Source organism: Arachis stenosperma, chromosome 5, assembly GCF_014773155.1.
Source record: "Arachis stenosperma cultivar V10309 chromosome 5, arast.V10309.gnm1.PFL2, whole genome shotgun sequence".
NCBI classification, from domain to species: domain Eukaryota; kingdom Viridiplantae; phylum Streptophyta; class Magnoliopsida; order Fabales; family Fabaceae; genus Arachis; species Arachis stenosperma.
This window is the reverse complement of record NC_080381.1, coordinates 139489009-139561097: the sequence shown is the minus strand read 5'-3', so window position 1 is coordinate 139561097 and position 72089 is coordinate 139489009. Positions and strand designations below refer to the sequence as shown.

At 34.4% G+C, this 72089-nt stretch overlaps 7 protein-coding genes across 7 annotated transcripts; 1 reads left to right on the top strand and 6 right to left on the bottom strand.

Moving 5' to 3' along the window:
- Positions 1–820: 820 nt before the first annotated feature.
- LOC130983264 (DEAD-box ATP-dependent RNA helicase 35) lies at positions 821–3592 on the top strand. The gene is made up of 2 exons (XM_057907475.1): positions 821–1175; positions 1554–3592. Exon 2 carries the CDS (start codon positions 1596–1598, stop codon positions 3360–3362), a length of 1767 nt encoding a protein of 588 aa, XP_057763458.1. The 5' UTR covers positions 821–1175; positions 1554–1595; the 3' UTR covers positions 3363–3592.
- Positions 3593–7327: 3735 nt separating this feature from the next.
- On the bottom strand, positions 7328–8848 carry LOC130983266 (UDP-glycosyltransferase 1-like). Its single transcript, XM_057907477.1, has one exon. The coding sequence runs from the start codon at positions 8822–8824 to the stop codon at positions 7445–7447; it is 1380 nt and encodes a 459-aa protein (XP_057763460.1). The 5' UTR covers positions 8825–8848; the 3' UTR covers positions 7328–7444.
- Positions 8849–27738: 18890 nt separating this feature from the next.
- Positions 27739–29602, bottom strand: LOC130983267 (UDP-glycosyltransferase 13-like). Its single transcript, XM_057907479.1, has one exon. The coding sequence runs from the start codon at positions 29470–29472 to the stop codon at positions 28123–28125; it is 1350 nt and encodes a 449-aa protein (XP_057763462.1). The 5' UTR covers positions 29473–29602; the 3' UTR covers positions 27739–28122.
- A 1838-nt stretch (positions 29603–31440) lies between these two features.
- On the bottom strand, positions 31441–37283 carry LOC130983262 (SPX domain-containing membrane protein At4g22990-like). Its single transcript, XM_057907473.1, has 11 exons — positions 36995–37283; positions 35976–36034; positions 35745–35865; positions 34957–35268; positions 34752–34856; positions 34197–34651; positions 33723–34033; positions 33389–33564; positions 32915–33105; positions 32551–32684; positions 31441–32035 (listed from the first exon to the last, which is right to left on the bottom strand). The coding sequence occupies exons 2-11, from the start codon at positions 36026–36028 to the stop codon at positions 31797–31799; spliced, it is 2097 nt and encodes a 698-aa protein (XP_057763456.1). The 5' UTR covers positions 36029–36034; positions 36995–37283; the 3' UTR covers positions 31441–31796.
- Positions 37284–43540: 6257 nt separating this feature from the next.
- LOC130983261 (receptor-like protein EIX2) lies at positions 43541–47277 on the bottom strand. The gene is made up of 2 exons (XM_057907472.1): positions 43940–47277; positions 43541–43816 (listed from the first exon to the last, which is right to left on the bottom strand). The coding sequence occupies exon 1, from the start codon at positions 47270–47272 to the stop codon at positions 43979–43981; it is 3294 nt and encodes a 1097-aa protein (XP_057763455.1). The 5' UTR covers positions 47273–47277; the 3' UTR covers positions 43541–43816; positions 43940–43978.
- A 7902-nt stretch (positions 47278–55179) lies between these two features.
- LOC130981549 (uncharacterized) lies at positions 55180–55992 on the bottom strand. Its single transcript, XM_057905133.1, has one exon. It carries the CDS (start codon positions 55990–55992, stop codon positions 55180–55182), a length of 813 nt encoding a protein of 270 aa, XP_057761116.1.
- A 1156-nt stretch (positions 55993–57148) lies between these two features.
- On the bottom strand, positions 57149–60819 carry LOC130981548 (receptor-like protein EIX2). Its single transcript, XM_057905131.1, has 2 exons — positions 57482–60819; positions 57149–57360 (listed from the first exon to the last, which is right to left on the bottom strand). The coding sequence occupies exon 1, from the start codon at positions 60817–60819 to the stop codon at positions 57517–57519; it is 3303 nt and encodes a 1100-aa protein (XP_057761114.1). The 3' UTR covers positions 57149–57360; positions 57482–57516.
- Between the last annotated feature and the right edge of the window lie 11270 nt (positions 60820–72089).

The window sequence follows — 72089 nt, the reverse complement described above, 5'->3', positions numbered from 1 at the left end:
AAAATTGATATAATTTTAGGTATAGTGATTAAAAAACTAGAGTTTTCATTAAAATTGGAGGTCAACTATCGGAGGGCTAAGCTCACCGTATGTGTGGTCAGTGAACGTGTCAGTGGAAGAAAAAACAACTAATTAGTGAACGAAATAATTAATAACCCAGTATATTTTTTTTCGTAATTGTTTACGTATTTTAACTTACTAAATTTTAAAAATAATGAAAAAATATTTTAATTATGAACATGTTTTTAACAAGAAAAAAGCATGCCATATCTCAAAAACTAACATAACACAGAAATTAGAGTTAACACATAGTGTCGATTCTTTCATTACCAATGTAGTTAACAAAATACTAATATCTATAATTAATTGTTAATGTGAATATTTAGTATTTAGATGATGTGATTGAATAATTAATTTTCTTTTTTGATAAGTTCGACATATCAGAAATTAATTTATGGATCTAAATGTTATTGAAGAATCTATCGTTAAATTAATAAATTGCTATATATACAAAATAGAATGAACTTATCTGTTGACTAACCCAAATTTTGATTTGAGTAATTATAATTTTATAGCGTATTTGTATTTGTCAATTGTGGGTTGTAAATACTAATTAAGTCAATCAAAATGACCCAATCCTTTATGCTGTAGCCCAATAACCATATCAGATGGGTCAGGACCAAGGTCCCAAAACCCAATAATGCTTATTTAAAATAACAAAAATCAAGCCAGAAAAGAGACCCGACCCGGCTATGTTGCCCCAGCTCCTAATCCCCCTCCTCAATTAGATTGAGTTACTAAACTGAATGTGAATGTGAATGTGAATGTGAATTGTGAAACTCTGATGCTGAAATTGAAAGGAGCCCTAAATTGAAAATGCGAGAGCTGGAGGCTGAGCTGCGCCTGATGACCGCCGTTGTCCCTCCGCCGTAGGCTGTCATCGTCCGGCTATCTTCTTCGTTATCGATGCTGTGCTTCGTCCTCGTCGAGCTCGATTCGTCGTGACGTCGTTGCTTCCTCCAGCGCGGTCCCTGTTGCCGCCGCTCACTGTCCGACGCCATCCCTGTCGCCGCCGCTGAAAGTCCTCTGCATACTCCTTCCCTCGTCGGTGGCTGAGTTGCTTGCTGCTGGCTCCTTCCCTCCGCCGCAATCACCGCTTCTTCCTTGTGGTCCAGGTGAGCTTTTAAGGATTCCAAATTGGTGCAATATATTCTGGATATGTTAGTGTTATCTTTTCTTTTTCTGTTGAATGTGCAATCTGTGCAATCTTTTCTATTTCTTGTGAGATACTTATAGCTTGATGCTTATGCATATTTCTGGCGTCTCCTAAGGAAATGATGATTTATGAGTGGGACTTTTTAAGTTTGATGAAGAAAAGAATGGGAAGTTAAAAGAGAGTGTATTTGTTGTGGAGTTATAAGGAATACGGTTTAGGTGAGCTTGAATAAGAGCAACTAAAAAACTCTGGTTGATCTTAAAATGGAGAAGATTGCTTTGTTTATAAAATTTTGTTGCTTGCTTTATGTTTTAATTTTCCTTTGAAATGCTATTAGGATCCAAGGGACTGTTATTCTGAGGTCAAATTGGTAGCTAACATGGAAGAAGAAGACGATTATGTTGAGTATGTGCCTGTAGCCAAGCGTCGTGCCATGGAAGCTCAGAAGATTCTCCAGCGCAAGGGTCAGGCATCTACTGCCACAGATGCTGATCTCGAGAAACTAAGAGTAGCTGAAACTAAGCCCAGTCTTCTAGTTAAGGCTTCACAGTTGAAACGAGAGCAGCCTGAGATTAGTGCAACAGAACAGATTGTTCAACAAGAGAAGGAAATGATTGAGAACTTGTCAGATAGAAAGACCCTTATGTCTGTTCGTGAATTGGCTAAGGGGATTACTTATACAGAACCATTGCTTACCGGGTGGAAGCCACCTTTGCAGGTGAGAAGGATGTCTAAAAAAGAATGTGATTTGATTCGCAAGCAGTGGCATATAATAGTTGATGGTGAAGATATCCCACCTCCAATTAAGAATTTTAAGGATATGCGGTTTCCTGAGCCGGTTTTGAAGAAATTAAAAGCCAAGGGAATTGTGCAACCGACACCCATTCAGGTCCAAGGCCTTCCTGTTATCTTATCTGGGAGGGATATGATTGGGATTGCTTTCACAGGCTCAGGAAAAACCCTGGTATTTGTGCTGCCAATGATCATGGTAGCAATGCAGGAGGAAATCATGATGCCTATTGCTCCTGGAGAAGGTCCATTCGGTTTGATAATTTGTCCTTCACGAGAACTGGCTCGGCAGACTTATGAAGTGGTTGAACAGTTCTTGATACCTTTGAAGGAAGCTGGATATCCGGAGCTCAGGCCTTTGCTATGCATCGGTGGAGTGGATATGAGATCACAGCTTGAGATTGTGAAGAAGGGTGTCCATATTGTTGTTGCCACTCCTGGTAGATTGAAGGATATGTTGGCCAAGAAGAAAATGAATCTTGATAATTGCAGGTATTTAACATTAGATGAGGCTGATCGATTGGTAGATTTAGGATTTGAAGACGACATAAGAGAAGTTTTTGATCACTTCAAAGCTCAAAGGCAGACTCTGTTATTTTCTGCCACTATGCCTACAAAAATTCAGAACTTCGCCAGAAGTGCTTTGGTGAAACCTATTATTGTCAATGTGGGACGGGCTGGGGCAGCAAATCTTGATGTGATCCAAGAGGTAGAGTATGTAAAGCAAGAGGCGAAAATCGTTTATCTCCTTGAGTGCCTTCAAAAAACCCCACCTCCTGTTCTGATATTCTGTGAGAATAAGGCTGATGTTGATGACATTCATGAATATCTTCTCTTGAAAGGAGTGGAAGCAGTGGCTATTCATGGAGGCAAGGATCAGGAAGAGAGAGAGAATGCCATTTCGGCTTTTAAGGCTGGAAAGAAAGATGTGTTGGTAGCAACTGATGTTGCATCCAAAGGTTTGGATTTTCCAGATATTCAGCATGTCATCAACTACGACATGCCAGCTGAAATTGAAAATTATGTCCATAGGATTGGTCGAACAGGAAGATGTGGCAAGACCGGTATAGCTACAACATTCATTAACAAGAACCAGAGTGAGACAACATTGCTTGATTTGAAGCACCTCTTGCAAGAAGCAAAACAAAGAATACCTCCAGTTTTGGCTGAGCTGAATGATCCAATGGAAGACAATGATGCAATCACAGACATAAGTGGGGTGAAGGGATGTGCTTACTGTGGTGGTCTTGGTCATCGTATCCGTGATTGTCCCAAATTGGAACATCAGAAGAGCATGGCAATTGCAAATAATAGAAAGGATTATTTTGGTTCTGGAGGTTACAGGGGTGAAATTTGAAAGCACCAGTCCCTTGTGTACAAGGTTTTTATACACTACTTGGTTATTGTAACATCTTTTAAACTTAATCACATAACAAGTTCACTTCATTGTAGGTTATAGTGTCTATTGATTAGTGGATTGATTTTCACATATTTTGTATGGTTGACCGTGGCGTGGTATATTCAGCTTTATAAGTGGCGTGTCGTGTTAAATGAATAGAATATAAATGGCTATATGCTTTGTTTAAACATTTTTCAGTGTCTTTTTAAAGTTAAAACTGAAGATATCCTCTTATTTAAGTCATAGCATCATAGCCTTTTCCAAACAAAGGGAGTAAAGTGTGACATTCTTATGTAAAGTGATAGACAAAAATACATATAATTTTTATCCTTATATGATTTTAATCTTATTTTTCAATGTATTCATTAGCTAGTAACTTCTTGATATACCGAGTAAAATAATGTGAATATTACCGAACTACAACAATAAAACATGACTATTAATTTTAAGGTTTAATTACTTTGTTGGTTCTTATAGTTTTGTAAAATTTTCAATTAGATCTCTATATTTTTTTTTTAATTGGGTTCTTGCACTAAATTTTTTTTTTCAATTAAGTTATAGGGGTCCAACTAAAAAAAAAATTGGTACAGAGACCTAAATAAAAAGAAAAAAAATGTATGGACCCAATAAAAAAATAGTGCAAGGACTCAATTGAAAAGAAAAAAAATATAAAGACCTAATTAAAAATTTTGTAAAATTATAAAAATTAACAGAATAATTAAACCTAATTTTAATATTAATAATCTTTTTTAAAATGATGCTTGAAGTGTTACCTTAAAAATTGAAATATATTTATACGCTAAATATTATCACAAAATTTTACCCAGAGAATGTACTTTCCCTTGCCAAAATTCAATATTTTTTTGGTAATCTAATGGGCATAGGCCCAAAATAAGAAAGAAGCAAATTAAATAAATTGATTAGTGGGTCTCGTCCAATCTTGCTCTATGAAGATCCTTAAATTTAGCTCAGGTTTATCAATGAAACTATATCTTAAATGGTTGTTCAAACTATATTTAGTCATTTAGTCGGCACAGGTATTGCCTTCCCTGAAAATATGTAGAACTCTAATTTTCTAAGGTTTCATCAGTTGGTCTTGAATTTTTCTTAAAAGGGAATTGTACTGGATGTAGGATTCTCCTTTCATGATCTATTTGCAAATTTTTAGGGCATCTGTTTCAACAATAATTTTTTTTATTTTCAAATCCTAAACTGTTTGTAAACCGTAAAAATTTTTTCACATCTCCGCTTGAAAAACTTGACTATTGTCTACCTTTATCTGGAAGCCTGCAATCTACTCCCCATTCTATGTTCGGATTAGACCACCACACCTGGCCACATTTTTCGCTTTTGAAACTGCACCATCAGTATTCAATTTTACCAATTTTACCCACCCAATAGGAGGGGGCGTCCATATGCTTTCCTGACTTTTGGTTTTATTTATTGTGCATTTCTGACTTCTTCTTTCATAGGCTTTCGTGTAATTATTGAGGGAATTCCTAATCACTTCAACAATGTTTTTGGATCTTACAAAAGGAGAGAAAACCTCAAGATTTCTCCACTTTCATATCATCCAACAAGAGACAAAAAACTCATCTATCCACTCAAATGGAGACTTACCAATAGAATTTTGCAGTTTAATTCTATCCATCCTTAAAAGTTGATGTTAAAAAACAGGGCTGCAGCTGCGGGGTTGATGAGCTTCACCCATATAGTCGCAGCTTTTGGACAGTCTCTTATCACATGCAATATAGTTTCGGATTGATGCTGACAATGATGATAATTAGGGTTAGTTCCCATCTTAGAGGCTCTTCTGCTAGCTGTTAGAATTTTACCATGTAACAATTGTTATATAAAGACCTTTATTCTTTCTAGCCCTTCCATTTCCAAATTTTCATCCATCTGTTTGCATTATCATTCACATCCCACTCAACTAGCATTCTATAAGCCGAAGCGATTGTAAATTGCCCACTCGAAGACTGGGTCTAGTACAACGAGTCCTTCAAGTTACTAGTAGAGGGAGAAGTAGCTCTGATTTTATCAATAATAGAAAAAAGAATGAGTGTATATAAGTCATTCAATTTTCAATCTCATTGATTGTCCACATAATCTGCAACCAAATCTGCCTCTCTTCTCGTTGAAATTGGATTGATGGCAGTTCTAACAAGACAGTTTTCATTCGATATCCATTTATCATTCTAGAAAAATATATTTGTTCCGTCTCCAACAACACTTCTACAACTATTCTCCACTATATACCACACTTTAACTAGTTCAATATTTATTGACATTATTTTCATTTATTTTAGCTGCCAAACCCCACGCCATTCTGTAGCTGCTGCGAGCCTAATAAGTGCATTCAATATGGGAACATGTTATGGAGCTTGGTGACAAGTGACAACAACCGAATTCTCATACCCTACACTAACAATATTGCTCACAAGAAGACTCCCATTATTACATATGGTTAGCGATTTCACAGATTTCTAGAAGAAACTTTTTTTTTTGGTATTAGATTTCTAGAAGAAACTAATTATTAGTTCACAAGTCAAATATTCATAAAGCAAAGCATGCTAGATACGATACAAAAAAAAAAAAAAATCAGTGAAACGGACGTACATATATGCCGTGAAATAATATGCAAACAAGACATATTAATTTTTGTTTTTATATATTTCCGGTTTTCTTACTTTTAAAACAGAAAATTCTAAAAAAAAATAGAATTTTGCTAATTTATGTTTTAAGAATACATTTTAAAAGCACTATAAAAAAATTAAATTTGACTAAAAGTTATTGAAAAATTGTCTTTTATATTTTAATACATTAAACATATTAAAAATGCAAATGTTTTTATTATTATACTCTTCACATGTGTTTTTTAGGATACAGATTACTTAAATCTAAAAAATAAATATAAAAATTGAAAGCAGATATAAATTCGGCCTAATAATTTACCACAAGGAGGGACCATTGGGAGCCATAAAGCGTATATCTTTTATTTTTCTCTTTTGGGTGTGTTCATGCATCAAATTTGCGGTCCATATTCGAATTGTTTATTCGAATTCAATTTAAAAAATATGGATATAGATCCATAAGATATTTGATCCCTGCATTAATTAATAGAATTAGATTACGAATTTTGTATAGGTATCTGCATATTCGCGAATTCACAAAAATAAATAAAAAATAAAAAAATAATTTTTATGTTTTATTTTAACTAACAATTATTATATATGTTGTGTTATTTTAATTTATTATTTAAAAAATATATGTTTAATATTATTTTAAGAATAAATATATTTAAAAAATAAATTTTATTAAATTTTTTTAATAAAAATAAAATTTTAAAAATATTTTTTGTGTTTGACGGATATATCTGATATCCGATCGAATCCGCAAATAACTGAGGATATTAAATTCGATCCAATCCAATAATTTTATTGCAGATCGAATCAAAATTTTGACCATATTCAATTCCATTTGCGATCACCTATATTTCTTCTTCTTCTTCTTCAATAATGTAGCAAATATTAGTTATGGTAGGACCATTATTTATTACATTACATAGACGTTAATGGTGGCGACGGTTTGCTGTTGGTTGCTGTCCTTCATTATACTGGGTAAGATATAAAAAAGTCTTCACTAATAAAGATCCTATGATGCAAACACATGGTTGACCCTAGCTATTAGAACACAACATGTTCCTCTAAAATCAATGATGTATGTATATGCATTCATAATCTCTATCATGCATTCATCCTCCATTAATTTGAAGTGCTTGTGTTTGCATGAGATGTCACACACGGTATGTATTTAATGACTAGGGTGGAGTGAAATGAGCACAAAAGGCAGATTAATCCCGCATTATATATGTAATAATTCATTATACAACAACTAATTCTTAAATAAAATTTACGGTTGAAGATAAAGATAATTGAAAATGGCTAGATAACTTGAGTTATATGACTAAATTATTTAATAGATGATTACACAAAGATAACTTTCTCTTATGTAAATAGTCAACTACTTATTTTAACACTTCAGGTTGACTTCCAAAGCTGAACCAACCTGTTCAAAGCAAGACGAGAAGATCCACCTTCATCCTTTGCTTCCACAGCACCGATTCTCATCTTGAAGATTCTCTGTCGAATCTCTTTCCCTCTGTCCGAGTCCATCAACTCATTAACTCGCTCCTCCAACTCACTTGCACTCACGAACCCATCTTTATCCTCCTTCACCTCCAAACCAACCTTCATTTCTCGCACCATAATCACTCTGTTCATCTTTTGCTCTGCATAAAGAGGCCACGCCACCATTGGCACTCCTTCACAAACAGCCTCCAGGATCGAGTTCCAACCGCAGTGAGTCACAAACCCACCCACCGAGTCATGACTCAGTATCGCTGCCTGTGGGGCCCAATCCTTAACCACCATTCCCTTCTCCTTCGTTCTCTCCAAGAACCCTTCCGGCAACAACTCGTTCAGACTCGGTTCCGAGTTATCTGACTCAGCTTCAGCCCTCACCACCCACAAGAATCTCTGCTTGCTCTTCTCCAACCCCATAGCTATCTCCTTCAACTGCTTCTTCGAGAACGTTCCCAAGCTTCCAAAACTCAGCAGCACCACGCTCTGACTCGGCTGCGAGTCGAGCCAACTCAGGCACCCTTTCTCATCATTCTCGCACGTATTCGAAATCATGGGTCCGATGCAGAATAGTTCTGGTGTCTTGTTATTCATTTCTTTGTTACTCAAAGCTCTTATAGCTCTTGCTTCAATGGCGTCACAGGTGTTGACGATGATCCCATCGCTATCTCTCATGGTTTTGGATATGTCAAGGAAAACATGGTAAATGCTACTCTCACGATCCTTAGTTAAATCGGGGTAGTCATCGGTAGAAATTCTGGGTAGCCCAGGAATTTGAATCTGCATGGGAAAATCCTTGAAGGATGTTGTGGTGGTTTCGTGAAGAGTTGGAAAATGAAGGATAGTGGAGAGAGAGGAAGCACATGAAGTGAAGTAAAAGTAGGTAGGGATATTGAGCCTGTTGGTGACTTGCGTAGCGGCGGTGGAGTTCATGAAGTCCAAAACAATGGCTTTGATGGTGGAGGTTTTGGAAATGGAGTGGAGGAGTTGGTGAAGGTTGTGGTTGCTGCGGCGAGAGAGTTCGATGCAGAGGATGTGTGGGTGGAGGTCAGCGGGGAGAGTGACTGGAGGGAGGTGGAGGAAGGTGATGGAGGGCGCGGCGGTGGAGAGGGCGGAGAGACATTGTTTTTGGATGGTGGTGGGTGTCGGTGGTGTAGAAATGAGGAAGATGATGGAGAGGGAAGGGTGGTGAGTGGCAATGAGGTTTGCAAGCTCAAGCATGGAAAGGAAATGGCCTCTATCGAGAGCTGGGTAAAGAAGAATGGCGTCGTTCTTCATAATTAAGAAGGTAACTGCTATCAAGTTATGTTTTTTAAGGAGTTGCAGGTGTTGGTTGATGATAAGAGTGAGTGTATTTATAACGGAGTAAGGGTCTAAGGTACCAGCTTTAACTTTAAGACCCACTATGGAGTAGGAACCCAACTCATCACTTTTCTAATATTTTCTTTTTCAAGCACACTTAAAAAACAAACAAAGAATCAGACAAACAAAGAATCAGACAACAATCATTAATTCATTAAGGCTGATAGACGGGCTTAAAACTCGTTGCCCCGGATCCCATAACTCGTTAAAAAATACGAGTAGACTGAAAATTTAAAAGTCCCACTGGAAAAACAATATTAAAAGAAAAAGTATATGGAACAAGTGATGCCAAAAATTAAATAACTTAATTATTTATAATAATTTTAATTAATTTTATTTATTTATATATTAAAATATTTGTTATTAATTAGTTTTAATGTCAAATTCAAGTGTAAAGAGATATATTGAGATATTTTTGGCTAGAATCACGGTGAAATCTCTTCCGAATCCACTTTTTCTCCATGGCTGCAGTAAATCATTCAAAAATATATAAAAAAATATCTATTTAGTATGAAAAAGAAACATTCTAATACTTAGTAGAAGAAATATCCTAATACCTAGCATAAGTACCATCTACGTAGATGTTTTAAATTTATCTATAGGCATTTGGTTGATTTTTGGCTAGTACCCTCTTGGTTCCCTAGCATTGTTGATATTAAAAATGCAAAGTAATCCTTATTTACCCTAATACCATAGCCTGTTCAGTTTTGTGTTATTGACCACCAATTTACCCCTAGCTTATTCAAATTTATCCATCATTAATTCTTCTATACTCATCGTTTTCCTAGTCTCCCGAACCCCCCTCCTTCGCTCCGCAAAACCCCCATCCACACCCTGACGTATGCGCTGCAATGCAAGTTGCATCCCACGCTACGAACCGGCGTGACCTGGCGCGTCCCTTAACCCTAACCCGAATTGCATCGCCTAGCTTCCACGCGCCTACTCCTATTGCGGGAAGGAACTGTTTCGCACCTGAAACAGCTGAACATCCGACCTTTGCAGCGCCGCGTGAACTGGAACAGTGATCGTCGCCCACGCAAATTGCAGAATCAAACCTCCTAAACCAACCATCTATGCGTACAATAATTGTGAACATCCAGTTATACGTAGACAATAACATTCAATATTTATGCGTAAAGATAATCATGTAATTAAGCAATAAATAGTATTATATACGTAGAATGACCATTTATTTTGTTTAATAAATTAACCATCTAGATACATACTGCAACGAACATCCAGTTATGGTTCTGGTTGGAGTTGCTGCGGTGCAGCGAGAATAAGACACACGAACGTAATGTACCGGTGGTGGGTGGCTTTTGCACACGGCGGTGAGAAAGGTGCTAGTTGGAGTCGCTGTGATGGTGCGGTGCGGCGAGAACAACACACACGATCGAAAGGTAACGGTGGTAGGTGACCTCTGCGCACGCGGGAAGAACCGAGAAGAAAGGGAGAGAGAGGATAAGACCATATATAGAGAGGGTATGTGTGTTGATATAACTGATTACAATTTTAATTTGTTTCAAATTTAAAATTAGAAACTATTCAAAAATTAATTAATTGACTATGATTTGATTTTAATTACAATTTAATCTTCATTGTACACATTATACAATACATACGTTGACTCCTCATACTTTATCAATTTAAAATTGTCATGGTTTTGAGGGATTTAAGTTGGGACAAATTTTTTCGTGGAATCGATCGATTTTTATGTAATTGAAAATGTGAAGTTGTTTATGTAATTGAAAATATGAAGTTATAATTTGGATTATATTCTATGTTAATTGATTAGATATTTAATGATGTTTAATTATATGTTTTGGATAATATTTTATTTTTTATAATATTGGTTTTATTATTTTGGTTTAAAAAATTTAGTTAATAATTATGTTTATTGCATATTTAGAATTATAAAGACTTTAATGTTTATAAAATTTAAAATTATAATTTTATATATTATTAAAAATTATAAATTTATTAAAATAGTTGTAAAAATTATATATTATTTAATATTTAATAATTTATTAATAAAAATTAAAAAAAAATTGGCAAATTAGATAAGATAAGAGAAAAATTTAAGACTACCTCACTAAGCAGGAGAAAAGAGGAGTAGACTAAGCCTGATTGCTATCCTTATTAACCACCTAATCAAACTAATTTATTATTTTTAAATTATTTTTTATTATTACTGATCAATTCAATTCTTTTAGTCTTTAATATAAAATTTTTTTAATTTTAATTATTTTACTCTAATAATCTAATAACGTACATATTTTTTATATTTTTAAATATTAATGTTACGGTGGGTAACCGGAGATTAATAAGGAGGATGACGTTTGGCGGCCCAAATGTATGAAGGAGGAGAACTCCGGATGTATTCTGCAACTTGGGAGGCTCCGTCCGACTTGCGCGCGCGAGTGAATGGGGGGTGGTACTTGCAAAGACACTCCGATGCCTAAGTTAGCAAGGGTGTGAGCAGGTCTAGAGAGTATTGGGCCTAGAGATACCTGAGTCGTGTCAGTGTACTTATAGTGGTGAGCCAATAACCACCGTTGGAGTAGTGCCGTATCTTTAGGATAGTAACCGTCCCATTATCTTAGGGAGGTTAAGATATGGCTTTATGAAGTGGTTAGAGAGATTTCAGGGGCGGTTACTCATTTGAATGAGTGTTTGTCTGCCAGCTAATCTCATAACCGACTTCTTCATACTAAGTCGTGGTTGACACCGACTTCTTAAGTGGAGGTCGGTGCTTCGCTAGGCTTAACCTACTGGATCAGGCCTTTCGGTTGGACCTGGGCCCTCAACATTGGGCCAGGGTATGAACAGTGCCCCTACTTGAGCCCAAGATCCTTTTAAGGCTTGAGTTCAAGTATTTAACTCGGGTTCGTAGCCGACCTTCACGGGTTTTGAAACCGACGTGATTTTCGCGACCTTTTGTTTCTGACAGTTACGTCAATTCAAGCGTCGTGTCCGTTGGGGAAGCGTTTAGGGATCGAGGGCTTTGGTAACGGTGCAATCGCATTAATGACTGCCTCGTTTTTACCATTATGCCCCTTAATGTGTTTATAAATGCTTTCCCTCTCTTTCGTTTTTCCGTTTCTGCAAACTTTCAAACTTCTTCTTCCCCTGTTCGTGCTGCATTCTTGTGTTCGAAGATTTCTGCTCTCTCCAACCTTCATTTCTTGGATAAAGGTTAGTTTTATTTCTTCCATGTCATGCTTTATGTTTGCATGTTTTGTTTTGTGAGTGGATAGGTTGGCCTGTAGATTCTAGCCTCGTATCTCTCCTCTTTAGGGGCCGTGTTTTTTATTTTTCTTTTTCTTTTTTCCTTTTGTAGGTTTCTGCCACTTTTCTTTATATAAAAAATGGCTTCCGTAGATGTTCTTTCTCAGTGGGTTGACGTTACGGTCCTTGGGGAGGAACCGTTGGTCGATGCTGAGTTCATCACTCATCTTCGTACTCATCACAGGCTCTGTACTTCGGAAGAGGACGAGCCAAAATATGAACTAATAATCCCGGGTCCTGAAGACCGGGTCTGTTTAGGGAGAGAAAATGAGGCGGCCCCTCATTTTTTCTTTATGTATGAGTGTATGATCACCCGTTTGGGTGTTTTTCTTCCTTTCTCAGATTTCGAGATATCTGTTTTGCATCACTGTAGAGTTGCCCCTACTCAACTTCACCCCAATTCTTGGGGTTTTTTGAAGATCTATCAGTTTATAAGCCATGCTCTGGACTTTCCGACCTCTCTAAGGATTTTCTTCTTTCTCTTCCATATGACTAAGCCCTTTAGTGGGCTAAACAACAAACAGCAATGGGTATCCTTCCGAGCCATACAAGGTCGGAGGATTTTCACCCTTTTTGACGAATCTTTTCACGACTTCAAAAACTTCTTTTTCAAACTTCAAGCTGTAGAGGGTCACCACCCCTTTTTCCTGGATGAGCATTCCTCTCCCCGCTTCCCCCTTTATTGGTCGCCGCCTTCCTCTTGTGAAAAGTATGGTCCAGATGACCTGGACGAGGTGGAGGCGGCTATTGTGGGGTTTTTCCGAGAAGCGTGGGGGAGGACCCCATACTTGGACACCAGGAAAATTCTCCAGGGTACACCGACTTTTGTTCAATCTCAGCTAGGTAGTGCATGCATTCTTTATTTCCGAGTTGTTTCTGCCGACTTGCATTCTACCGACTTGTAATTTTTGTTATTTGTTTTCTTTTGTAGATATGGCAAAAAGGAACGCTCAGGAGGCCTATCAAAGGGTCCAGGAGGCCAAGGCGAAGTCCCGGGCTAGGTCCGGGGGTGCTAAAGCAGTCGTTTCTCCTCCTCCTCCTCCTCCTCCCAAGAATACTGGCACTCCCTCTCAACCTCTTATAATTTCTTCAAGTTTGTCTCGACCACCTCCTTCTGCTCAAATTCTCTCCGAGCCAGAGAAGAAGAAGCGTAAGACTTCAGAGTCTGGCTCTTCTTCTTTTGATGGTGGGGTTAAGGCGGATGCTCTTGCATTCGTCCGAAAGAACATCTATCCTTTTATAAGTATGGATGATGTTTCTGTTCGAAACCACCTCACCACCATGGCCGAGGAGAGTTTTAGGACAGCGGGCGTTTATGGCAAACTTTTGGATATTTTCGAGAAGACCCCCCTCAGCTCCTTGGGGGCAACCTCGAAGGTTGAGGAGTTGGAGGGGAGGCTTCTTCTTTTTGAAAAACATGAGAAAGAGTTGAAGGAGGAGAGAGATAAATTGAGGAAGGAGAGGGATCACCTTAGGGAGGAGGTGGGTAAGCTACGAGCTCAATGCACTTTGGAGGCGAATTTGAGGAAAACAGCACAAGACAGCTACCACAGTTTATTTCAAGATATTGTTGCTGTGAGGAAGGACTTGCTGAACTCTCGGAACGCGTACGCCGAGTTGGAGGACTCTATCGCCGATGGTGCCGAGGAGTCTTGGAGAATTTTCTTGGAACAAGTCAGAGTTATCGCTCCCGACTTGGACCTTTCTCCTTTACATCCCGACAAGGTAGTTATTGATGGCGCCATCGTTGATCCTCCTGTCCCCGAGGTTGTTTCTGAGTCGGACCTGAAGACTCGGGGGCAGAGGATTATTGAGTCTCCTCCTCATTCTAAAGATGCTTTTGGTTCTTCCTCCGTTCCTCCTGCTGGTCCTGGCAGCGCCCCTCCTGAGTCTGGTGGTGGTGATTCCTCTACTCCTCTAAAGAAATGACTCTTATTTTTTATGGCTATATGGGGGCCCGGCCTATGGGTCCCCTCTTTTTTAAACTTTATTTCTCTGTTGGTGGTTGTGAACAATTTCTTTTTGGCCTTTTAAGGCCGTAAACAAAAATATTTATGGCGATTGCCCTTTTTTGAACAAGGGCGTAGAAAAATAAATGCCCCTTTTTTTTTGGATAAGGGTTCTAAGTTACCTCGTGCGTGCCTGCTTTTTGTTTTTGATATTTTTTTTGGATCTTTTTTGAGGAAACCTCTTTGTTGGCTTGCGTTGTTTTCTCGAGCCTTTTTCGTTCAAGGGCTTTTATGCAGCCTTTAAACTTTTTCCAGGTTTTCCTATCTCTTTTGTTATCCTTTGTACTCAACTTTGCTTTAGTGAGCTTCTATGACTTAGGTTATTTTTGTGATGCGTTTTTCCTTTACTCGGAGCTCGGTTTTCTTTTACTCGGAGCTCTTTCGAGTTCGTTTTACTCGGATTTTCATTTCGACTTGAGAGTCGGATGATTCCTGAGTTCTTACGATCAACTCATATAACCTCTTTACGCCGACTTGTACCTCGTCGTTTTATCCTGACGACCATCTAGGTCGGCCCATGGGATTTTCACGTTTTGTCGAGCTTAAGTCGGCGCGTTTCGTAGAAAGACTTATAAAAAATAAAGGAGGATATTTAAGAGAGATATAGTGAATGAAAAAGATCTTTATTAATTGGGAAGGTACCTTTTTGCTACTAAGGGTCTTGATAGCCTATTTTCCCTTAGCCTCTACTATGATGCCTCGTTAAAAACCCTTCTCCAGAAAAAACCCTTTTCTTTGGGAAAAAATCGTGAAGTTGGGAAAAGAGTACATCAGGGAGTAGAGTTCGCTTTTAATTGTAGTACCTTTTCATATTACAAGCATGCCACGACCTTGGTAGCTCAGTGCCATTTAGGTCGGTTACTTTATAATAACCTTTTCCTAAGACTTCTTTGACTTTGTATGGTCCCTTCCAATTTGCGGCGAGTTTTCCTTCTCCCGATTTGTTGACTCCGATGTCATTTCTGATTAGGACCAAGTCATCTGTAGCGAATGTTCTTCGAATGACTTTTTTGTTGTACCTCGTAGTCATTCTTTGCTTCAGTGCAGCTTCTCTTATCTGGGCCCCCTCTCGGACTTCGGGGAGCAAGTCGAGCTCCTCTTTGTGCCCCTGTATATTTCCGACCTCGTCGTGGAGAATTACCCTTGGGCTTTGCTCACTGATTTCTATTGGAATCATGGCTTCTACGCCATAGACTAATCTGAAGGGTGTTTCTCCTGTGGCGGATTGGGGAGTTGTCCTATAAGCCCATAATACTTGAGGGAGCTCTTCGGCCCAAGCTCCCTTTGCTTCTTGTAGTCTTTTCTTTAATCCTGCCAGTATGACTTTGTTAGCTGCCTCGGCTTGCCCATTGGCTTGTGGGTGTTCTACCGAGGTGAACTGGTGCTTGATTTTCAGACTGGCTACTAGATTTCTGAAGGTGGCGTCGGTGAATTGGGTTCCATTGTCTGTGGTGATGGAATAAGGTATTCCATACCTTGTGATAATGTTTTTGTAGAGGAACCTGCGACTTCTTTGAACGGTGATAGAGGCTAATGATTCTGCTTCTATCCACTTTGTGAAGTAATCTATTCCCACGATCAAGTACTTGACTTGCCCTGGTGCTTGGGGAAAAGGACCTAACAAATCCATTTCCCATTTTGCGAAAGGCCAGGGGAAGTGATACTGATGAGCTCTTCTGGTGGAGCTACGTGGAAATTTGCGTGCATCTGGCATGGTTGGCATTTTTTCACAAAGTCTGTGGCATCTTTCTGCAAGGTCGGCCAATAGAATCCTGCTCGGATTACTTTCCTGGCCAGCGACCTTGCTCCGAGATGGTTTCCGCAGATCCCACTATGTACTTCCTCCAACACCTCGGTGGTTCTTGAGGTCGGTACGCACTTCAGTAATGGTGTTGATATCCCTCTTCTGTAAAGGACATTTCTCACCAAAGTATAATGTTGTGCTTCCCTTCGGATCTTTTTAGCTTCTTTTTCCTCTTTGGGGAGGATGTCGAATTTCAGGTATTCGACTAAGGGATTCATCCATCCGAGGTTTAGGCCGGCTACCTCAAGTACCTCTTGTTCATCCTCTGTTTTTGATACCGAGGGCTCTTGGAGGGTTTCTTGGATCAGGCTTCTGTTGTTCCCTCCGGGTTTAGTGCTTGCTAACTTGGATAGGGCGTCAGCTCTGCTATTTAGATCCCGAGTTATATGCTTAACTTCGGTTTCTGCAAAGTGCCCAAGGTGTTCCAAGGTTTTCTCCAAGTATTTCTTCATATTGGGGTCCTTTGCCTGATACTCTCCACTTATTTGGGAGGTCACCACTTGCGAGTCGCTGTAGATCATCACCTTTGTAGCACCAACTTCTTCTGCTAATTTTAATCCGGCGATCAAGGCTTCATATTCTGCCTGATTGTTTGAAGCCGGAAATTCAAATTTTAAGGAGACCTCTATCTGGGTTCCTTTTTCATCTGCCAATATTATGCCTGCGCCGCTCCCTGCTTTGTTGGAGGATCCGTCTACATAGAGTTCCCATGTAGTCGGCTTTTCCTCTTGTTCACCTGCATATTCTGCAACGAAGTCGGCGAGACATTGGGCTTTAATTGCTGTCCGAGTTTCATATCTCAAATCAAACTCGGAGAGCTCTATTGCCCATTGAACCATTCTCCCTGCAACATCCGTCTTTTGGAGGATCTGCTTCATGGGTTGGTTCGTACGGACTCTTATTGTGTGAGCCTGAAAGTAAGGTCGTAGCCTTCGTGAGGCTATTACTAAGGAGTAGGCAAACTTCTCTAGTTTGTGGTACCTTAGTTCAGGGCCTTGTAGGACCTTACTGGTAAAGTAAACCGGGTGTTGCCCGACCTTGTCTTCTCTGATCAGAGCCGATGAGACAGCCCTATTTGCCACGGATAGGTATAGGATAAGGTCTTTTCCCGGTACTGGTCGTGTTAAGATAGGAGGTTGACTTAGGAATCTTTTGAACTCTTGGAACGCCTCCTCGCATTCCGAAGTCCATTCAAATTGGCATCCCTTCCTCAATAAAGAAAATAGTGGAAGGGATTTCAGTGCCGATCCCGCCAAAAATCTGGAGAGGGCTGCAAGTCGGCCATTGAGCTGTTGAACCTCTCTCAAACAAGTCGGGCTTTTCATTTCTAGGATGGCTCTGCATTTGTCGGGATTGGCCTCAATCCCTCTTTGTGTTAACATGAAGCCTAGAAATTTCCCCGCTTCTACTGCGAAGGCGCATTTTGCGGGATTTAGTCTCATCCCATGCGACCTTATAGTGTTGAAGACTTGTGAGAGGTCGGTTAAGAGGTTGTTTTCTTGCTTGGTTTTTACTAACATGTCGTCGACGTATACCTCCATTAGGCTTCCCAGATGGGGAGAAAACACTTTGTTCATCAGCCTTTGATACGTGGCTCCTGCATTCTTTAGTCCGAATGGCATGACCACGTAGCAATAGTTGGCCTTTGGTGTGATGAACGATGTTTTCTCCTGGTCGGGTTCATGCATCGGGATTTGGTTATATCCCGAGTAGGCATCCATGAATGATAGGTATTGGTACCCCGAGCTGGAGTCCACCAGGGTATCAATACTTGGTAGAGGATAAGGGTCCTTAGGACATGCCTTATTCAAGTCGGTATAGTCGACGCACATTCTCCATTTACCATTCTGTTTCTTGACTAGCACTACATTGGCTAGCCACGTTGGGTATTTGACCTCTCTAATAAAGCCGGCTTCCAAGAGCGCCTGTACTTGTTCTTCTACTATTGAGGCTCGTTCTGGGCCGAGCTTGCGTCTTCTTTGCTGTACAGGTCGGGACCCTGGGAAAACCGAGAGCTTGTGGGACATGAGCTCGGGATCAATTCCGGGCATGTCGGAAGCCTTCCATGCGAAGAGGTCGGAATTAGCTCTTAGGAGCTCTCCCAACCTTTGTTTCAGGGTTTCCCCTAGGTTGGCTCCTATGTAAGTGTTTTTTCCTTCCTCCTCACCGACTTGTATCTCCTCGGTTTTTCCTCCCGGTTGGGGTCGCAGTTCTTCTCTGGTCCTTGTGCCGCCTAGCTCTATGGTGTGAACTTCTTTGCCCCTTCCTCTCAGATTTAGGCTTTCGTTATAGCACTTCCTTGCCAATTTCTGATCTCCCCTTACCGTTGCTATTCCTCCTGGAGTCGGGAATTTCATGCAAAGGTGAGGAGTCAATACCACTGCTCCCAGGCGATTAAGGGTTGTTCTGCCGATTAAGGCGTTGTAGGCTGACCCTTCATCGATGACTATGAAGTCTATGCTCAAAGTCCTTGATTTTTCCCCTTTTCCGAAAGTGGTGTGAAGGGGTAAAAATCCCAGTGGTTTTATTGGCGTGTCCCCTAACCCATATAGGGTGTCGGGGTAGGCTCTCAACTCTTTTTCATCTAACCCTAGCTTGTCGAAGGCGGGCTTGAAAAGGATGTCCGCCGAGCTTCCTTGGTCTACTAGGGTTCTATGGAGATGGGCATTAGCTAGGATCATAGTTATCACCACGGGATCATCATGCCCGGGTATTATCCCTTGCCCATCTTCTTTTGTGAATGAGATAGTGGGGAAGTCGGGTGTCTCTTCCTCGACTTGGTAGACTCTTTTGAGATGTCTTTTGCGAGAAGATTTGGTGATTCCGCCTCCCGCAAATCCTCCTGAGATCATATGGATATGTCTCTCTGGGGTCTGTGGTGGCGGATCTCTCCTGTCCATATCATCTCGCTTTCTCTTTCCATGGGTATCCGACCTCTCCATGAGATATCTATCAAGCCGACCTTCTCTAGCCAGCTTTTCTATCACATTTTTGAGGTCGTAACAGTCGTTGGTGGACTGACCATATATTTTATGGTACTCGCAGTACTCACTGCGGCTTCCCCCTTTTTTATTTTTGATAGGTCTTGGGGGTGGCAGCCTTTCAGTGTGGCAAATCTCTCTGTATACATCCACTATAGAAGTTTTTAGTGGAGTATAAGAGTGATATTTCCTGGGCCTCTCGAAACCGATTTCTTCCTTCTTTTTGACTTCCCTTTCCCTCTCCTTAGATGAGGAAGTGGGTCCAGGTCGCCAACTCAGGTCTCTTAATTTTGCATTCTCTTCCATGTTGATGTACTTTTCAGCCCTTTCTTGTACATCACTTAGTGAAACGGGGTGTCTTTTAGATATGGACTGTGAGAAGGGTCCTTCTCTAAGTCCATTGACTAACCCCATTATAACTGCCTCTGTGGGCAGGTCTTGGATCTCCAAACATGCCTTATTGAACCTTTCCATATAGGTTCGTAAAGACTCTCCGACCTCCTGTTTTATTCCCAGGAGGCTCGGTGCATGTTTTACTTTATCTTTCTGAATTGAAAACCTCATCAAAAACTTCCTTGAGAGGTCTTCAAAGCTGGTGATTGACCTTGGTGGGAGGCTGTCGAACCACTTCATGACCGCTTTCGATAAAGTGGTCGGGAAAGCTTTGCATCTTGTAGCGTCGGAGGCATCGGCTAGATACATCCGACTTTTGAAGTTGCTTAGATGATGCTTTGGGTCTGTGGTCCCGTCATAGAGGTCCATATCAGGGCTTTTAAAGTTTCTTGGAACTTTTGCCCTCATGATGTCCTCACTGAAGGGATCCTCTCCACCTGGGAATTGATCTTCTTGGTCGTCGCGGGAGTTATGGCCCTTGAGGGAGGATTCTAGCTGTAAGAGTTTTCTTTCTAACTCTTTTCGCCGTTTCATCTCCTCTTTGAGGTACCTTTCCGTTTCTTTCTGCTTCTCCCGCTCTTGCTCCAATTGTTCTAAGCGACTGTGGACCAACCCCATTAGTTCAGTTACGTGGGATGGTCCACCTTTTTCCGATTCTCGCTCATCTGAGGGATTTGCTTTCGGGTTTTTTACCCCGGAGGTACCCTCTCTATGCTGATCATTAACTTCTTGGTGGAGGGTTAGATCCACATTGTCGTTACCTGCGTTCAGATTCTCTTCTTCGGAATCTGTTTCCGCATGTATTTCCTCGTGGGATCTATCCGCCATCGATGGATGATCTCTCGGATCCCCGGCAACGGCGCCAATGTTACGGTGGGTAACCCGAGATTAATAAGGAGGATGACGTTTGGCGGCCCAAATGTATGAAGGAGGAGAACTCCGGATGTATTCTGCAACTTGGGAGGCTCCGTCCGACTTGCGCGCGCGAGTGAATGGGGGGTGGTACCTGCAAAGACACTCCAATGCCTAAGTTAGCAAGGGTGTGAGCAGGTCTAGAGAGTATTGGGCCTAGAGATACCTGAGTCGTGTCAGTGTACTTATAGTGGTGAGCCAATAACCACCGTTGGAGTAGTGCCGTATCTTTAGGATAGTAACCGTCCCATTATCTTAGGGAGGTTAAGATATGGCTTTATGAAGTGGTTAGAGAGATTTCAGGGGCGGTTACTCATTTGAATGAGTGTTTGTCTGCCAGCTAATCTCATAACCGACTTCTTCATACTAAGTCGTGGTTGACACCGACTTCTTAAGTGGAGGTCGGTGCTTCGCTAGGCTTAACCTATTGGATCAGGCCTTTCGGTTGGACCTGGGCTCTCAACATTGGGCCAGGGTATGAACAATTAATAATTAATTAATAACTAAACATAATAAATTTTGATAATCTTGTGACATTTTATTTATTTATTTATTGTTTCTCACTTATTTTTTCTTCTCCCCGACGTCACAATTTCTTCCATAACCATCCGCTAACAACTTGCCACTGCTGCCATATTTATGGGTAGTGCAATATTGAATTGAAGATGAGCATGTACAACATAGTGCAACCATGCATGTGATGGTTCTGGTAAACTAGTATTTTAGTCGTTTTAATTACTGACGAATTTTATGGATTATGTGAAATTTGTCAACCTCCTCAGCGAACTTTAAATAAGTTTCTAAATATAAAATTCGTTGTTTCTTTTCATATTCTACATTTTACTTTTTTCATTTTTTCTCACTCTCATCATCTTTTTTCTTTTAAGACTTTTCATTTTGGACGTTTTTAATCTTTTTATTTCTTCAGTTCGTGAATTTCAAATAATTCTATTCCTTTTCAGTTTAATTTATTGTTGTATTATTTTTTTATTTTAACATATTTATTTAGTTGGATTAAGTTTTATTGTTAGTTTTAAAATTTTAATTAGTTTGATAATTAGATAATAAAATTGATTTAGATAATATCAAACGATCATTTGATTATGGTAGGAGATTAATAGATATTAGTTAAAAAAATTATTTTGATTATTTTTTTTTGTTTAAACTAATTATGGTTTAGAATAAAATTATAGTTTATGCTCTAAATATTCACTACTTTTAGATTTATTTTTAAATGTAGTTGATAATACTTTAGTTAATTTTAAATTAAATTATTGTTTAAGTTAAATTAATATATTGTTAGAATATAATTAGGATCAATTAGGATCAATTAGTATTATTTAGTATATCTGAATATTTATTATAAAAAATTAATATATTCAAGTTGTCTAAAATAATACAATATAAAAGGGTATTTATAGGTACTAAGAGAATCGCAATAATAAAGATGTAATTTCCTATAATATATATTCAGATATACTAATTGATCCTAATTATATTCTAACATATATCTCTTCACCTTCCATTTTTTCTGCTTTTGGCAATAAGTTATGGGTATGCTTCATTGACAATCAGACTTAAATTGGATACACTGTACAACATATTTTAACGGTCATTTTCTAGTATCTTATACCCATAGTCCTCCTAATGTTATATGTCTTAACTGCCATATAACTTTCTTCTTATTTTCATATTGTTGTCTAATCTCAAACTCATTGGTGAGATCATTCTCGGGACTTCTTTGACTAAATAACTAATATGAAATCATTGTCTCGAGATTTGATGTGAAAAAGTGATCTAGACGATCATATATAGTTGAAAATTGGCAGATTTTGTCATGCAATTTGTGTGTCATTGTAGTAATTCATCTCTTCCTCCTCCTTCTCATCCGAAATTTTTATTGGTTCAGTTTCAGCATCTTTACCGTCATCAAGGTAACTTGATAGGAATCTATTGTCGAGTTTCTAATGGTAGAGTCCTCGTGACTTTCAATATCAGCTTACATCATACCATCATTAAAATTTTTGACGTTTGACTCCTCTTGACTACATTCAAGTGGCACATTTAGATCAACAATCGTCCTTTTAATGTTTTTTTTCTAACTGTCCCACTTAAACAGGTATCATCAGCAATAGTTCTAACAGATGGACATTTGTCCAACAGTTGTGCCAAGCGCTACCAAGACGTATGTCCTCGTCATCTCGTAATCGATACCTAATTCACAAAAACATAAAATCTTATTAGAACCATGATCTAGAACAAATAATAATAAAATAATAATAATTTAGTCTATGATATACATTTTGTAAAACAAGATGTTATCTATTTTGAACGAATATTTGTAGTAGATTTTTTTCATTCTTTCCGTGTGTTGTCACTCAATGAATGGCATGCAATATTAAATTCTTTAACATTGTTAGACTTTCAATTTCAAATGTTATATATATAAATACTAGTTGAGTAGAGCTAAACACGATAAATTCCTCGTCATCATACACTATTTCACCCTCATAATGAATGGATAACAATAAAATTTTAACATTGTATAAAATAAATAGAAGATCAAAATCAAGAAAAATAATAAGCTACTAGTGATGATTTTGGTTTAATTTAACCAATCTCGGAGATTTTATTGACGAACCCACTCGAAATTCGCCGAGGGGTGGTGAACTTCACAGAATCCATAAAGTTGGTTGAGAGGTATGACAAATCTTATGAAAATGACAAAGTTTGTCAAGGGGAACGATAAATTTGTCCATAACACATTAACACCTACAAAAAATAGATCTCCAAAATAAAGTGGGAATAATTTTTTTTAGAAATAAAGTTTTTTTTTATAATTTTATAACGAAAGAAATCCGATATAAGTATGATAATTTTTGTGATTCACATTTGAAAGTATTATTTCGAAAAGCTAAGGAAAATTTTTTAATGTTAAAAGCATTTTTGTTTAATTTGTTTAAAAAATAAAAAAATAGATTTTACTTTTAATATTTATGTCATGTAGTTGAAAAATTAAGTATAAAAAGAAAACTTTTTAGAAAAGAATAAGTTTATAATAAAGAAATTTTTTGATAAAAGAAAATAAAAAATAACATACAATTATTTTAAAAAATTAACAAAAATAAAATAACATATGTTTTAAATAAATTTTTAGTTATTTAAGAAAATTATTTTTTATTAATTTTTTAACAAGCATGAATTTTTTAAAACAGAGTTTGTCTCTAGCAGATAATATTTTTTTGGAGTAAATTCCTATTCTAGTAATTAAGATTTACATAATTATTTATTTTACTTTTTGAAATTTAAATTTTTTTATAATAGTTCTCCAAATTAAAATTTGGACACTAATTTAGTCCTTCAATCCCCCGGATAATAAATTAAGAAACGGTGTTTAGATGACAAAATCATCTTACGACGCTCCAACGACGAGATATGACACTTGATTTTTTTGCGAAGAATTGAATCTAAGACTGCAATGATTTTTGTCCCCTTATATTTTGCAGTTTAATAATTATTCTATATGATTTTTATTTTTATTTTAATTTCTTTAATACAGATGATTTATTCTGCCAGTGGTAGCATTACAAGTGCATCTTATAGTCACAACAAAAAAGAAGTGCATTTTATAGATTTAATTATGGTATGTAATTTATTCGAATTTATTTTATGGACAAAATAGGATTTAAAATTAAATATTATCATGTCATTTTTAGCTTTTTTTTTAGTTTACTAATAGATTTTTAGTCATTAATATTAAATTTTTATCAATTTTTACCAACTATGTTATTGTATTATTTAAAAATTTTTTATTATTTCTTTTTATATGAACCTTTTTTTTATTATTTATTATTTTTATTTTTAGTTAACTATTTATTTGATATTATACATTTTTATAATTGTAAGTTTTAAATTTTATTTTTTTATTTTTTTATAATATGATTTATTGATCCTATTAGGTAAAGTAAATTAAAAAAATCGTAAATAATAATAATAGTAAAAAATTATAGCATACTAAAGAAGAGTACTAAGAATACTAAAAATATACTGTATAAAAAATATCATTAAAAATTTTCTTATTTATTTCCATCATTACCGAAGCAAATATTTAATTTTTTATTATTTTTAATCCTTTCTAAAATTTATATTTTTTCAGTTTTAATTAAAATATATTTTGCCAATTTTTATGTTATTTTTTTAATAAATAAATATTAATTTTATTATAAAATTAATTAATAAGATCTATTCAAATATCTAAATTAAAATGATAAGATAATATTAAATTGAAGTCTATTTAAATAATTTTTTATCTAAAAATAATTTAAAATAGTGTAATCCAAACAATATTTATTTTACTATAATTTATTTTAATATAAAAATTGTCAAATATAAATTACTTTAACACAAATTTATTTTTTATCAAAATTAAATTTATAAAATTAATTTTATACAAATTTTTATTTTTAAATTGTAATCTAAACACATAATTTATTGTTAGAGTGTTTTGGCAAAAATTTTGCTATTTTATTAACACTATTTAATGATTTATAGCCGAAATTGGTCAATAAACCAAATTAATTAATGTAAAAATTTAATATAAAAAATTTAAATTTTAAATTAATATAATACCAATTTTTTGAAATAGATGAGAATAATGAAATCAAAAGAGATGATTCAGAAATCTGAATACATAGCAGTGATACATGCATGCATTGATTCATCATTATTGGAAATTGTAGCGACAACAGATGTTAAAAGTAGGTGACGTGATTGATGTATACCAACGGCGAGTACCTATAAACATAACACGATATCATAAATGATAAGGTTATTTCTATTTTTATAATGTTATTTTGATGATATTTTTGTCTTATATATTCTTATACATTTATAAAAAATAATATAGTTAAAATAAAAGTAACAATAATTTAAAAATAATATATTGTTTTGGAAATATAAACTCTGCTGTTTTCTATTTAAGAGCAACAGTAATGAATATCACTCAATTTCAAAGTATTCAAATATTATATTCGTCTTCCAAATTTTAAAAATAAAAAATAAAAAATAAAAAAAAATTAATTTAAAATAGTTTAAATTTATTTTATTTTATTTTGTAGTTTAGTTATGGTTTATTTTATTTTATATTTATTTACTATATTATTAGAATAACTAAGTAATATTAGATAGATATAATTATTTTATCATTTTTTATAATATCACTAAATTTTTAATTAAATTTTTTTATTTTTTAATTAAATTCTCATATATCAGATTTGTAATTAATTTTTTAATATGACAAAAATATTTAAATTAATGAAATATTTCATTAAATAAAATGAATATATTTAATACTTAATTGAATATTTTGTTTTGTTTAATAGAATATTCTCTAACGTTTTTGTTATAATAAAAATTTTAGTAACAAAATTTGATAGGGTATAAATAATTAAAAATTCAATTCAAAAAATACAAAAATTTAATAAAAAATTTAATAAAACTATTGAGACTGATTGAGTAATAAATATAATTATAAATAAATATTAAATATAATTATAAATATTACATACATAAAATTATAGATGTTAAATTAAATTAAATAATTTTATTTTTTGAATATTATTATTTTAAAATTAATTTAAGTTAGTCAAATAAGGAGTTTATTATTTATCTATTCAAGTAAATTAAACGTTAAAATTTGAATTTTATTTATATAACATAATAAATATATTTATAAATATTATATACATAAAATTATATTAATGTTAAATTAAATAAAATAATTTTATTTTTTTAAATATTATTATTTTAAAATTAATTTAAATTAATTAAACAATCAATTCATTTATGTATTTAAATAAATATTAAAATTTTGAATAAATATATGACAATTTATTAAATAAAGATAAATTTTAAATAAAACTCTAATCTATAATATATTAATTTTTTATCGAGTTGAAAAATATGATAAAAAATTAAAAATAGCCTTAAAATGTTGTATTTATCTGCTCAAAATAAGGTGCACATACACAGCCACAAATTTTTGATATAGCTGGAACAATTCCGTCAGGCTTCTAGATATCACTACAATAATAATGGCAGTTACGTACATACATACATCAACTTGCAATCTAATGTAATTAATTATTGAAAATTTTTAAAATGTATTCATACATCAATGATTGTTAATTTTAATTATAAAAAAATATATAATATATATAATTAAAATAAACGATTAAAATTTATTAAAATACTCAAACATTTATACTTCAAAATTTTTTTTGAATTATATTGAGAGTTTAATTAATATGAATCACTGAATCTTAAACATATATTTTAAAATCATTATTGCCATAAAATTGTACATATTTTATTTTGATAAATAAATAATAAATATATTGAAATTGTATATTTTTTGTACAAGTAGTTTTAGTTAATACTATTTATATGTATTTTAAAAATATATTTTAACTAAATCCATAGATATAAAACACAATTACTCCTTAACAAAAGAGATGCATAGTAAATAAAATTATTGATGATTGAAAAAGTTTACAAGATAAAATGTCATTTTTTATCGACTGATCCATTTCTAAATTTATTATTGGAAACGTATACAATAGAAAAATAGTTCATAAACAACGCAATTAAGTCATACATACATATATATATATATATATATATATATATATATATTAAAGTTAAATAATGTCATGTTGTTGCCTTTAAACTACACTACATGTTCATTGTCAATCATCTCATTTATGAATATAAATGACCTGGTTTTCATTTTTTATTGATCTGCCTCCTCTTATCCAAAAATATTTAACGTTGAGATCCATCTATTTAAGATGTGCAAATGAAAAGAGAAATTATTGACAAAGTTTTGTTTTTGTTTTTTCCCTTATTAGGAGTCATCATCGTGAGATTTACAGATATATTAAAACTAATTATGTAAAACCAAAGGTGAGTTGAATTTCAATATGAATTATATTATAATAATTTATTATGTTTTTAGTAACAATAATATAATAATATAATGGCTATGATATGTCTTATTTAAATTATGATTTTGCTATTATTATATATTTGCGGTTATTATTATATATTATAATAGTAATTATATATTTTTTGTAACTATTAAAAATTAAAGATTTTTATTGATATGATATAATTTTCGTTAAAACCTTTTAACGATAAAATATAAGGCGATTAATGTGTAATTATCAGTAAATATATTAGTGACTATTTTATTGTCACTAAAAATAAAATAAATAACCCCTAAATTTTTCTAGTAATTAATGAACTTTAAAATAGTTATAATCATAACTAGTTGAATAATAATATAATAAATATAAAATCTAAATATAATTTTAAAACTAAACAAATGAATTCAAATATCAAATTTTCAATTTAACAAATTTATTACATATATCTAACAAAAAAACAGAATAAAAAATTGTAGATCCTACAACTAAATTGAATAGATTGAGTTTAAGTGGTGGACTAAAACATGTTTTAGGCCATAGTGGGCTACAAACTTTGAAATCCACTACTTTGGGTTAGAGATGGATGCCTCGTAACCCCATTTTTTGTCCAAAAAAAACTAAATATTAGTACTTAGTACTACTAGTACCATATAAGATGAATAATTATTCATTACAAAAAAAATGAATAATTATTAAAGTATGAATCTATGAATACAGATCTCAACAAGGTTGACAACATAACCTAACTCAACTACGATTTACAACTGAATGAGAAAAAAAAAAAAAAAACCAAAAAACTCAAAATACAGATCAACTATTTGACTTTTGAGTTTTGACTAAGTCAACATGATCCTTTTTGCTTCCACAAACGAACCAACCCATCCAAAGCAACCCGCGAAGACCCACCGCCAGAGAGAGCGGCGGCACCACCGTTCCTGGCAGCCAACACCCTCTCTCTAACCTCCTTTCCCCTCCCTGTCTCCGATTCCATAAGCTCATTAACTCGTTCCTCCAACTCACTCGCCCTCACGAACCCACCCTCATCCTCCTTCAACGGCAGCGCCACCTTCATCTCCTCCACAATAACCACCTTATTCAGATTCTGTTCCGCGTACAACGGCCACGCCACCATCGGGACCCCAAAGGTAACCGCCTCCATCACCGAGTTCCAACCACAGTGAGTCACAAACCCACCCACCGAGTCATGACTCAGTACCTCAACTTGCGGCACCCAATTCTTGATCACAATTCCCTTCTCCTTCGTTCTCTCTAAGAACCCTTTCGGCAACAACGCTTCCAAATTCACCACTTCACTTCCCATTGGATCCCTCACAACCCACAAGAACCTCTTTCCACATCTCTCCAACGCAACCGCTATCTCTCTCATCTGAACCTTCGAGAATCTTCCATAGCTTCCGAAGCTCAAGAACACCACGCTTCGACTCGGTTGCGAGTTCAGCCAACTTAAACACTCTCTACCACCATCATCATCAACAGGATCAGATCCTTTGGTGGTGGAAATCAGTGGTCCAACGAAGAAAACCGGTGGTGAAGTTTCCGATGATTCTGGAACGCACGCAGAATTTTTCAGAGCCATGATGGCTTTGGGTTCAAGATTTTCGAAGGTGTTGATGATGATGCCATTGGTGTTTCTCATGTGAAGTGACATGGTGATGAAGGACTCGTAGCTCTGGCTGCGGCGATCGGATATGGGTGCCGGCATGTCCTCCGGCGAGAGAGGTGGCAAACCGGGAATGCTACGAAGTATGTCCACGTAAGAATAACCGTTTTTTATGGAATTTTGGTGGATGGTTGGGAGGTAGAGGAAGAGTGCGACGCAGCTTGCGGCGTTGGGGAAGTAATAGAACGTGGGGATGTTGAGAGAAGCGGCAGTGGCGGCGGCAGAGTGGTTGAAGAAGTCAAAGATGAAGGCTTTGGGCTTCGTAGGGAAGGATTGGAGGGTGCCAAGGATGTTATGGTTTGAGTGGGAGAGTTGGTGGAAGGTGATGGAGGGTGCGGCGGCGGTGACGGTGGAGATGTAGTGGAGGGTGGATCTGTTTGGTGGGGAAGGAAGGAGGAGGGTGATGGAGATGGTGGCGTTGTGGTGGGTGGTTATGAACTTGGCGAGTTCCACCATTGGAACAAGGTGGCCCCTTCCCATGGCTGGGTATAAAACTATGCTTTCTTTCATTTATTTTTTTTGATGTAATAAACTGATAATAATTTATATTATTGCATCAAGATTTCAATGCGATGATGTGTGAGATTTGATGGTTCTTCTGAGAATTTATACATTATCAGAGTAATGGGATTTTTGTGTGTTACATTATTGTTGTGATGCTTTGGCGTGGAGGAAAGGGATAATTTGAAACTTGGTCAATAGTCAACTCATGGAAGTTCATATAATTATCATTGATTTATGCTACTACTACTTTAAAATTAATTATTAGAATAAAATAGAGGTTAAAATATAAAATATATATTAAAAATAAATTAATACAATACATATATTTATATATAAATATATCATAGTTAACTTTAATAACTTATAATAATATTTAGGAAGGAATTGATTATTATGGGGAAATGTGAAGAAGGGTAGAAATGAAGTTAGACAATGTTGGGGAATCCTTAGCTTGGTTTAAGTTAATTGACATGTTTTGGCCATTTGGGAAAGATTAAGAGAAAAAAAAATGACAAGTGGCCAAAAGAATTGTTTGTAGAAAACGATTGTGACGTCATGGCATATGGGTAATGATACGAATGCATGATGTTATGTTTTTCAAAGGCTTTTTAGAACGGGAGCCTCAGATAAAACAGCTTAAACATTTTTTTAAAGATATTTTTTAATAATTAAAATTTAATATATATAATTGATTAAATCGTATTATTTTTGTTAAAATTAGATTAGATAAATTAATTTAGTCAAAAAATTAATGGACTATTTTTTGAACTAATTTAAATTAATATTTTTTTTATAAAAATGACTACAATATCTCTATTATAAAAATGACTAAAATATTATTATTATTATTATTATTATTATTATTATTATTATTATTATTATAAATTTTGAAAATTCTAAATTCTAATCTTTTTTTTTCTCTGTGTCATCACAGTTAGGATTTAGGATTCTCAAAATTTAAAATATAATAAAAGTATTATATATATATATATATATATATATATATATATATAAAATAGAAATATTTTAATAATTTTTTATAATAAAATTATTATAGTCATTTTTTATAAAAAATATTAATTTAGACCAGTTCAAGATTTGATTTACCAATTTTTTGGCTAAATTAATTTATCTGATTTAATTTTGACAAAAATAACATAATTTAATCCATTATATGTATTAAATTTTAATTATTAAAAAATATCTTAAAAAAATATTTTAAACATCTTTATCTAAGTTGCTCTCTTCTAGAATTAGTTGTATCTAATTGGATATCAACCAAATTCAAACCCGATCTAAATTAAACCGTTCATCTAATTTAATTCAAATAAAAAATCGATTAAAATGGCACTAATTTAAATTTGATTTGATTCTGTTTATTATAAGCTGCATGGATCGAATTCAATCCAAACCGCACAATATGCTATAATATTATTATTTTATTATTATATTTACAATTTTACTTATAATATTTTTTATTATATATTTTTATATTATTTATGTATTATTATTATTTAATAAATATTTTATACTTAAAATAAATTTTTTATTTATTTTAACTAATTTATAATTTTATTTCTATTATTATATTAATTTTTTAAGATATTTTTAAAACTTGTTATATATATTTAATTTTTCTAATTTACAAAATCACAAATCAATCCAATCCAAACTACTTAAAATTGAATCGTATAAGATTTTTTGAAAACAATCCTTCAATATAAACCGCACCACAACTAAATTTAGTGTTGGAATCGAATGAATTTTTTACTCAAAATGGATCCAAACTAACACCCATAGTCAATGGAATATGCAAAACGTTATGCATAAGGTTGACTTCCATGCCAAAGTTGTTTCAAGCAGTAATTTAACACTTATGACGCTGTAACTTTATGAGTACATTTAACTATTTAAGCTTTGCGGATGTATAAACATATATACATACATAAACGAACTTTCTTAATTCAGTAGAAATTAGTCGAATGCAACCAAGATGTTAGTTCAGTCTATTAAAACTAAATTTGGAAAGGAAAAAAAAAGGCCCACCATGGCGCAACATATTATTTAGTTTAGACCATCTAAGAAAATTAAACCAAGTTAATTATCACAGAAAAATTAGTGACAATTAAGGAATCTATTCGGCCAATAATTCACATTTTGTCACCCTACATAATGAAAGACTAGCTACTACTTCTACCTTATGTAGCCACAATCACTTAACTAATCAAAATTATGGACTGGAGACAAAGAATGACAGAAAATAAGTGAGGTCATGTTGAAGAGCATTCTACTCTTATCATCTCAGCCTCAGAGAAACTCAGGAACATAAACTAATATAATGAATTGTAGGTATAGCATGTTGCTAAGATGGAGGCTATGGAAATGAAGAGTGAAGGAAGCAGTGTGACATTAAGGAGATTACTCTCACCCAAGTAACCGGCAAGGGTGATGGTTGCGTCCGCTATAACTCTCGCAATTGTTCCAGCCTCGGTCGACAAGAGCCCTCCATTGTAGGTTCCACGAGAAAGCCTCGAGGACATAACTCGCGAAAGCAGTGACAAGTTGACACCTGGAACAAATGATAGAAAGATGATTATGTTATTATTAGGAAAAACAAGAACTAAAAACAATTTACATCAGCTTAAATCAAGCATCAAGCATCCTTTAATACTAAATTATACCAATACATTAAGATAATATTACTCCCTCCATCCAATAATTGTTGGATTGAGAAAATTGGTGCATCCGAAATGTAAATGTTTCTTGATACAAATTATGTCTATATACAAGAAATTATTTGACATATTCCATGTGTAGCATACATAACAAAAATGCTATTCGTACACCAAAATCAACCACCAATGTATTTATGTATAAATAAATGTGTGGTTTAATTTATTTTCAATGTGTATTTGTATTCCGACATGTATTTTATACTGGAAACTAATTTTGGTATACACGTCATATAATCGATAGCCTAGTACACAAGCATCCCACATCAGTATAGGGTCAGGAGAAATATAATTTTGTCGACTTTCGACAATCATAAATAGTGCAGCAAAATATCAGATCTTATTATCTTACCTTCAAGTACTTCTGCTGAAACAAACAAAAGGAGGCCAGAACATATGTATTGTGGCACGGAGTATGGAATAATCAAATGGAAGCTAAGGAGTACACCAATGCAAACCATAATTTCCGATACCAACAGAATTTGCCTGAAACAGATAAATAAAATTTGAATCCGATCACTTAGATGCAAGAGGAGAATTTTGAACAATATCATGGTTCTGAATGATCTCACAAAAGATGGTGTAAGTGAGGATCTCAATCTAATATATAAAATGGTTTCAATTTCCTTCACTTCTTCATGCTGAAGAAGAACTATGTGTTACTATCAACTTACATGCATCTTTCTTAATCCAACTAGAGCATAAATTATCAATACCTGTCCTCAAACATGTTGCTTATATAGCTTCCAACAACAATGTTTACAGGAAGAACAGTCAATCCGAGGCATGCGAGAAAAAGTGCAACTCTGCTTGTTGACCAGTTAAAGTAGTATGTTGTGATGACACTAGATTCCGACAGTAAAATCTCCATTACATATTTGAGCATAAAATATATCAATAACTGAACCTGAAAATGTTAAACAAATTCGGTAGGTTAAATATCTGATTTTCCAATTTTTTTATCTAAATGATCATTTGCCATTGGAATTTACTACAAAAAAAAAAAGGAGAAAGTACACATTGAATAAAATAAGCAATGACATATCATAATCAGTTCAGAGTATTCAGGTGAATGAATTAGTTTTTTCCATCTTAGCATTCACAATGAACTGAAACTTCTACATGTAATGAAATCCTCAGCAGCTAATAGAAATTCATACTATTTGGGAGACAGTAAGTTGTGCACAAACCTTCACAGATGGCGTGAGCAGTCTGTATGCAGACCGAATTGAAGTCGCTGGTAGACGAGATTCTTCTGAAGCTTCTTCACTATCATCATAATCTTGATCGGCTTCTTCATCTCCCTTATCATCCGAAGTAATCAGCAATGGCTGTTTTAGGCCTTGTTCAAGTGCATTGTTCACTTCTACATGAGAAAAAGCATGTCATGTTATATTAACATGTTGAGGCTCAACAAAATAAGGGGAAAAAAAATCCATATTTGCAAAGAAAAATGAGTGAGCCTACTATCACTCATTCTGAACAAGTAGCAACAAATTGATGCAGCATAAGTTCAGTTAGTACCATCATTTGGTTGATGATTATTCACGTGATTCTCATTCTCTACGGGTTCATGAGAAGGTTCCTTGAAAGTGATCCACAACCATATGAGATATATCAGCCAAGCAACACCCATAACCCAACCGGGCAACGTATTTTGATTAAATGTAAGCTTGTAAATCTTAAAATCTGTCTGCAATATGCCAGCTAATGCAGGACCACAAGCCATGCCAAGAGCGCTGGCACTAACGAAAGCAGCCGATGCTTGCATCCGGATTTTGAGAGGCACACAGTCACTTATATAACGCCTATTAACGGCTCTGGCAGAACCCAATCTGTAATAATAACCAAGTGTTTATCAGCAAGAAAAGATACCTCATAATATTCCTAATAAGATGGTAAACAGAATATGTACTAATCAACTCAAACACACAACATTATTTGCAAGTACCATCAATATCATGGCATGCAAAAATTCAGGAATAGAAGACTACTTACCCACAGAACACACGACCAATCAAGAGAATCCATAACGAACGAGCATCGTATGCCAATGCATACAGGATATTTCCAAGAAAGAGAGTTATGCTACTGAAGACAAGAGGTCTGAAGTATGATCTATTTGACCACGCACTAAAATATACCGAAGAGAACACCTGAGCAACAGCCATCGCCCCAATTACGATACCACAAACTGTTGGTGCAGCCCCAAGGCTCATAGAGTAGTCATCTGCTGTAGGGACAATAATATATGTATTGACCATATACAAAAATGTGTTTGCCAAGTTCAGGATAAGAGACATGAAATGGTATCTTTCTTCATCAACATGTTCCTCCGTAGGGGTTGGCAGCTCTTCTTGCATAATCAGAGCATGTTGCCCCAAAAAGTTAAGGAAGTTTGTTGAGTTAGTTAACCTGTCAACCGCTGCTTTTATTGAATCAATGACAGGATCCTGCATGAAAGACAAAGTAAATATGATAAACAACAACCTTATGATGCTCCAAAGCCAGCTAAAACAAAGTAAGTGTTTGGTGCAAATTAAAATGTAGAACCTGGAGAGGAAGGGTAGGTTGATCATAAATTGATAAATAGCTCCCTTGACGGTTCTGAAGTTCATGAAGATTACGAGATAAGGCTCCCACAACAGCTCCTATTCCCTACAAATTTCAAATCCATCAGTCAATTGCCATTCACAAAGTCCTGTATTTATTTATGTGACGGTCCAAGTGAAGACTCGTTTTGAATCAAACATATTACCACATGCTTGAACACTTGTTGCAGCTGAGAGTAAGGATGATTCGCACGAGTTTTAACATAGTAATCAGTGAATCTATAGCCAAAACGTTTGTCAAACTTCTTCAATATCTTGCGCAAACCAATAGCATTCATCTCAACAAAGAAAAGAAGCTTTAATAGGTCTTGTCCCACTTCTCTATAAGCTTCTCGCAGTTCAGACATTTTGTGTATTTCAGGTTCCTGCAGAAGAGCATCATGCTGCTCTCCAAGCTTCGATATCCTGCTTGCCAAAATCCCTTGTTGCTCCAAAAGGAAAAGGACAATCTTCTCAATCTGATTTGTAACATTTAGAGAGTGATTGAAATCAATGTTAACACACAACTAGAATCATCACATTCTACTCGAACAATCACATTCGCAACTAGAATGGTTTAATTACTCTGTCAGTCCCTATAGTTTTACTGAATTTTCAATTAGGTCCCTATAATTTTTTTTTCTTTTCGACTGAGTCCTATATCATATCAAATTTTGTAATTAAATCCCTACCGTGATAAAAACGCTGGAATTAACGGAATATTCTATTAAGCAAAACGAATATACTTAACATTTGACTGAATATTCTATATAGTTTAACAGAATATTCCGTTAATTTAAACATTTTTGTCACGGTAGGAACTTAATTACAAAATCTGATATGGTATAAGAACCTAATTGAAAATTCGATGAAACTATACGGACCGACAGAGAAATTAAACCAACTAGAATCTAAGTTGACCATTGGCAGTAATGCAAATGAAAACAACAGAAACCTGATTATCTAGCATTCGGGAGAAATCCTTGAGCACATGGCGGCGATCTTGTGTTCCGAGTTGAATTTGCTGAGCATATTGCCTTACTCGCTTCTTCATGAGTTTGTAGTTTATATAATATCTGCAACAAGATTATCAAACTTATGAACCCAAAGTATCATTATAGAGCAGAACAGATATATCCAAGTTGAAAATTTTCAACCCTCAACACATAGGCAGAGACATACATACCCCTCCCATTCTTGAATTTGTCTGTCTTTCAACTTCTTTCCAAAGGCAACCATCTTTCTCTGCAACAGAAGACATTGTATTCAATGAGAGTGAAACTTACAATACTTATAAGTGTCTAGCTTGGTTCATCCAACACTATACAAATTGCAACAAGACTAACCACAACGATATATTTACCTTCGAGATTAAACCGTAAATATCGATAATTCAATAGAATGTAACTAATCGGAATCGATTTTGGACAACCTAATACAATTATAAAGCTGTCAAAGGTATGTGTGTTTTTTTTTGGGGAAAAAAAGTTCTTCACGAGAAACAACTTGAATTAAGCAAACAAGTATTAACTATCAATCACTTGCAAAAGCCAAAGTTCCCTGAACATGTTTGAATCCAACTCCAGTAATTAAAAATAAAAATAAAAAAGCCTTTTTTTTTTCCAACATCCAAAACCTGCGCAACAACTTTGATATTCAATATTCATGCCTAAACAAAACGCTATTTTCGTGAATATTTAACAAACATACCAAAAAATTCAAACAGAACCCATTTCAAAATTTTAAAACTTGAAATTGAATCTAACAAAGATTTCAGCTGTTTCTAGTTCAGGAACAGAAAAATGGTTTTTTATCGATCAGTTTGATATGAACAGAAGAAATTAAGGCGCAGCAGGCAAGTGAATTTAAGAATGATAATGCTCTCAAAGTTTTTTTTTTTTTTTAAATCTCTCTTCAGAATCAACTTGAATTAAGTAAACAAGTATTAAATTAAGTATTAACCACTTGCAAAAGCCAAAGGTCAATAGAATGAAATGCCACAACATGTTTGAATCCAACTACCGTAATAACAAATTTAAAATAATAATTTTTTTTCTCCAACGTCCAAAGTATGAATTCAATATTCATGCCTAAACAAAATGCTACTATGGGTGAATGTTTAAATACCAAAAACCACAGTATAAAGATTCAAGCAGAACCCATGTCAAAATTTCAAAACTTCGGAATTGAATCTAACAAACATACCGAAGTTTCAGCTGTTTCTAGCTCGGGAACAGAAAGAGTGGTCTTTTTTGTTTTCTCTGCTTTGTTTCCAGAGGATTCTCAACAACCAAACAGAAGAGAGCAAATGTAACGAGCCCAATCAGTTTGACATGAACAGAAGAAATTAATGCGCAGCAACGATTTATATAAGTCTAATCATTCAGGAGCAAAAGAAGAAAAGGAAGGAAAAAAGAGGAAAAATGATTGAGAGAGAGGAGAAGAAAATATGAAAAGAAAGAAGATTCTGTAAAACACTAAAAAGATGGAAAATTTTATAAAAAAGGAAAGGAAGAAGGTGGTTTTATGTGTTGGCAATGTAGCCGCCATGTTATGTTTTGTCTTTTACGATATGAAGCTGTGAACACATCACATGTAAGTCTATTCTTTAAGCCTTTCAAATCTTCAGTTCTTTGCTTGCCACTCATTTAGCTTCTTTGTTAATTCTAATTATCCATTCAAAACTAAGTATTAGTTAGTCTTAACTCTATCTTAACAGTTAATCCAATAATCTCCAAGAAAAAGTTGATATTTATCTCTTTAGATTAGATTGTTTCTGTTATAACTTTATTCTCTAAATATTTAAAATATGAGAAAGTATAGTATAAAAAAAAATATTTTTCTATTTTTCTTAAAAAAAAATTTCATTAAAAAATAATTAGGGTTTAAAAAGAAAGTTAAAGTGTTAAACAATTTAATTTTTAAATATTATTTAATCATTTTAAAAGGTTTAAATCATATATTTTAAAATTTAGAGAAGTAAATTGCAGATAAACTACCATTCAAAAGAAATAAGTTCCATTTTTTTTTCGGATTCTTCTACATAATACATTATCCAACCAATCAATATTTTTTTCTCAACAAACATTCGACAAAAAATTCAAAAATATAATGCCTTGTATAGAACATCTTATACAATTTAAAAAATGTAAAAATGATTAGATGTTATATTAAATAGTCTTTAAATTTAATCATTTAATTATAATAATTTTTTAATCACTAATTTTTCGATTTTTTAGCAAGCCTTGTCTATTGAGATTTAATTTAAATTTTATATCCCTTAATTTTTTCTATTTTTAAACTTTTTACATCATTAAACTTTCGTTAGTTATTTTATCTTAAAACATTAAAAATATATGTTTTAAAAAAAATTATAATCCAAACTAATTAAATACAGTCCACTATTTTCTTATATGCACTTGACTTTATAAAATTATTTTTTATTAAATATTATTAAGTACACATTCAAAATAATAAATAATAAATAAAGTATTTTAAAACACATTCAAAAATATAAATAATATAATTTTTTTTAGTAAAATTAAGTAAACACATCTAAAACAATAAATAACAAATCAAATATTTTGTAAATACATCTAAAATTATCAAAAATTATAAAATAATATGTAGCATCAAATGTAAAGATATGAGATACTATATTTATTTAGTTATAATAATTTTAAAGTCATTTTTACAGGAATGAAACTTTTTTCCTTACATACAAATAAAAATATATATTAGTAAGATAAAATCTTTAATTAGAAAAAGTAAGAAAATGATAAAGAGTACGTTATACATCTAAATTCTGGTAGAGAATCGGAGCGCGACAATAATAGGAGGAGCACGAGACGGAAAAGAACGCAGGGCGGGAGAGGAGCGCAGGTGGAAAGGAGCGCGGATCAGGGGAAGGCGGCAATGGAAAAGGAGTGTGAGGCGGTGCGAATTTAGATTTTACAAGCTAGAGAAAGATTTAATAGAGTGAAATTTGTATTTTGAGATATTTAAGGGATGTTTTAAGATATTTTAGAATTTAAAAAATTTAAAATTAGATTGTTGAATTTTAGTTTTATTTAAACTATTTTTTAAATTTATATTTTAAATAAAAAATATTAAATTTATTTAAATATTTTATTTTAATTTTTTTAAATTAGTGTCACAAAAAACTGTTTAATAGATAAATTTAAAGAATATTTAGTTGTATTGATTTATTTATTACTTTTGAAATTAATTACAGAGAAATGCCTAATGGTAGTTTTCAACTACTATGACAATAAAAATTAAAAGTAATCATAAATAATAGAATAATATTATATATTTAAATTTTTTTAATTAATTAAATTTAATTAAATTAATCAAATATAATAAAAATTAATTATAATTAATATTATTTTAGATTTTATTATTTAATTTTATTGGATTTGATTTATAAAAAGAGTATTACTTTAAATAATAATTTTGGATCTCTAATTTGTAGCCGTGTAAGTATATACATTCCAGGGCAAGTGCAAATAGCAATATAGCATGGATATCCAACACTTGTCACTGTGAATTGTAAAGTGAAAGAGTCACATGCAGTGCAGTATTGTGCAGATCAAACATCAAATCCATTATATGATAATTGGATTAAGTGCATTTTGGGCGCCATTATTTTGTTAAAAAAAAATCTTTTTTCAATGAAAAAAGATTTTTTTTATTTTTTAATGTGTTTTTCTTAACGTGTTTGGCAAATTTTTAATAGTAAAAATAAAAGCACTAGTAAAATTAAAAAAAGATATTTTTTGAGAAGCTGTAATTTACATCTTTTTTTAAAAGATCTTTTTTCTTAAAAAAAAAGATGTTTTTCATGTAATAAATAAATAAAAAAGTACTTTTATATTATTATACCCAAACATAATTGATAGATAAAAAGACATTTTTACATGAGATATCCAAACATAAAATTACTTTTACTTTTCTATAAGATCTTTTAAAAAAAGATAATTCGAAAAAAGATCTTTTCTTAAAAGCTCACCCAAACAAGCCCTAAATCAATATGCTCATAATTAAATCACAAAAAAAGGGCACTCAAAATTGAAATAAAGATACATATAACACATCAACTAAAGCAACTATGCAGCTGAATTTTATTTTATTTTAATTTATTTTATTTTTTTTAAAAGAAAAATAGAGAATGGAGAGGAAGCTTAATTACCTTGAACCGTAACGATCAAATGTAGAAACAGCAGCAAAACTTGATGAGCCTCCAGCTATTTTTATTCCAATTGTAACTTTGACCTAACACTTAATTAAGGTGTTATCAAATTTTGATGAATAATCCCTCTCACAAAATTGTGGATGAGATTAAATTCATCAATTTCAACGAAAAACAGTGAAACTTGTCTTTCTTGATTTCTAACACTAAGGTAGTGTTAGATTAGGGAAATGAGATTGAAAGATTGAAATTTAATATTGAGTTTGGGAGTTAGAAATTTAAACTAAAATTTTAATTTTTATCTGTAAAATTTTAATTTTTTTAATATTTTAAAAAAAATTAAAAATATAAAAAATAAAATTTTAAAAATATTTTTATTTTATTTTTAAATTTTAAATTTATTATTCAATTTTTATATTTATTTTAAATTAAATATAATACTAAAATATAATTTAATTTAATATATTTTGTACTAAATATAATATAAAAACTTAATTTAATTAATTTTATAATTTCTGTCTCTTAATTTCAATTTCTCCATCTCAATTCCTGTTTCAGAGGCAGCCTAAATCTCCAGGTGAAGTCACTGTATTGTTATTATGGAATTGGTATGATATGATCATTTCATTATTAAAAGTTTTGACTCTTGAGAGCGTCTAAGGCTAGGATGGTCAATTGGCACCACAGAAACAATACCTACCATGCTACCCAATGTAACAGCCACACGTTTAAAGTTAATGAATGTGGTGCAGATTACAAAATTGAAATTTGTTTTGAATAATAACTTTCCTTTTTATCATCATGCAGTTGCTGACTATAATTCACTAATTACATTCAATCACGTTTTTTTTCTTTTGTTTAATTCAAATTTAAGTCAAAGATTTTAATATATATTCTTAACACATAAAACACATAATAAAATTATTAATTAATTTTTTTTTATAAAAAATATAAAATTTTTAATATATTTATTAAAATAATTTTTTTTTTTTTATTACTAACTTCCTTAAATCAAATACTCATTTCATAGTACCTAATTAATGCTGTGGACCTGTGGTCCGATCTCCGATCCAACGTGGTTTATCAATTTTCTTTTGTATTATAGGGTATGCTTTATATGAGCCAGATTTAATTTAATAAAAAAAATATAAAGAGCTAACTTTAAGAAACCTGATAATGTATATAGTTATAGCATATGGCATGTTTGGCATATTAAATAGCACATCACGTTATTATTGATTTGAACAGCGACTTAAGCAGTGTACTTCCGTAGTGGTAGCTAGCATATTAATAATGTTGTCATATACTCACTTAATATATATGTATCAATCAATTTGTGATGTTGGATCGATCAAATCTGATCTTAGATTATACTTAATAAATACAACTATCCAAGATGGTATGCGGATCGTTGTCCTATTTCATCAATAATGTCTAATAATAATAATCAACGAATTAAGAACTAATCAATTAAAAATCATGCATCATCCCCGATCGCACCTCAAATAATAATAATAGAGGACACTAAATATCTTCCATTTTTATCATGATGCTGGTGCTGATGACGACAACTATTTAAAAATATCCAATCACGTTTCTTTTTTTTTTAAATACACATTAAAATAAACATATCACTTCGTTTTGAAGACTAATAATATATATATTTGATAATACATTTTTAATTTATAGAAAATTAGCTAGCCTCAACTATGTTTATTATAAACTAGCACATGGATTTACGACATTGATATGAATACACAAATAAACACAAGTGCATGTTTTCTTATGCAAAGTGGTCAATATCAACATAATTTAGTGTATTTAGTTATTTACATACATGTTGCAAGCGAGTTTGCTGCGGTTGGATGGATTGCTCAATTGATAATTGATACTAGAATCTTAATTACTGCGGCTAACAAAAATAATATCCGGCGGCTTCTTTGTCCAATTTCATGAATCATGCATCACCCAATTCAAATATGATTGAAACTCAAGTGGAGTCGACTTCACGTGAAGTTGATAGCTGTGAGTCGTTAGATGGTTTGACTGATTTGACTAAATTTTCATCTAACGATTCTGGACTATCAACTTCACGTGAAGTGGATTACATCTAAATTTACACCCTCAAATATATATAAAAGATATTTCTGTCCATTACATGCAAATTATTACATATTCGACTTGTTTGACAAAAAAATAAAAAGAAAACTAATTACATGAAGATAATTTTTAAAAATATTTTTGAGTTTTATTTTGTTTCAATTTTGTTTTAAAAGTTTTCGAATTACATCAAATATATAGTTGACGGCTTATTTTTCAAAAAAATAAAATCAATTTAGCAATAATTTTATAAGAATAACTTTTAACATAAATAAATCGGACATAATTATCATGCATTATTATTGGATTAATTCTAATTTTTTTAGAAATTTTGCTATTAAGAGTATATTTGATACAAATAAAAAATTTTAAAAAAATTAAAACAAAATAAAATTAAAAATATTTTTAAATTTTTTAACAAAAAGATATACTTTATCTAAAGGTGGCTATTCCAATGAAGATTTAATGATTGTCATCGTGTGAAAATATATCATTTTGATCATTGGATGATAGATTGTAGGGCTTGATTTTATTTGAAGTAAAATTGTTACCTTTATTTAAAGTGTTACAAAATAAATAAGTTATACTTTTTAAACAAGAATCATCATAAAAAGATTTTTTTGGCATCTTCGTGGGAGTAGTTGCCTTATCCAAATATATCATATATTTTGTAAGATCCATAACAAAATATACGTCTCTTACTTTTTCTGAATTAAATGATTGAGATTGTTCGTGAATGCAAAATGAGAGAAGAACCATCTTCACCCAAAACTGCAGCTTTTTAGTTTGCTTCTAATCCGACTCTGTCTTATCCCTAACGCCTTTGACCACTTCTCTCCAACTCATAGGCCATTTCATGTAACTGTTCTTTTGATAACATACATACCCATGCTTCCATAACAACGAAAGACAACACTTTTACTAGGTTGCACTCGTGATTCACATCATGCACAACACGTGTATGTTTGTGATTTTGTTTTTGTTGCAAGTAAAGGTCCCACGTAGAAAACTGGTGGTGTTGGACCAATGAGTACGCATGAACCTTCGGAATTTGCTTTGAGGTTTCTTGGTTCTAATAAGGCCTCAAATGTGTTCAATATATAACACCGCGTGTTTTGGATGCAACAACTGCGAATTGAAGAAAAGAATTGCAGCTGGGAAGCAATGATGAATGCATAGAAGCAGAAGAAGTAGGCATCTAAAACAGGGGAAAAACAGAGTTCTTGTGGCTAGGTATATGCAAAGAGCGAATGTGACATAAATGTTATGCAACCAAATGCACCAAAATCCAAGACAACTATGTCACATGCATGACTGTGATGCATCTGAAACAATGATTGCTTAACATCTTCCCATCTTCCTACTTAGCTCAATTCAGTTAAGTTATATTGAACTGCTAGTCAAGTTTCTCAAGAAAATTCATTGCCATGCAAAAATGATTTGATGACCGTTATCCCATGAAAAATATAAAATAGATATCATATTCTCTTGTCTAAACCAAATACATTACAATACTGATTGGTAACTGGTAGTTACAATTCACAAATACAAACTGATAATCTATAAGTAACACTCACTAGTACTTAGTTACAAATACACAGCTCATATTTAATTTACTTTTAAAATTTCCCACACTCACTTCATGAACGACTTAGTTTTATCGATCGCTTGAAAGTAGTACTTCTGCATTATTTGCTTCCTGACTAGAATGATGTCGGCACATGGTCTCCGGTCCGCTATCAGTGAAAAGATAAGAAACCATTAACATCATTCAAAGTCCATAGGTTGAACAATATCTCATATCAACAAAAATTGAAGAAATAAGATCAACTTGAAATAAATAAAAAAGAAGGTATTACCAATCAAGCTAGTAGTTGCTGCATTTATCACCACCGTTGTCACCTTGTCATAACTTTTTCTGTTATGTTGTTCAAGAACCGGAAGTAAGCATATCTCCATGAGCGATTGAAGAGGATAGTGCCAAAGATCCCCCAGAATCCGACAAAGAATCCCAATCCCATGCTTGCAAAGAATGCTTGCATAAAACCATCATTCTCATCTTGGCTTTTAACCACAGATTCTTGATGCCGTTCTTTTACAAAACACAGCTTTTCAAGAGGTAGCCCACAAAGACCTTGATTTTCTTCGTAGCTTGAGGCATTGAAACTCTGCAATTGTGTGCCAGTTGGAATTTGTCCAGACAAATTATTACGTGATAGATCCAACACAGAGAGAAAATTAATTTGTGCAAGACTAGAAGGAATGGAGCCAAATAAATGGTTTCTTGACAAATCAAGAGACTCCAATGATAACAACCTTCCAATTCTTGAAGGAATTTTTCCTGTCAAGTTATTTCTTGATAAATTCAATGAAACTAGCTCCACCAAATTCTCAAGTTCTGATGGAATGTCTCCTGACAAGTGATTACTTGAGAGATCAATACCTTTTAGAAGCAGCTCATCATTCTCAAATATGTGTTCTACACCTTTCCACATCAACAAAGCAATTATATCATAATTATACACATTCCTTCCACGAGTGCGGTTGACAATATAAGAATGATAATAATTGGAATCCGTTAAGAACCTTTCTTGGGTGGTCATTGCAGTGAAGTTAATGAAACATTTGGGAATTGGGCCCCACAGATGATTAACCGAGAGATCCAAGAAACCAATGCCATTTAGAGAACATAGAGATAATGGTATACTTCCAAAAAAGTGATTTTTCCGCAAGCTTAACATTTGCAGTTGTTGTAAGCTGCTTCCAATCCAAGAAGGAATGATTCCTGATAACTTGTTCTCTCCTGCATCCAGCATCACTAAATTTTTGCAATGCTTCATCGAGAAAGGAAGCTCCCCCGTCAAGCTATTGTTTCTCAATATCAATACACGAAGCTGAAGAACTAATCCTATTGAATTAGGAACTTTTCCAGAGAAATTATTGTTACTTAAATCTATATAGGCTAATGATTTAAAATTACCCCAACAATCAGGGATTTGGCCAGATATATAATTGTTTGAAATATCCAATTGGCCTAATCTTTCAGCTGAATTATTGGCACATAGAAATGAAGTCAAGTCTGAAAATTTATTGTTGGATAGATCCAGGGACACAGCATTTCGTAAAAAAAGCGGGATTGAGCCTTCGAATTGATTTGCAGCTAGAGATATGGAAGGGTATTCTGTAAATCTTAATGGAAAATCTGGAATCACACCGCTGAGATTATTGTATGAAATGTTCATGCTCACTAGCCTTGTTGATAGAGCCCAAAACCAACTTGGAGTGATATCCGAAATGCCAGCATTGGAAATATCAAGCTGCATTAATCTTCTCTGTGTCTTCAACCATTTTGGAAAATAGGGACCCAATTTACAATGCTGCAACATTATCGCTTGCAACTGAAAAGGTGGAATCCAGTCACGATTAATTTCCAAAACAAATGAGTTGCCAGATAAGCCCAAGACCTTCAACTTAGACAAATTATGAAACTGAGAGTTTGTGATGACCCCTTCCAAAGAGTTTGAGTTCATGGTCAATGTTTCCAACTGTGATGGAAATTGAATTCCTTCAGGAACCTTCCCATTTAGCTTATTTTCAGACAAATATAAATGTGTTAAAGATGGGAAAATTGAGATGTGAGGCAAGGTTCCGTTGAATTTATTATTTCTGAGATCCAAGTACTTGAGACTTGAGCATCCAGACAAGTGTTGCATTGCAACTGGAAGCTCTGCCGTCAAAGTGTTGTGGGACAAGTCTAATGATTCGAGACTACATATATTTCCAAAGGACTTTGGAATTCCACCTTGTATAGAGTTCGAACTGATGGACAAAGCCTTTAACTGAGATGGCAACCTGATATTGTCAGGTATTTTCCCTTTTAACTGATTACCCGAAAGGTCCAACTCTTTTAAAAATGGGAATATTGAAAGGTCATCAGGTATTGAGCCAGTCATCTGTTTATAGCCCAAATACAACTCTTGAAGTGAGTGAGTGACACAGCCAGCTGAGAGATTATGAAGAATTGATTCCAAATCTTCAGTCAACTCGCTATCAAACACCCACAAAGAAGATAAGGTGCATATATTCGCAAAGGATTTGAAATCCCTGGCCGTGATTTGATAATGAGATATGTCAAGCCGCTCAAGTGATTGCATTGTGATGTCAAAATGATTTGATGTGGCACGTGTGGAACCCTCTAAGAGGCTGGAATCAAGGGCAAGTTCAACAAGGTTGGAAGTGACATTGGACAACCATTGGAATAACAGGGAAGGAGTGAAGGTGTTATAAGAAAGATCCAAGCTGGAAAGAGAATTAGGAAATTTGAACTTGGAAAGTCTTAGTGTTTGTGAAGAGATAAAATGATCTGAAAGTGCACAATCGATTAGGCTGAGTTCTGTTAGTGTGGAAATATTACTGATGGCTTGTATCCAGTTATAGGAATTGTTGAGATTCAATATAGAGGTCAAGTAAAGATTGGTTAAAGAGGTAAGAGTGGATAACCATTGTCCATCATCATTCATTTTGAGAGAACCACGTGTACCGTCAAGGTAAAGCTCGTGCAAGCTTGAAAGGTTCCCAAGTTGAGATGGTATTGTTCCTTGGAAATCATTTACATCGAGATTAAGATACTCCAACTTGGACAGATTTCCAAGTTGATAAGGAATTGAACCCTCTAAGTCATTGAAATTAAGATTCAAGTATGTTAAATGAGGAAGAGATCCAAATTGAGTTGGAATTCTTCCACCAAAGCGACAAGATGACAAATCAAGATACCTCAAGCTGGTCAGGTTACCAAAGAATTCAGGGATATGGTAATCTTCAAAAGGATTGAAACTGAGGTTCAAGTACCTGAGGTGCTGCAATTCCACTAACGAGCTGGGAATCTTACCTCTCAAAAATCGTTCTAAGTCGGAATATTCATTTTCGATGACGTCACCGTGAAGGTCGAGACTGATAACATGGGCAGTGAGGTTGCTGCAGCGAACACCGTTCCAATGGCAGCAATCACGACCCTTCCACGAAGAGAGAATGCCGTAGTCATCAACCATGGCGGCCTTGAAATGCAGCAGTGCTTGCCTCTCCCGCTCTGCGCACTTCACCGCTCCTCCTGCTGCAGTAGCACAAACAAGAAGAAGGTCCAGCGTAACAAAGAGTAAAACAACTTCAATCAGAATCAGATTATTCATCCTCATCACAAGTGAAGTATGAACTCAAGAATGTTCCTGTTATAGCACCATATATGGATCCAATATATAGTAGAGGACCTCTATTCTTTGCTATGAATTACTATTACGATCATGTCCCACTAAATGAAAAGTACAAGCATCATATTGTTGGCACTCATCTTTAAGTCAAACTTTTCATCTACTAGTATTCATGGCGTTTTACATGCACGATTCAAAGTCATCAAATTATCTTTCTACCGTGTTTCACCCCCCACTTTGAATTCAATGACACCATTTTCCACGATATGATTGTTGATAGCCAATATCCTTGTAAAGAAAGTGTCATTATTATTTGAATAATTTTACCATTTCCTATTACTTCTATTAGCTCCACAAGTAAAAAAATAAGATGAAAATTATGGATGAATTCTATATCTAATTTGACTTAAAAATATTTGAACTCTCTTCTATTTTGTTTATATCTGTATAAAAGTTAATACTTATATTTTTTGCCACTAAAAAGTAGCATCTCTTCTACTTATTTGATTGTCACATAAATTCTTATACCAAATTATAATTTTTATAGAATTTTAAATTTATATTTTTATTATCCTTCCTCATCTAATAATATTAATTAGCATTATCTCTTAATTAATAATAAATTTAATACCATTATTAATGTATTTTCTAAAAACATTGTCATATTTATTTCATTATTTGACATTAATTAATTTTATTTATTAAAATATTATTCTATTCTTATGTATTTTATATTATAAATCAAATAATTTATACTAAGATTTTCTTTTCTATAATTTATACTTGGATTTATCAAAATCAAATAAAAAAAATTGACTTTTTTTTTTATATTTCATAAAAAATTATACTTGGTACAACATGATTTCTCTACAACTTTGTATTGTTATTTATCCAATGTGTGACTATATATAGTATCAAGTGCTATTTCAAAATAATTATTAGCGGCACACATACTTAATCGTAGTTAATTAGGGCCGCGTTTGTTGCTGAGAACGTGATAGAACAAGACACTGAGAATAAGACAGGTTGAAGGACAGAGAAACAAAATTGTGTTCTTGTATTTTGTTTGATGATAAACTAAAACAAATTATAAAAATTTAATTTATTCTCTTTTTTTTTCATTTAAAAAATTTGAGATGAAAAATATAATTATGAAAAATTAATAAGAATAATGAAAGAAAAAATGAAAAATAAGTTGTATCTATTGTTAGTATTTCTGTCATTCCTGTCAGGATGGACACAAAATACACTAACTATTCAATGTCTTTGGACACATTGTCTCTGTTAGGGGTGTTCATGGGCCAGGTGAAATCGGGTTTGATGTGACCCAGACCCAACCCGAAATATATATCGGGCCTATTTGTTAGACCCGAACCCAGCCCCTAGACCCGATGAAACCTACACACTTTCGGGCCACGATTATACTGGGTGAAAACCGGGCCGTTAACATTACCTTCTTATAAGTTAGCATGTGAAAATATCCAAATTTCGAAGACTCCAACCATTATTTGACAAGGTAAAATTCACTTAGAAAAATATAATAAGAACCAACCCTTCCCTAAAATTAAAGCATAACCACAATTAATACTAATATTGTCTAATAACACAAAATATTTAAATCAATACAAATAACACAATATTATGCATTAGTCTAAAGTCTTATGCATTTTAAACATAAAACATTAACTTATAGTCTTATAATGACTAATAACACAAAATATTAAGGTTTACAATACTTAATTCCACATAAGAATAGCCATCATCCATCGCTAATAACACAAAATATTAATTGTGTATGATGACCGGGCCGAGTTCGGGTGATCCGAGCTATGTCCTGGACCCGACCCAAAATAATGACCGAGTCAATTTTTGAGACCCTTATCCGACCTTAAACCCAGTGAAATTACACCAAATTAACCCCTAAAAAGTTTGGGGCCGGACTGGGTCTTCGGACCGGGCCGGGTTATAAACACCCATAGTCTCTGTCCATGTTTCCTCTGTCAAACACAATTCTGTGTTTCTGTGTTTCAATGCGCCGTTTTTATAAATGTGTTTCTGTGTCTTTGTCTGAGTGTCCTGTCTCTATAAACAAACGTAGCCTAGGTGATTATTTCAGTGCCTTATAAATGGTAATTTCCCATAAAATGAGTATGCATGAACCTTCGGAAATTGCTTTGAGGCGTCTTGGTTCTAATAAGTCCTCATATGTGTTCACTATAACACCGCATGTTTTGGATGCAACAACTGCGAATTGAAGAAAAGAATTGTAGGTTTTTCGATGCAATAAGGTGATGGATATTATCATTGAGTTGTGTTTAAGATCTTGTCTATGGTGGGCAAGTGATGAACCACAACAAGTGAATTGAAGTAGCATGCATGCTGGGAAGCAATGATGAATGCATGGAAGAAGGAGTAAATGATTATGGCTTCAATGGTGTAGGTTTTGGAGATGGATAGCAGGGATTCGAACGAGAGATCTATTTAATAAGTGAGTATGCGTTTGCATAGCTCTAGTGTGGGGATTGTGTGTCCTATAATCACTCCAAAATTCATACTAAGATTTTCTTTTTTATAATTACGAACGCTTGATTCTAAAAGAAATTTTAAGTGAAAAATAAATAGTTAAAAATGAGATCATCTAACAAATAAAATTATTAAATTAGTAAAAACCCAATTAAGAGCTTAAAAGAAACATTCGGGTTCGACCATTTGTTACACCGAATAGTTGTAGATGTTCAAAACAGTAGAAAAAAGAGTGGTCATCAGTTTTCTGGTGGCACAATTAATGGTATCTAGTGGTGACTAAGTATTGATTCACCAACAGATGTGTGACACTTGACTGAAGGATTATGAAAGGTAATTAGTGGCGAGAATGATAAGTAGATAACTTTTGAAATGTTACTGTAAAGACAAAATGAAAAATTGAGTACTGAAAATTGGGCTTCATAATGTTGGCTCTGTACCAGGCCAACAAAAATATGAAAAACACAAGACTTACGCACAAAAATTAGTAAAAATCAGAGAAAAAAAAGAGTCTTGGATTGTTTTGTTTTTTTGTTTTTTTCTTTAGATGAAGATAATAGATAATTAAATTTACAATATATGACTTAAAAAAATTCAATTTACAAGCAAGAGGGAAAAAATTAAAAAAAAAAGAGGAAAATACTTTTTATGATATCTTTTTTGTCTGAAACTCTCTTTTTAATGGTCTTGTAATGTTTTTTTTTTAATTAAATTATTTAAATATTATAAAATAAAAATAAATATATTATAGTACTAAATAATTTTTTTAAATAATAAAAATAATCTTTCAACAAAATATATTTATAATGTATCAAAAGTATTGGAATGAATATAATTTTAAATATTCATACATTTCACACTAAATTAAACATATCCATATCAAAATATACATAAAACTACCTAGAGTTTACCACTAATAAACTATAAAAAACTAAAATATTATATCCTACATAAATATCTTTTAATAAATAGCTTAATCTTCATCAGCATCCTTAAAATCATCCTGCATAATTATATAAAAAATAATTTAAAAAATATTTATAATGATATATATTATAATAATATAGTGCCAAAATTAAACATCAGATGTGAAAATAACTACATTGATTTGCAATTATAAAATAAAAAATTAAAATAATTAATTAACGAGAAAAAAATTCAGATATTAAACTATTTTGGATAAGCTCTTTAAACTCAAAAGATAAGGAATAATGGTTGAATCAAAGTAGCTGTATATAAGAGTTGCAACTAAACAAAACGGAGATTCCATAGCCTTTTATTTAGGCTAAACAATAAAAAACATTATCAAGGAAGATAAATATTATAAAAAAAGTTAGAACAAAAGGGTATTAGCCAAAAATTAGCCAAAATACCTTTGGTGAATTCAAAATTTTTACGAGTTAATACATATGGATGTTTCTTTTGTTAAGTATCAGAATATTTCTTTTTCATACTAAATGGATGTTCTTTTATATGTTTTTCGAATTTTTTGCATTTTTTTAAAATTTTATAGATATTTAATTATTTTTGCTAAAATATAACTGGATATTTCTTTTGTTAAGTATTAGGATGTTATTTTTTCATATTAAATGAATATTTTTTTATATTTTTTTATAAAACCGTCCTCGAATATTGCTTCCACGGCCTACCAAGGTACGTTTTCACAACACCAACGCGAGGGGCCAAATTGTCAGCGGGTCGAATCGTTGCGTTGTGTATGGAGATACCGGTAGTTTGGTTGGGGTCGATTCTGCCTTGTGCGGTAATTGAGTTGAATTGGCCGGTCATAGGGAGGCGGGCAAGATGTTGTAATTTTGGAAGACTACGGCGGCGTTACCGAAAATAAAATCAACGGTGCCATAAATGTGGCAGTCGCTGTAGAATTGATGCATGGAATGGGCGTAGAGTGTGTCTTGGTAGACCTTGAAGCTGCACATGTAGAAGGCTAATAAGTCGGCTCCGTTTCCAAGGGCAACTGCTTGGTGCTTGCTTGGCCCTGCTGTGTTTCGGAATGTTATGTTCACTGCTACAAAATAGAAGCAGAAGCAATGGAAAAGTGGGTCGTGGTGGGAAGACGGAAAGGGTCTGACGATGAGAGAGATCTATTTATGTGATTGTTAGAAGCAGGTAGGTTAACATAAGAGAGAAGATGAAGGGTTTTATAGGTTTCAATTAGGTTTGGTTAATCAATTTTAAATTTTTTAAATTTTAAATTTAAAAAATTTAAAATTAATTAATAATATAAATTAACGTAGTTTTGTTTAGTTTTTGGCTAGCTCTTGTTCATATACTTTTCCAAAAAGTTATAATTTAGAACTGAATTCCAGCACATTAAATATTATGGATATGAGAATTATCGAAAGAAGATAAGCAATAAAGGCAAGAAAAGACCAGATTAGTAGAAGAATTTCATACCCAATAGACCTACCAAAAGTAGTATATCATCATCATTGATACAAAATATATGTATAAAAGACGAATCATTGACGGGCACTATATCATCATCATTGATACAAAATACATGTATAAATCAAGCACTAAATTCACCTCTTAGAATAATTCTCCATTTTGCCGAGTTTGCTATCTAACCTCCACTGCCACTCGCAGCATAAACTTATCAAGAAAAGAGAGAAACATCTCCTTGGTCACAGAGGAATCAATGATAGAAGCCAGGCACCCAGTGGCTCCCTAATAAAAAAGAGATTAAATTAAAATTCAAACAACCCAACACTGTACTTTTTTCTCGTTACATGAAACAAATAATGATGCAAGAGACAAATAGAAGGAATCATGACAAGTCACAAACCAATGTAAGGGATAACAAAAGTAAGATACGAAATGGCTCCAGAGTACTGCTCAAACCAAAATTTCTCCAAAATTAATTTAAGAGGCTCAGCTAGAGTACTGTTAATAAATTATTGTGTGAACAAATAAGTCATGCATTTTATAGGACAAAAGAACATAAGCAGAAGTGTGGGAAAATAAGTCAAATAAGATATATTGCCTGACCTTCAAAGAAAAGTACATCTCAGGCTGTGAAGTAATAAATAAATCTGACAAAATAGAAAGCAACTGTCTTGCACAAGATACCAAAGACTTAATGTTTCTGGTAGCAGCTTTCTTAGAATATGCAGGTTGCACACCAAATTCTAATTCAGAATCACATACTGCATGGCAATTTGACTTGCTCTTTTTAAGAATAAGTACAGCTTTGTTCTGATTCACAAGAACCTAGACAATGTTCAGGAACGTTTACAAAGAAATTCAGTTAAACAAAATATTAGAAATATAATCACCGAAAGCTCACAGGTCACCAGTTGTATGCAAGAGAGGTGTAACTTGTAATGCCATGAAAAAATATTTCATGCATGGAGGGCTGCTTTTTAAGAAAAGAAACAAGAAAATCAGAGAGACTTGAAAAATTTTGGTGAGTATCATTTGCATAAGGACAAAAATTAAGTAGCAATCCCCATAGTTCATGGGCTCGAGTCAACAGATCTTCACTAATCTGTGTCTTCTTCATTGGAAAAAATGTTGAAAAGTAATTGCATCAACTAGGCATTACCATTACCGCATTAGAGAACCAAATATATGCCTGCTTGAAGACGTTTGGCTCAATTACTATGGAAAGCAATTCATACAAATAATCTAGTTCCAATTCACCACATACATTTTGTGCCAACAAATTTTGCACTACAAAAAATGAGTAAGTATATAGTTACAGTTATTAACTAAATTAAACACAAATATTGGGTCAACTCATGGAATACGGTAAAAGGCGTCTTTTTTGCACAAATATTCTGCACAGATCTCTCAAACATATCGATGGAAAATTATACCAGACAGAACAACTACATCTAAGCACATCACCTTGAAACTTTATCTGCTGGCGTACCATGCACATGTGCCCAAATTCTTTCGACACAAATGCACACAAATGTAAGTAAAACACACATAATCGATAAAATCCTCTTATCCGGTCACAAATTGCTCTGTCTTCGCCGATCAATGCTAGCCTGCCTCTGACATCTATCTTCTTTGACGACGAGTACTACTGAAAAAAGTTTCCGACATTTTCCTGCAATCTCAACGGCGCATCCAAACCATCGGTTTTCCACTTTTCCTCTTCTCGCGGCGGATCAGAGACAACGCGATGTGAATGCCAATGCTTGCTATAATGATCGGCCTTCCCCCAAACCCAGATAACCTTAACTCATGTAATACTTCAGCATCCATGGATGATGTGATAACATCTATTTTCTATTTATTTTTCTAACATAAAAAAATTATTTCCCTCAAATTCCAGTTTAAAATGTTTACTGTAATTATTAGCCTTTTTACCATGTTTAATCCACAGTAACTCAAAATCCAAGCATCTTATAAAAGCCAAGTGTTCACATCTAATTGGCAATTTCCTTATAGCCACCATAGTCATAGTAAAATTATAGGTACCACATAACGCACTAAAAAGAGTTCTTGTGAATTAGGCATATGCAAGAGCGAATGTGACTGTTCTTTTGATAACGTACATACCCATGCTTCCAAAACAACGATTCATCCTGATGCACAACACGTGTATGTTTGTGATTTTGTTTTTGTTGCAAGTAAAGGTCCCACGTAGAAAACTGGTGGTGTGGGACCAATGAATACGCATGAACCTTCGGAATTTGCTTTGAGGTTTCTTGGTTCTAATAAGGGCTCAAATGTGTTCAATATATAACACCGCGTGTTTTAGATACAACAACTGCGAATTGAAAAAAAGAATTGTGGGTTTGTTGGGTGCGGTCACAGCTGGGAAGCAATGATGAATGCAAGGAAGCAGAAGAAGTAGGCATCTAAAACAGAGGAAAAACAGAGTTCTTGTGGCTTAGGCATATGCAAGAGCGAATGTGAAATAAATGGTATGCAATCAAATGCACTTCCCAAAATCCAAAACTATAGCTAGCAAAGAATTCAGGGATATGATTGTATCAAAAATCATTTAAGAGAACGACTTTTTTAAACACAGATCAGCCACATGTTGATTCCGTTGTTGAAAATTTTGACTATAGCTAAAATCAAATATTCCAATATAACAGTTCGCTCCTGGAATCGTAATTTCCTAATTATGCCAAAATTAAAACTGCATGTTGGTGTTAATTATCTAGAAGAAAAACTAAAGTGGAATTGTTCATTAAGCATTGCATCATTAGAACTGAAAAGAAAATGATTAACGCCACTCAAGCCCTAGATCATTACATCACATGAAATGATGAAAATCCATAACCAAATCCAGATACAAATTGAAAGAGTAAAAGCTACTATCATTAGCAAGGAATCTCGATCATATACTACTCTAATCAAACCATGCATGCATTACCTCATTACTAATCTCAGAAATCAAAGGCGCCACACAAGTTCTTCTTCTTGTTAACCTTCTTCTTAGACTTGCAAGAATCTTGGCTCTTACCAGCTTCATGTCCATGGATCATACCATGCAGCTCCAAACCAATGAGGTAGCAAAGATAAGTATCAATGGTGATGAACATAGTCTTCTCATCCGTATACACTTTGTACAAATACCACCAGGTTTCTTCATCGTACCATTCCAGCTTCTTTTCCGGCCTCACCACGTCAAAGTGCTTCCCCAACACTGTCGTCGCCAACTTGTCAAGATCGTACCGCCACAGATCCACCTTCTCCCCTACCTCCTTCAGCCCTTCCACCGCCATCGCCCTAAGGTCCAACGCCTTCTTCAGCTCGATCCCGTGGTGCTTCTCCAGCTTTGCCTTCACCTTTTCCATCTCCATTCCCACCGCGATAACCCTAGGGTTGGCGAAGAAGTCCCGAAGGGGCCTAGGGTTTTGCTTTGCGTTGTACAAGTCACCTTGTTCGGGAAGAGGGTAGAGGAGGCAGTGAGAGCCAACGCAGAGGGAGATGAAGTCGTAGCTGTGGTCCTTGACGCCGTGCTTGGTGTACTCGGTAAATTGGTGCTCGGCGGTTACGCCGACGATGACCGGGGTGTTTTTGGGAGTGGACTTGAGAAGGTTGGTGAGCCACTTGGAGAGCGTTCGGGGAGAGGTGGTGTTGATGCAGAGGATGCGTTGGTCGTCGGCATAAACGGTGTAAGGGTAATGGCGGTCAGTGAAGTCGTAAGTCTCGACTTCGGTGATCATGCTGGGTTCAATGCTGATCTCGAGAACCATTGTTAGTGGTTGCTGCTACTCTGTGTGAGAGAGAGATATCGAGTGTGTGTGGAAAGAAGAATGAAAACGGTTACGAAGTGGATTGGAATGCGTTATTAAGGAGAGGGACGCAATTACGCAAATATGATTCTGTTATAACAAATGCAGTGACGCGCATTAAGTTGCTTGATGGTTGTTGCAAGTCACGCGCGTCGTTCCGTTGCCTTCTTTTGATCGAAATGGCACACACACTTAATCGTAGTTAGGTGATTGTTTCAGTGCCTTATAAATGCTGTCTAATTCCCCATAAATTGAGTATGCATGAACCTTCGGAAATTGCTTTCAGGCGTCTTGGTTCTAATAGGTCCTCAAATGTGTTCACTATAACACCGCGTGTTTTGGATGCAACAACTGCGAATTGAAGAAAAGAATTGTAGGTTTTTGGATGCAATAAGGTGATGATCAATATTATCATTGAGTTGTGTTTAATTAAGATCTTGTCAATAGTGGGCAAGTGATGAACCACAACATGTGAATTGAAGTAGCATGCATGCTGGGAAGCAATGATGAATGCATGGAAGAAGTAAATGATTATGGCTTCAATGGTGTAGGTTTTGGAGATGGATAGGACTATAGGAGGGATTCGAACAAGAGATCTACAATAAGTGAGCATTTGCATAGCTCTACTGTGGGGATTGTGTGTCCTATAATCACTTCAAAATTCATACCAAGATTTTCTTTTCTATAATTATTAACGCTTGATTCGAAAAGAAATTTTAAGTGAAAAATAAATAGTTGAAAATGACATCATCCAACAAATAAAATTGGTAAAAAGCAACTAATAGTTGTAGATGTCCAAAACAGAGGAAAAAACAAAGTTCTTGCGACTTAGGTATAAAATTGGTAAAAAGCAACTAAATGGTATGCAATCAAATGCACCAAAATTCAAAACAACTATGTCACATGAATGAATGTGATGCATGTGAAACAATGATTGTTTAACATCATGCCATCTTCCTACTTAGCTGAATTTTAAGCCATATTGAGCTGCTAATCAAGTTTTTCAAGAAAATTCATTACCATGCAAAAATGATTTGATGACCATTATCCCATGAAAGATATAAAATAGATATCATATTCTCTTGTCTAAACCAAATATATCACAACATTGATTGGTAACTGGTAGTTACAATTCACAAATACAAACTAATATATTAATAAGTAACACTCACTAGTACTTAGTTACAAATACACAACTCATTTTATTTACTTCTAAAGTTTCACACACTCACTTCATGAACGACTAATTAGTTTTATTCATCAATTGAAAGTACTGCTGCTTTATTTGCTTCCTGAATAAAATGATGTGGGCTCATGGTCGCCGATCCGCTATCAGTGAAAAGATAAGAAACCATGGACATCATTCAAAGTACATATGTTGACCAATATTTTATATCAACAAAAATTTGAAATAAGATCAACTTAAAATAAATAAAAAAGAAGGTATTACCAATCAAGCTAGTAGTTGTTGCATTATTGCATATATCACCAGCATTGCCACCTTGACATAACTTTTTCTGTTATGTTGTTCAAGAACCGGAAGTAAGCATATCTCCATGAGCGATTGAAGAGGATAGTGCCAAAGATCCCCCAGAATCCAGCAAAGAATCCCAATCCCATGCTTGCAAAGAATGCTTGAATAAAACCATCATTCTCATCTTGGGTTTTAACCAAAGATTCTTGACGTGGCCCTTTCTTGGGACACATTTTCTCAAGAGGTAGTCCACAGAGATCTTGATTTTCTTCATAGCTTGATGCGTTGAAACTCTGCAACTGTGTGCCAGTTGGAATTTGTCCAGACAAATTATTATGTGACAGATCCAACACTGAGAGAAAATCAATTTGTGCAAGACTAGAAGGAATGGAGCCAAATAAATGGTTTCTTGACAAATCAAGAGACTCCAATGATAACAACCTTCCAATTCCTGAAGGAATTTTTCCTGTCAAATTATTTCTTGATAAATTCAATGAAACTAGCTCCACCAAATTCTCAAGCTCTGATGGAATGTCTCCTGACAAATGATTACTTGAGAGATCAATACCTTTTAGAAGCAGCTTATCATTCTCAAATATGTGTTCCACGCCTTTCCACATCAACAAAGCAATTATATCATAATTATACCAAGACCTTCCATTAGTCTGGTTGACAATATAAGAATGATAATCTGTTAAGAACCTTTCTTGGGTGGTCATTGCAGTGAAGTTAATGAAACATTTGGGAATTGGGCCCCACAGATGATTAACCGAGAGATCCAAGAAACCAATGCCATTTAGAGAACATAGAGATAATGGTATACTTCCAAAAATGTGATTTTTCCGCAAGCTTAACATTTGCAGTTGTTGTAAGCTGCTTCCAATCCAAGAAGGAATGATTCCTGATAACTTGTTCTCTCCTGCATCCAGCATCACTAAATTTTTGCAATGCTTCATCGAGAAAGGAAGCTCCCCCGTCAAGCTATTGTTTCTCAATATCAATACACGAAGCTGAAGAACTAATCCTATTGAATTAGGAACTTTTCCAGAGAAATTATTGTTACTTAAATCTATAGAGGCTAATGATTTAAAATTACTCCAACAATTAGGGATTTGGCCAGATATATAATTGTTTGAAATATCCAATTGGCCTAATCTTTCAGCTGAATTATTGGCACATACAAATGAAGTCAAGTCTGAAAATTTATTGTTGGACAGATCGAGGGACACAGCATTTCGTAAAAAAAGCGGGATTGAGCCTTCGAATTGATTTGCAGCTAGAGATATAGAAGGATATTCCGTAAGCCTCAATGCAAAATCTGGAATTATTCCGGTGAGATTGTTGTACGAAATGTTCATGGTGTCTAGCCTTGTTGATAGAGCCCAAAACCAATTCGGAGTTATATCCGAAATGCCAGCATTGGAAATATCAAGCCGCATTAATGTTTTCTGTGTCTGCAACCATTTTGGAAAATCGGGACCCAACTTGCAATGCTGCAACATTATCGCTTGCAACTGAAAAGGTGGAATCCAGTCACGATTAATTTTCAAAGCGAATGAGTTGCCAGATAATCCCAAGACCTTCAACTTAGACAAATTATGAAACTGAGAGTCTGTGATGACCCCTTCCAAAGAGTTTGAGTTCATGATCAATGTCTCCAACTGTAACGGAAATTGAATTCCTTCAGGAACCTTCCCATTTAGCTTATTTTCAGACAAATATAAATGTGTTAAAGACGGGAAAATTGAGATGTCAGGCAAGGTTCCGTTGAATTTATTATTTCTGAGATCCAAGTACTGGAGAGTTGAGCATCCAGACAAGTGTTGCATTGCAACTGGAAGCTCTCCTGTCATATTGTTATAAGACAAGTATAATGATTCGAGACTACATGTGTTTCCAAATGACTTTGGAATTCCACCTTGTATAGAGTTTGAACTGATGGACAAATCCTTTAACTGAGATGGCAACCTGATATTGTCAGGTATTTTTCCTCTTAACTGATTAAAATCAAGGGACAACTCTTTTAAAACTGGGAATATTGAAAGGTCATCAGGTATTGAGCCAGTGAATAGGTTTGATTCCAAATCCAATTCTTGAAGTGAGTGAGTGACACAGCCAGCAGAGAGATTATGAAGAACTGATTCCAAATCTTCAGTCAAATCGCTTTCAAACACCTCCAAAGAAGATAAGGTGCATATATTCGCAAAGGATTTGAAATCCCTGGCCGTGATTTGATAATAAGATATGTCAAGCCGCTCAAGTGATTGCAATGTGATGTCAAAATGATTTGATGTGGCAGGTGTGGAACCCTCTAAGAGGCTGGAATCAAGGGCAAGTTCAACAAGGTTGGAAGTGACATTGGACAACCATTGGAATAACAGGGAAGGAGTGAAGGTGTTATCAAAAAGACGCAAGATTGAAAGAGAATTAGGAAATTTGAACATGGAAAGTCTTGGTGTTTGTGAAGAGATAAAATGATCTGAAAGTGCACAATTGATTAGGCTGAGTTCTGTTAGTGTGGAGATATTACTGATGGCTTGTATCCACTTATAGGAATTGTTGAGATTCAATATAGAGAGCAAGTCAAGATGGGTTAAAGAGGTAAGAGTGGATAACCATTGTCCATCATCCTTCATTTTGAGAGAACCACGTTTACCGGCAAGGTAAAGCTCGTGCAAGCTTGAAAGGTTCCCAAGTTGAGATGGTATTATTCCTTGTAAAGCATTTCCCCAGAGATCAAGATACTGCAACTTGGACAGATTTCCAAGTTGATAAGGGATTGAACCCTCTAAACGATTGTCAAAAAGATTCAAGTATGTTAAATGAGGAAGAGATCCAAATTGAGTTGGAATTCTTCCACCAAAGCGACAAGATAACAAATCAAGATACCTCAAGCTGGTGAGGTTACCAAAGAATTCAGGGATATGGTAATCTTCAAAACCATTGAAACTGAGGTTCAAGTACCTGAGGTGCTGCAATTCCACTAACGAGCTGGGAATCTTACCTCTCAAAAATCGTTCAAAGTAGGAATAATCATTTCCGAACATGTAGTCACTGGGAAGGTCGAGACTGATAACATAGGCAGTGAGGTTGCTGCAGCCAACACCCTTCCAATGGCAGCAATCGCGACCCTTCCACGAAGAGAGCATGCCGTAGTCATCAACCATGGCGGCCTTGAAATCCAGCAGTGCTTGCCTCTCCCGCTCTGCGCACTTCACCTCTCTTCCTGCTGCAGTAGGACAAACAAGAAGAAGGTCCACCGTAACAAAGAGTAAAACAGCTTCAATCAGAATCAGATTATTCATCCTCATCATGACTACGCTCATCACAAGTGAAGTATGAACTCAAGAATGTGCCTGTTATAGCACCATATATGGATCCAATATATAGTAGAGGACCTCCATTCGTTGCTATGAATCACTATCACTATCATGTCTCACTAAATTTCCAGAGTATTTCTGACGTTGCAACTTTTAAATTTCTTGCACCATTTTGCACGGAATGAAGGTACGAGGAGGACCACAATCTTTATAGAGTATCTTCAATTGGGTGCTTGAACAATGAGGACGATCCATTCTATACTCCAAGCTGCATGCAACTTTGAATTCAATGACACTATTTTCCACGATATGATGTTGATATCCAATATCCTTGTAACGAAAAACTATTATTATTTAAATAATTTTAATTGTTTTCTATTAGCTCTACGAGTTAAAAAAAAGGGATGAACATTTTGATGGACAAATTATATATCTAATTGGTAACTTAAAGATATTTGAACTCTCATTTATTTATAAACTTCATACTTGGTTCAATTGATGTATCAATAGAAATCAGAGCAGAAAACTTCATACTTTGAATTATTCAATGACACCATTTTCCACAATATGATGTTGATAGCCAATATCCTTGTAAAGAAAGTGTCGTTATTATTTGAATAATTTTACCGATTCCTATTACTTCTATTTGCTCTACAAGTAAAAAAATGAGATCATAATTTTTATGGATGAATTCTATATCTAATTTGTAACTTAAGATATTTGAACTCTCTTCTATTTTATTTATCTATATAAAAGTTAATATTTATATTTTCTTGCAATTAAAAAATAACATCTCTTCTACTTATTTTATTGCCACATAAGTTCTTATGTCAAATTGTAACTTTTATAGAATTTTAATTTTTTTTTTGTTATTATCCTTCCTCATCTAATTTGGTTAAACTTTATTTATAAAAAAACTTAAATGTATAACATTATTCTATTATTTTATATAATTAAGTTTGTACACATCCATTTAATATACTAGATAATACTTTTTACACCTACCTAATAAAGATATAAAAAATATCTTTTCATAAATATATTTATTTAAAAGTATAATTTATTTATTTAACTATATTTTAAATAAAAATAATATTTTATAACATATTAAAATTTAATTTTGTAATTCATTGTTCAATAATAAAAAAATTACCTCAAAAAATAATTATAAAATTTTTATTGAAATATCTATCGTATTTTTTAATCTATAAAAAACTAGTTAGCCGCATGTATGGCACTATGTTTATACAATCTATAGAAAACTAGTTAACCTCATGTATGGCACTATGTTTAGAATAAACTAGCACATCGACTTACGACATTGATTTAATATATATGAATACACAGATAATAAACATAAGGCATGTTTTTTGATATGCAAAGTCAACATCAACATATATGATTTTAAAAAAAAATAGGATGTGCATATTATATACTCGACCATTAAATTTAACTATTATGAATTTATGTATAAAATTATAAATATATATTTTTATTTAATTTATTTTTAATATATATTTTATATTTTAATATGATGGTAATCAGTGGTTAAGAGAATGAGAGTTGAATCTTAGTTCCTTTTCGCTGAATATTAATTTCTGACTTTTAAAGGAACAAGAGATATTTCTGCTTTTTGTCTCGTGTTAAGTTGAGAGACACTTTTATTTTGTCTTGTGCCGAATTGAGAGATATTTTTGTTTTTGTCTCCTGATAAACAGAAACAGAGAAGGAGTAGGGAAGGATAATTAACACCAGATATATCCTGGTTCAGCCACTAGGTGTAACGTGACCTACATCCAGCCTCCATCACAACAATAATGAAATTTCACTATGTTTTCACAATATTACAAATACCAATTTCTTTCTAGGAACTACCCATTTCTATCTAGGACAAATCCAGATTCTACACCCAATCTAAATTTGACTGGGACTCAAAATCCAGCTTTCAATCGCAAAGTGCTAACCCAACTTGTAAGGAAATCCCCACAAGATCATGAAACACAGCAAATAGATGTACAAAGAAACTCTGAGACATCTATAACTTTTTCTCTAATTTTAATTACTACATCTTTTTTCTCACTGGCTTTTTCTTACAAATCTCACCATATTTGCCTTTTTTCGCCATGAGACTCAGACAGATAAAATTAAGAAAAAGAAAATAAAATGAACATCTTTGAAGGAGAACAACTCAGGAAGTTTGGGTAGCTATGAGAACTCTGTACTTTTTCTCTTACTTTCCTTGATCTCAACCATTGGCCGTTCACGCTTAATATAGAAGGAGAAACTTCCAAGGTTGAAATCAGTTCAACCAAGCAACTTCTTCTCCAACCAAAAACAGCAGCAGTTCGGACAAAGAGAAGAGAGAGGGAAAACAAAAAAACCAACATGCATGTACCTCTCTCAACCCTTTTTATTAAGCTCCTTCAACCTGAACCCTTGACATTGTCTTTGGCTCCAAGAAAGTATTCGGATCCTTGATGATCCTCTGACCCATGAAAGCTTCTTGCATTCCATTTTTGCTTCTTCCTACGTGTAGCTCAGCAGCTATCTTCTTTCTTTGATGAACAAATATGGAAATGAACTTGTGCAACTGAGATCTTCTTCCTAACAGAGGTGGATTGCTTCTATTTTTGGTTTCAAAAATCTTGAAGCCCTTCTTCAAATCATGTCTTCAAGGGTGATGGTTTCAGTGGCTAAGAGAAGGGGGGTTGAATCTTAGCCCCATTTTTTTTGCTTGATTACACTTGCTGGACTTAGAGGAGACTTTTCTGTTTTTAGCTCGTCCCTAGCCACGAGACTTTTTCATTTTGTCTCATCACTGGGCACGAGACATTTTTGGTTTTTTGCTCCTGTGCAGTAGAAAACAGAAATGGAGTAGGAGAGAAGAAAGATTACACCCAGATATATCCTGGTTCAGCTGTTAAGTGCAGTGTAGCCTACATCCAGTCTCCATCACAACAATGATGGAATTTCACTATAATCAACCTGATTACAAACTGTAAGGTGCTAACCCAACTTACAAGGGGATTCCCACAGAATCATGAAACACAACATAGACGTACAAAGGAACTCTAGGACATCTATGGCTTTTTCTTTTAATTTTGCACTCTCTGCCTTTTTTCGCTCTATGGCTTTTCATACAAACCTCACTGTTTGCCTTTTTCCATGAGACTCAAGACATGACAAAATTAAATAGAAAAATACTAAACAGAATACATTGAAGGAGAAGAAAATCTGTAAACTTAGGTAGCTCTGAGAATCCTGTGCCTTGCACTCTCAATGCTTACTTATAACTCCTTGCTCTAAACAGTGGCTGTTCTCTCTTTTTATAGAAGAGGGAAGCCTCCACTATTGAAGCCAAAAACCAAGCCAACTTCTTCTTTCTTCAAGAAACAAAACTGGTTCGGCCACATAGTGAGAGTAGAGATAGCCATGCAAAACCCAACATGCAATTACCTCTAGTCCTTTCTTGATCATCACTCTTCATCAATCCGAGCTCTCCATCCTTGGCTTGATCTTCAAGATGGATTTCTGGCCCTTGATGCTTCATGATGATGATGGCTTCATCTGCTTCAATCTCTGCCTCTTCCATCACTTCGCCACTCTAGCTACTTCCTGTGGTGGTTGAGCAGAATCAAAGACAAGCCATGTCTCCAAGAATCTCCTCCTGCTGGCCGAATCTTCTTCTTCCTTTTTGAGCATGAAGAGCTCAAGATTACCTCACCAAATCCAACCATATTTGATAAAAATCTCAGCCACAGCTCATTTTTTATTTTTTTATGTTTTCTTGCCATCATTGTGATGGACTTGTAGCTTGTTCTTCCTTCACATTAGTAGCTCATTTTTGCTTTCATGGTTTCTATTATTTCCTGGTTAATGTCCGAAGAGAAGAAAGAGATGAGAGAGAATAAACAACTTGGAAGAAAAGCAATTTAATGTAATAAACACATTACACAAGTAAAGGTTGCTTTTACTTCCCTTTGCTGAGAGGCGTGCATAGCTATCATAGCAATCAAATCAATAACACATTCTCTCTCATAGTTTCCATGCATGTATTCATTTTACTTTAATGATATTTGAGTTCCACCACATGCTTTAAAATGGATTCCGTTGAAGGCAATCCTTGCTTTCATTCAAATTTGGTTTCGGACCCATCATGCTTGTCTTCATGCAATTTTTAATTTTGGGCTTGTAACAACAAAATTCAATCTGGCCCAATTAATAACATTTGCTTTCCTGATGAATATTTTTCGGATCAAGCATTGAGCAAATAGGAAAGCATTCATTTTGGGCTTGTAGCAATAAAATTCATTCTGGCCCAAAAACAAGAATGATAATTCAGCCACAACAAATAAAATATTTTGGCATCAATGTTGAATGAATTCACACTTGGGCTTGCATCATATCATTTAATTTTCGGCCCAATATAAACCTGCATTACAAAATTATTTTAATCAAAATTAAATCCAAAATTAATTTTGCAATTATATTAATAATGTTTAGTCATCACAAATATTAATTTAGAGTTTTCCAAACTCATCAATCTCCCCCTTGATGACAAACATTATTAAAATTGAAATGGAAAGAAATTTAAAGATTGAGTAAAGTATACTCCCTTTGAATTTGAATTTCTCCCCTTTCAAATTGTCACATGGCTCCCCCTCAATATATGCCATTTTTATCAAGAGAAGCATTAACCTGTAACAATTTAATCAAGCTTCAAGTAACAATGTTATTCAACATATTTATTTTGAAATATTGAATGTTTGATTTATGAGCAGAGTGTGGTGATAATCAAAACTCATTTGTTATCATAAATTGATTTTCTGCTCAAACACACCATAATCAATCAAAATCTGTTTTTGACAAAAGACTTGCTGTTAAAAAATATTTTTCTGTAAATCAGAGCAATCTTGTTATGAAAAATATTTTTCAAGCATGGTATAATTTTTCAAAAACACAGCAACTTTCATCATTAAGATCCTAAAGGAGCTGCCAGAAATAAATCCAACAAAAATCAATTTATCATGGTAAATGTATTATAAGCACAGTTAACATGTTTTACCAAGATAATTCAGAATCTTTACAATAACATGCATATCAACAGCCAAACATTCATACCATCAAATGCATTGCCAATTATACATCATAACCAAATGCCAAATGCATTTCCAGCAGCAGTAAACAAATGCAATATCAACATGCATCTTTTCAACAGGGGTGATCATGAATTTTCAATTGAAAATTTCATCCCCTGTTTCAGTTTTTAATTTCCCTGTTCCAGTTTCAATTTTGGAACTAATTTTCCTCCCCCTTTTGTCATCAAGGGGAACCTACAAAGAAGAACATTGACAACACAGCAAAATATCCATAATAAAGTAGCAAAAGAGTATCAAAGTGTCATAGAGCAGTGAGTATCAAGCCATGCCTCTACAAAAAAAGATTGAGCCTAATGGAGCCAATATCAAATAAAAGTAAAAGACAGTCATCAATCATCAGAAAGATTGAACTCTGAACCGGAATCATCTTCATTCTCCCCTGTCCCCACTTCATCCTCAAAGCTTTGAATCATGAAACCAACCCTTTCGTGACATTTCTTCCATGCCTTCTCATTTTCAAATGCCAATTTTCGGGCAACCTTGTGGTATTTGAACATCAATTTTGACATGTTGCGAAATTCATTGAGAACCTCCCTAATTGATGCGGTCACATTGGACGATTCAGGAGGACGGCTCTCAAGATCGCTGAGTGATGGATCGGAGGGCATGGTGCGCTTGCTTTTCTTACTCGAGACTCCTCCTCCTTTAATCATCGAGACCTTGTTCTCAACAGTTTCATTAGACAAATCAACCTTAAAATACTCAAAGATACATGTAAGGAACATTCCATAAGGAAGATTAGCCTTTTTAATACTCTTATCCGCTTCCCACATATGACGTATCATAATATAAGCAAATGAAATTGGAGAAGAAGTAATAAGAGCAAAGAGAATAATAGAGTCAGAAACTGTTACTCTATGATGAGAACCACTTTGTGGAGTGAGGATGTGAGTGATGATACGGTGCAATAGTGAGTTCTCAGGACCGAGTGCTCGATGGGTTGGGATTAATCCATCTAATCCAGAAAGGTTTGCACAGATTTGTTGCAAAACAGTTTGCTGTGTGACTCCAACTTGATCATCCCATTTGTCAGTCATGTACACTTTTGGTCCTTCATCTTCGTACCCAAGAGCAGCACTTATGGTTTGGGGAGTGAGAGTCATGTAAACTCGCTTGACATAAGAATGGATTGAGCCATCAATCAAGCGCATGTTTGCATAGAATTCCCGGACCAGCCCCGGGTAAACAAGTTTCTGAATGTGAACCAATGGGGTCCATTTCAGCACATCAAACATAGGAGAGAAGTTGATTCCTTTGTTGGCCAAGTTTCCAAGATTTACCAAGTATGAGGGGCAGAGATGACGTTTCAGCAAAACATCTTTGTAAAATTCATAGAAAGCACAAGTGTAGAACCGAGAGGGATCAAAATTTGAGTGAGTTTTGTGAAACTTGTTTTTGAATTCCAGTGACTCCAAATTTGCCGGTTTTCTAGTATCATGCAACACAAAACTCTTCTGCTTCTTCTGAGAACTTTTTGCATGTGGAGTAGATCTTTTTGGTGGTGATGGAGGTGGCGAAGTATGTGATTCCTCTTCATCTTCTTCAACAGTGGGTTGCTTGTTTTTGCCTCGGCCTGAGCTTTTGTGGGCAATCACTTTCTTTCTCATGGTGGTTGTTTGTTTGGACGATGGTGAAAGAGAGGATGAAGATGTTGAATGAATGTGGATATGAGTGTGGGTCTGTGGAGTATGAGTCTTTTGAGAAAGGCGAATGCGTTCACTTTTTCTAGGAGCAGTTTTCTTTTTCATGATGAAGAGAAGGTATGGAGTTGGAATATGAAGGGGTGGCCGAAGACGTGGTAAGTGGAGGGAGGTTAGAGGGCATTAAATGTTGATTGAAGAGAGATGATGGGGAAGTTAATGACCATTATGGCGCGGTTATTAACCAAAGGAGGTTTCAAAAAGGGAGTTTCCTTGAATTAAGGGATTAGTTGGAAGGAAATATTTGATTTGACAATGTGCTTCTTCCAACAAGATTTGAAAAGACAACCAAGAGATTTTGTGATTTTATTTTTCAAATAAAAAGAGAAACCAACTAAACTGTCATGGTGGGTTTAGAAACTATTAGGTGGGGCCCATAAAAATTTAATTCTGCGTTGCCTCCCCCTTGATCATAGCTCCTCTGTCATGCCTGCATTTTTATCTCGTCCAAACCTACGAGATAAAATTGAACAGAATCAGAATTTGAAAAATTTTCAACAGAGCTTAAATCAACCATTCCCAAGCTTTTTCTTAACAAGCAGAATCTGTCTTCACAGAGGGGTTTTGTAAAAATATCAGCAAGCTGTTCTTTAGATTTCACAAATTGAATATCAATAGTACCCTTTTGCACATGTTCTCTAATGAAATGATATTTGATTTCAATGTGCTTAGTTCTTGAGTGCAAAACAGGATTTTTTGAAATATTTATAGCACTCATGTTATCACAGAACAAGGGTATACTATTGATTTTTAATTTGTAATCTTTCAATTGTATTTTTAACCAAATTAATTGTGAACAACAAGCAGATGCAGATATATATTCAGCTTCAGCTGTGGATAGAGCCACTGTGGCTTGTTTCTTGCTTGACCACATGTTGAGTGAGCTTCCAAGGAAGCAACACATGCCAGAAGTACTTCGTCTATCCACTCTATCACCCGCATAATCTGCATCACAAAACCCTACTGCACAAAAGTCATCAGTTTTAGGATACCATAAGCCATACTCACTAGTTCCCTTAATATATCTAATGATGCGTTTAACAGCCGTAAGATGGGATTCCTTTGGGTGAGATTGAAATCGTGAACATACACCCACACTTTGAACAATATCAGGTCTAGAGGAAGTAAGATACATTAGTGAACCGATCATTCCTCTATACCGTGTTTCATCCACATCTTGGCCATCATCATCTTTTTCAAGTTTAGTGTTAGGATGCATTGGTGTTCCCATTGGTTTTGAATTTTCTAAGCCAAATTTCTTTATTAATTCTTTTGCATATTTGCCTTGGTGAATAAAGGTGCCACTAGGAGTTTGTTTAATTTAGAGGCCAAAAAAGAAAGTTAGCTCTCCTATTAAACTCATTTCAAACTCACTAGTCATGAGTTTTCCAAACTCTTCACACAAGGACTCATTGGCTGATCCAAACACAATATCATCCACATAAACTTGAACAAGAAGGATGTCATCATTAGAAACTTTAATGAATAAAGTAGTGTCGGTGGTTCCCCTTTGAAAATGATTTTCTAATAGGAAGGCACTAAGCCTTTCATACCAAGCTCTTGGAGCTTGTCTAAGGCCATAAAGAGCCTTTGAAAGTTTAAAAACATGATTAGGAAAATCTTTATGTTCAAAACCGAGGGGTTGAGCCACATACACTTCTCTATCAATAAAGCCATTAAGGAAAGCACATTTTACATCCATTTGAAACATTTTGAAACCTTTATGGGCGGCATAGGCAAGAAGCAACCTAATTGCTTCCATTCTAGCTACCGGAGCAAAAGACTCATCAAAATTAATTCCCTCTTCTTGATCGTAACCTTGGGCCACTAATCTAGCCTTGTTACGAACAACTTGTCCATCCTCACCAAGTTTATTTTTAAACACCCACTTAGTACCCGTAACTTTCTTACCATCCGGATGAGGTACTAGTGTCCAAACCTCATTCTTGTCGAATTGTGCAAGCTCCTCTTGCATTGCTTTGACCCATGATGGATCTTCAAGAGCTTGTTTGACATTGTTGGGTTCCAATTGTGACAAGAGTGCAAAGTTGCTTGGTTCGGATTGTCTTTTGGTTGAGGATCTAGTTGTCACTCCTTATGAGGGATCACCAATGATGAAGTCATGAGGATAACCCCTCATAGACTTCCATTCTCTGGGCTTTCTTTGTGATGTTGAGTTTTGATGAGCTTCTGTTGGTCTCACTGTTTCAGTTTCTCGTTCCGGCTCAGGAGATAAAATGGAATTGTCTCCTCCAATTGGACGAGACAAAACCTGACTGGCAGATTCTTCAACTTGGGCAGACTTGGGATTCTCTTTGCTTGGTCCAGCTTCTTCACAATCTGAATCATTATCTATCACAGTACTGGGAATTAAGTTAGAGTCACAAAAAGTAACATGTATGGATTCCTCTATGGTCCTATGTTCTTTGAGATAAATCCTATAGGCCTTACTAGTAGTGGAGTATCCAACAAACATTCCTTCATAAGATTTTGGATCAAACTTGCCAAGGTTTTCTTTATTGTTAAGTACAAAACATTTGCATCCAAAAACATGAAAATACTTAAGATTTGGAGGGGTTCCTTTCCATAGTTCATAAGGAGTTCTTTTCAAACCTTTTCTAATTATTGTTCTATTCAAAATGTAGCATGCTGTATTTACAGCTTCAGCCCATAAAAATTTAGGAACCTCATTCTCACATAACATAGCCCTAGTCATTTCTTGAAGGCTTCTATTCCTTCTTTCAACAACCCCATTTTGTTGAGGTGTTCTAGGGCATGAAAAATTATGAGTAATTCCAAAATCATCACAGAATTTTTCAAAGTCTTTGTTTTCAAATTCCTTTCCGTGATCACTTCTCAAATGGGCTACTTTTAAATCCTTTTCATTTTGAATTTTCTTGCAAAGGGTTGAGAAAGCATGAAAAGCATCATTTTTGTGAGCAAGAAAAAGTACCCAACCAAATCTAGAGTAGTCATCCACCACTACTAAATCATAGTGTTTACCTCCTAAACTTTGAGTTCTTGTTGGACCAAAAAGATCAATATGTAACATTTCCAATGGCCTTTTGGTTGAGATTCCATCTTTTGGTTTAAAAGAGGACTTGACTTGTTTGCCTAATTGACAAGCATCACAAGTAAGGTCCTTATCAAATTTGATCTTGGGAATTTCTCTAACCAAGTTTTTCTTTACTAGCTTAGAAATTTGGTACATGCTAGCATGACCCAACTTTCTATGCCATAGCCATTTTTCAGATTCAAAAGAGGTAAAGCATGTTACATTTTGTTCCTTTAAGTCCTCAAGAGTTAATCCATACACATTATTGCATCTCTTGGCTTCAAACAAAATATCCCCAGTTTTCTCACACACAACTAAACATACAAATTTTCTAAAAATGACTTCAAAACCTAAATCACACAATTGACTAATACTAAGTAAATTATATTTTAAACAATTTACAAGAAGAACATCATTTATACAAGAAGAGAAACTTTTACCAACTTTACCAACAGCCACTATCTTTCCTTTACCATCATCTCCAAAAGTGACAAGTCCTCCATCATATTCATCAAACTTTATGAAGAAGGTTGTCTTTCCGGTCATGTGCCTAGAGCATCCGCTGTCCATGTACCACATATTTTCTTTCCTCTTGGATGCTAGGCATACCTATAAACATGAGCTTAAGTAACCTTAGGTATCCAAATCTTCTTGGATCCTTTCACGTTAAACCATCTCCTATGTCCCAAATCATTGTAATAAAAAACAACTTTGTAAACTTTATCACCAATCATTCTTTCACCAAAGAAACATTGAATGGGAAAATGACCTTTTCGGTTGCATAGCCTATAGAACCTTGGAGTTGTCTTTTTGTCAAAATAGGTGGGATCTTGAAACCTTGTGTCATTAGAAGATGAAGCTTTATTTTCAAAAGATTTCTCACCAGATTTATAAAATCCCAATCCTGCTTTATCAAAAAGTGGTTTTTGACTAGCTAATATTTGATTTAATTTTTCAGAACTTTGAGTGAACTTGGCTAAGTCATTTTCAAGACTTCTAACCTTTTTTAGCAACTCTTCATTATCCTTAAAACATTGTACATATGTAATTACCGAATGATCATTTTCACAACTTCTAAGTTGAGCTCTCAACTGCTTATTTTCTTCTACAAGATCACAAGCAATTTCGGCCTCCCTTACTTTATCCTTAAGAAAACTATTTTCAGCTTTAAGAATGATGATTTGTTGTTCAAGTTCTTGGTTTTCAAGCAGGAAACATCTTACTTTTTTAGAAAGGTGATCTATCATAAGATGAAGATCCTCAGTGTTAGAGTTATGAAAGGTTACCTGATCTATGTGATCTTTCATGAGACATGGTTGTGAGGTCTCGATTTCCTCATCATCATCATCT

Excerpts from the sequence above, each read along its gene's own strand:
- LOC130983262 (XM_057907473.1), bottom strand. The coding sequence starts at position 36,028 with ATGGTTGCCTTTGGAAAGAAGTTGAAAGACAGACAAATTCAAGAATGG. Across the intron at positions 33,565-33,722 it reads TAATCATCAACCAAATGATG|AAGTGAACAATGCACTTGAA; the intron begins GTACTAACTGAA and ends TTTCTCATGTAG. Across the intron at positions 33,106-33,388 it reads TGCTCACGCCATCTGTGAAG|GTTCAGTTATTGATATATTT; the intron begins GTTTGTGCACAA and ends TAACATTTTCAG.
- LOC130983267 (XM_057907479.1), bottom strand. The coding sequence starts at position 29,472 with ATGAAAGAAAGCATAGTTTTATACCCAGCCATGGGAAGGGGCCACCTT.
- LOC130983261 (XM_057907472.1), bottom strand. The coding sequence starts at position 47,272 with ATGAGGATGAATAATCTGATTCTGATTGAAGTTGTTTTACTCTTTGTT.
- LOC130981549 (XM_057905133.1), bottom strand. The coding sequence starts at position 55,992 with ATGGTTCTCGAGATCAGCATTGAACCCAGCATGATCACCGAAGTCGAG.
- LOC130981548 (XM_057905131.1), bottom strand. The coding sequence starts at position 60,819 with ATGATGAGGATGAATAATCTGATTCTGATTGAAGCTGTTTTACTCTTT.
- LOC130983266 (XM_057907477.1), bottom strand. The coding sequence starts at position 8,824 with ATGAAGAACGACGCCATTCTTCTTTACCCAGCTCTCGATAGAGGCCAT.
- LOC130983264 (XM_057907475.1), top strand. The coding sequence starts at position 1,596 with ATGGAAGAAGAAGACGATTATGTTGAGTATGTGCCTGTAGCCAAGCGT.